At 37.1% G+C, this 72089-nt stretch overlaps 1 protein-coding gene and 1 long non-coding RNA gene across 3 annotated transcripts; one reads left to right on the top strand and one right to left on the bottom strand.

Moving 5' to 3' along the window:
• Positions 1–38771: 38771 nt before the first annotated feature.
• Positions 38772–40383, bottom strand: LOC145069764 (uncharacterized). 2 transcript variants are annotated; one of them, XR_013689667.1, is made up of 3 exons: positions 39976–40383; positions 39777–39888; positions 38772–39457 (listed from the first exon to the last, which is right to left on the bottom strand). It is a non-coding gene; the product is annotated as an uncharacterized LOC145069764 (long non-coding RNA). The 2 variants fall into 2 exon arrangements; XR_013689668.1 differs by having other exon boundaries at positions 40047–40383.
• Positions 40384–50364: 9981 nt separating this feature from the next.
• LOC145069616 (annexin D4-like) lies at positions 50365–51994 on the top strand. Its single transcript, XM_079016568.1, has 5 exons — positions 50365–50624; positions 50752–50976; positions 51077–51295; positions 51396–51470; positions 51592–51994. The coding sequence occupies exons 1-5, from the start codon at positions 50424–50426 to the stop codon at positions 51832–51834; spliced, it is 963 nt and encodes a 320-aa protein (XP_078872694.1). The 5' UTR covers positions 50365–50423; the 3' UTR covers positions 51835–51994.
• Positions 51995–72089: the final 20095 nt, after the last annotated feature.

Below are 72089 nucleotides of genomic sequence, written 5' to 3'. Positions count from 1 at the left end.
GGGATTTTGGTTGATCCGACCAAAGTGGAGGCGGTTATTCAGTGGGAGACTCCAATATCTCCCACAGACATCAGGAGTTTCTTGGGCTTAGCAGGGTACTACCGGAGATTTATTCGAGATTTTTCTATGATCGCAATACCCCTCACTCGTCTTACGAGGAAGGGGTGGATTTCCGGTGGGGCCCTGTGCAGCCGAGGGTGTTTGAGACCCTCCAGCAGTGTTTATGTGAGGCGCCAGTGTTGACACTCCCTGAGGGAGTTGAGTACTTTGTAGTGTTTTGTGATGCGTCCATCACGGGCTTGGGGGCAGTCCTCACGCAGAGAGGACGGGTGGTAGCCTATGCATCGCGGTAGCTGAAGCCGCATGAGACGAGGTACCCTACGCACGATCTTGAGTTGGGAGCAGTGGTTTTCGCTCTCAAGATTTGGAGGCATTATCTATACGAGGTCCGATGTATTGTATATACGTATCACAAGAGTTTGAGGCACATCATGGATCAGCCGAACCTGAATATGAGGCAGCGCAGGTGGTTGGATGTGCTCAAGGACTATGATTGTGAGATCCTTTACCGTCCTAAAAAAAAGAATATGGTTGCGGATGCTTTGAGTCACAATTCAGTTGGGCCTTCTACCCCAGAAAGGTGTATGAGGATAGCAGTGGATTCCCCGCTTGTGAGCTTGATTAGGGATGCTCAAGTTGAGGGTATGAGACCGGAGAACTGGAAGTTGGAGAGAATTAAGGGCAAGAGCGCCCGATTTGTTCAGGATAGCCGCGGGTTATTGATCCGATACGGTAGGGTATGGGTTCCGATGTCTTGAGGGGTTCGGAAGACAGTGATGGAGGAGGCTCATAAGTCTCATTTTTCTATTCATTCGGGGGACACCAAGATGTATCGTCATTTGAGCTTAAGTTATTGGTGGCCCGGAATGAAGCGAGATATCGTTAGGTATGTTGAGAGGTGCTTGACCTGTAGGATGGTCAAGGCCGAGCATCAGAGGCCGCATGGCAAGCTGCAGCCTCTAGAGATTCCCATGTGGAAATGGGATCAGATCACGATAGATTTCATTACAAAGTTGCCGAGGACGGTGAAGGGGTTTGATGCTATTTGGGTCATCGTGGATCGGTTGACCAAGAGTGCCCATTTCTTGGCCATACGGGAGAGTTCGTCTGCAGAAAAACTGGCCAACATGCATGTCAGCGAGATTGTCTCTCGCCATGGGGTTCCAGTTTTTATCATTTCCGATCGGGATGTCAGGTTAACTTCCCGTTTTTGGCAGAAGTTCCATGAGGAACTGGGTACGCGACTACATTTTAGTACAACTTTCCATCCGCAGACAGATGGGCAGAGTGAGTGGACCATCCAGACCCTCGAAGATATGTTGAGGGTGTGCGTTATTGATTTTGGTGGGAGTTGGGATTCCCACATATCGCTTGCAGAGTTCGCCTACAACAACAGCTATCATTCCAGTATTGGCGCCCCGCCTTTTGAGTTGTTGTATGGCCAGAAGTGTAGAACCCCAGTCTGCTGGGGTGAGATTAGGCACAAGGTAATCGGGCGGACATAGCTAGTTCGGCAGACTACCGAAAAGATACAGCAGATTAGACAGTGTTTGCAGACCACTCAGAGTCGGCAGAAAAGTTATGTCGAACAACGCCGATCTGAACTGGAATTTCAGGTGAGTGACATGGTTCTCCTGAAGGTCTCACCTTGGAAGGGTGTGATCCGCTTCAGGAAGAGGGGAAAATTGGGTCCCCGTTACATTGGACCGTTCAGGATTATTGCCAGGGTTGGCAGGGTGGCTTATTGGATAGAGCTTCCAGAGGAGCTTAGCCGGATCCACAGCACATTCCATGTTTTACAATTACGAAAATACATTATGGACCAGGAGGCAATGGTATCGTTGGATGATATTCACGTCGATGAGCGCCTGAACTATGTGTAGAGGACTGTGGCTATTTTGGAAAGGAAGAAGAAGATTCTGCAGAACAAGGAAATACCTTTAGTAAAGGTACAGTGGGAACATCGGAGGGGATCCGAGTGGACATGGGAGCCGGAGGCGGAGATGCGCGAGCATTACCCGACATTGTTTATTCCAGCGGACTTCGAGGGAGAAGTCTAGTTCAAGTGGGGGAGAGTTGTAACGCCCCGATTCTCAGGTATTGCTTTAAATAAGAATTCTTGGGTTAGGCCCTACTTAACGAGTTGGTTGCCCTACTCGTCGAGTAGCAGCAGGGTGGGACTACGAGTTAAGTGACCTACTCGAGGAGTCCATATTGGGAATCGGCGAGTAGGAGCTGGAAGATTAAACCCTAAATCCTGGGGTTTTACACCCTATTTAAAGGAACCTTAGCCTCCCTTGGGCCTCTTTACAGTTCTAGAGAGTCCTTGAGAACCCTAATACGTGTATGTGTGCCCATTGTGTGTTTGAAGCTTGAAAAGAGGATCTTTGGAGGGAGAAGGCATGGAGGAGAAGAAGATTGGAGCAAGTAGAGTGTGGGAATCGACACTTATCTCAGTTATCATCTTCTAGAGGTACCTAAATCGTCAGTTTCCTTGTAAATCTCTTTTATCGGTTGACTTTTAGGGTTTTTGTGGAATATTAAGTTGGTAAGATGAGCTATGGGCTAAATATGAGGTTGTAACTTCAGATCTGGACCCTCCTTGGATTATAGAAGCATAAAGTTACAATTTTGGTCATGATATAGGTCCCTCTTGAGCATGAAGCTCCATTAAGAACTTAAAATAGGCATTTAGAGCCTTTATAGCCATGCATGCACGTAAAGTTTGCAACTTTACGTGATAAGCATGCCCTAGAAGCTTGGATCTATGATTTAGAGCGAATGGACTCGGCGAGTCACAAGGTTGACTCAGCGAGTCACATGAAGATGGCCGTGAACTCGACGAGTTGGATGAACAACTCGGCGAGTCCGATGAAGATTGCCATAGACTCGACGAGTTCAAGAACAACTCGGCGAGTTTGATGAGTTTTCTCTAGGATGTTTATGCGTGTGTATCTGTCGAGTTGCAAGGAGAAAACTCGACGGGTGGCCTTAAAGTTTGATCGAGAATCGAAGGAACTCGACGAGTCACCCCGATGACTCGGCGAGTTGGAATGTGCTTCAAGGAACTCGACGAGTAGCCGAGGGTACTCGACGAGTTGAGGTTAACATGGACTGTTGACCTTGACTGAGGACTTTGACTTTGACCAGGGGTTGACTAGTGGGTTATGGAGTACCTTATAAGGTAAAGGACTTATGAGTATGTTGTATCATGATAATAGGTGGTGGATCCTAGGTCAAGTTATCCGAGAGTTGGAGTTTACCTTTCGAGTCGACATCTGGGAGGTAAGTTATCCTCACTATATCGATATGGTGTAAGGCACCAAGGTCGGCCCTTTAGTTTTTATCGTTATGGTATGCTACATGTGGATATGATCCGTTAGATCAGAATCAGGATAGACTATATGTTACGTTATTATGATCCGTAGGGATTGCTATGTTAGTGACTTCCTAGGTCAGTGCTCTAGTTATGAGAGATTGCTATATGTGGTAATCAGTGAGATAGATATGTTCGATGTTTCGTATATACCAATAAATGTTGGTATGCGCACATGGTTATTTGCTTGTTGAATTGGGTCGAGGCGGTCATGCTTTGTGCTGAAGGCCAACATACCCTATGAGCGGTCCGGGGAGACTGTAGGCCCACATGGCGGTCCAATCATGGCGAAGGCTCGGTGTAGATTCAGTAGGTTGTAGGCCCTGTAGGGCGGTCCAGTCAGGCCAACAGCCCAGTATGCATGTTGTTGATTTATGGTTACAGATTTGGTATTTCAGTGTGGTATTGGTATTTTGAGGGGTAACTCACTAAGCCCTTGGGCTTACAGTTTGCAGTTTATTGTTTCAGGTACTTTAGGAGGAGATCATGGCAAGGCAAAGGCATGACCGTACCGCTCCTCATCCTTATGATCTTGTTTTGGGACACTCTGATGGATATTGATAAAAATGTTTTGTAAATAGTTACTATCTGGTTTTATTTATGCTTGAAAAGTTTAAATTTGACGTAAAATTTTATGGGTGTTATAAATATTGTGATTGTTTTCTAGGTTCTTAGAAAGGGAAGGATTTGTCTAGCTCCATCTAGCTAGGTTTTCAAGTTCAAGAGATGTTAGTTACACTAACTCTCCTATTATGTAGGCATTACTTGTTTTATGTTGTTGTTCACGGATACCCTAATCTAGTAGAGTGAACAAGGAAATGCAGAATGTGGTTTTTTCTCTCTTATCTCTTATTTCCCTATTAGAGAGTAAGGGGTAGTTCTCTTTAGGGGAACAAGGTTATGGTTGGTACCAACAGTATGTGCTAGCAATGTTTATGTTAATGTTTATTTCTTATGTTTTATGTGAAATGTTATGTGTGCTATGTGTAAGTAATTGATCTATATAATAGTAGAGTAATGTGTATGCTCACTAAACATTTCTCTTACCCGTTTTTATTTAACATTTTAAGGATCTTTAGATACTAATAATGGATAGAGATCAGTGTGACTGCAGGCTACATTCTCATAAAGATTTACGAAATAAATATATTATGTTTAAAACCTGGGATGTTTTCTGCTTCCGTAATGTTTTTATAATTATTATTTTATAAGTGTCGTTGAATGTTCTTGAAATATTTGATTATGTATTTTTAAAAGGTAACAACCAACTGGTTTTGTTAAAAAAGAAAAATCGGGTCGTATGTGTTTTCATATATGTTGTGAGAGTCTCGCAAGAATGTTTTTTTATTAAACCACTAAATTTTTGGAAATTTTTAATTTGGACATTTATCTGTGTTTGAACTCTTTAAAATATTTTGAATTAAACTTTGGGATCATTTTCCACAAACTAAAACTCTTAAATTATTTTGAAAGATCTTATTAAAGGCTATTTCAAATAGGCTCATGCGAAAGGTGTTACAAACTAAGATACATAACAAAAAAGAGAATAATCATCTACAAATGTAACAATGTATCTCTTATTACCTAAGGATGGATTTGCATGAAAATCAAATAGATCACTATGTATTAGTTCAAGCATAACATAATTCTTCTTTACATTAGGAAAAGGTTGTCTACTCATCTTAGTTAGCATACAAGTTTTACACTTCTCTATGTTTATGTCCAAAGGTGGTATTAAGCCATTTTTAGACATTTCAAACATTCTTTAATAATGTGCATGTCCTAAACGAGCATGCCAAATAGAAAAATCATCAAAGCTAGAACACATCATATATATATATATATAGGCTTAGGTTACTGTATTCTAATTAAATATTATGTGGATGTAGGGATGAATGTGGACCAATGGTTTTAGTTATTTTAAGTATTGATTTACCTATCTTTAAATTAGGAGACACATGTTTAAATTAGGAAACATGTTTAATTAATGAAAATTTCCAATTTTAAGGGATATTGATTATTTTAATTTTGAATTCTGATTTTTTTAATTAATTCATTTTTAATTCTAACATAATTTTTAATTTTACTTGATTTTATTTTTTTTAGAATGCAATTATGTTAGAAAGATATTCTATGAAATTGTCAGAATATATTCTGATAGAGTACATATTTTGATTGAAATAACTTCTTGTAGAAAAACAACATTCTTGAACCTTCATTTGAAATATAACATGATCCTTATATATTCAAACACTGAAATGCAAATATAGATTCATACATATTCTTACAGAAGAATGAGATATGTGTTTTATATGGACGGTTAGGTTTTTAATTCTTAAACTATCTTGCCTAATGATGAGAATAAATCTCAGATCGTTTAGATCTTTCACAGGTGTAAAGATGAAGAACAAACAACTCAAACACAATACAATTAAGAACACAGTATAGAATCAATGTAAAGCTTATGATTCAAATATAGTCACGCCTCAGCAGAGCTCGATGAAGAACTTCCAGTGTAGAGGCGAGCTAGGGTTTACAATACTGATGAGAAAAATAATAATGGAAGCGTTACAACAAAGGATGCATGCATGCACCTTAAATACTAAACCCTAGAGTAAAATAATCACGGTTGGACAGGCCCAAACCGGATACCAAAACTGGGCTAAGGACCGAGCCCATGACGCAACATTATAAGCCCTACAATCTCCCCCTTTGCGTCAAGTGAGGCGAAAGATTATTTCTTTTGAGTAGGCTTCAATGTCTTCACAACCTTGAACAGCCGAGGAATGATAGCAAGAAGTGTCTGCCGAAATAGAATGTACCATCTCAGCATGTCAGTAAACAACTTCTTGTCGGCTGCTGAATTCTGATTACACCTCTAAACGATCTCTAAATTGTGCTCCAGGCAAGCAGTTGAAAACAGGTGCTTGTCAACAAGAGCAAACAGGCATTTTTGACCTTCGCCCCTGATAAACATCACAGTGTGATATTTTGAGTCGATTTTGCCCTTGATCATTGTATTCACATCGCCTGCTCTACCCAATGGTTTGATCGTGGTTCGCTTGTGAATAGCAGAGGCGATTTCTTGATCCATCTTTGCTACTTCGTGAATGTAGCAAACAAGCATTCACTTGATGTGATCTATTATCGGCTGATACTCCTGAGGATTCGACAGCAAAATGTTATCGAGGAGTATCTAGTCGTGAGGATTGAGGTTCGGTAGATCAGCCAGAGAGAAGTTATGAACCGAGCCTTCAGAGCCTTGAGTCACTTTGAATTTGACGTTCATGAACTTCCCGGCTGAATAGGGCTTCATTACCTTGACAGTAGTAATCTTCTGTGAGCACCAGGTCAAGTACTGCGGCTGAGCGAACTCCAGATAAAACTCTAACAGATCCCGATCCACCTTCGGGTCCGGAGAGGGGATAGCAGCAGTTGAGTTGAAGCAATGAAATATGAATGCCTTTCGAGTGATTGGCATGTCAAACTGCGCATCCTTGGAGTTTTCAAGGCCAAACGACATGACCAGTTCGATCCAAAGAGTACTTGGTTCATCTATAGCACTTCTTTGAAGCGAATCAAAGGTCCACTCTTGAAAAATGGACTTTTTTTTCTCCAAGAGCTCCTTTTCTTTTTTGTTCTTCTTCAGCTCAGCTGTTTCCTTTTTGATCTTTTCTGCATACTCTTTGTCAGAAAGTTTTGTTTTCTAATAGGGCTTAGAGAAAATTTCACCCAGAGTATCTTCATTATCACCTTCATCGTCTGTATCATCTTCACCAATTTTCTTTTTCCTTTTGCTGACCGAAGCTTCATTAACCTTCGGTTTAGCTATTCGCTTAGGTTCGGGTGGAGGTTGAGTTTTCTCCTTTTCTCCCCCCTTGTTTTGGTTGGACACCAGTCACCGGAACACCCTCAATTCGACTAAGGATGTCCAATGCAGGTCGAAGTTTTTCAGACAGATGTCGTCTGATGGTGATAGTCATAATGGGATCATGAGCATAAAAAGAAGATGAAGCAGAATGGAATGAACATCACCGACAGAGCTTCGAATAACCTCCCTTTCAGACTTCAAATCATTAAGCTCGTTTGTTGTTGTAGGAAGCTTGAGGTTTTGCATTTTCAGCTAAGAAGTACACTTATCTAACTCATCCATGATGCGATTTTTGACAGCCAACTCTACTTCCATTTGAGTCAGACGATCATTAACATTATCATGTAGAGTGGCATTGGCAACTTCAATGGCATGACGAGCAGCTTCAAGATTGGACCTTTCAGCTTGAAGAGAACGCTGAAGATTATCAACCAAAGCATTCACTGTCTGAGAGTTCTTTTGAGCAGCCACCTGCAAAGAATCTAAAAATAGATGAGCTTCAGAAATTAGTTTATCAACTTTTTCGGTCGCTTCTTTGCATTCCTTCGTTGAAGCCTCAACAGCAAGAGAGGCTTGTTGGCACTGGGAAGTAGATGCATCAATGGCCTTTGCTGTAGCAGAGAGAGGAGCATCATGTTCTTTAATAACCAAAGAGAACAAGGTTTTGAGAGCAGCTTCAGAATAAGCACCAGTCGAGGAGGAGGAAAGCAACTGATCAAGCTTGTCAGTAACGACCTTGAGATGGCACTTGGTTACAGGAGCGTCTTCGTCGTCATCACTTTGGACACGGTAGGGACTGAAGTAAGTGGAATCAAACTACAAGTCCTCACCGCCAAGAACCGTGTTGATGTCAGTGGATTGGGTAGGTGATAGTGGTTTGGTAGTTACAGGAGGTTCGGTAGTGACTGGTGGTTCGGTTGTAACTGGAGGTGTGGGAGCCGAAGAATGAGCCCCCGTATTAGATACGTTGGTTCGAACTCCAATGGTAGTGGTTGTTGTTGATTCAGTAAAGATTGGATCAGGGATGGGAAGAGTAGTTGATGGTTGAGAGGTAATTATAGGAAAAATAGGAGTGATAGAGACAGGTACAGAAACGGGTGGTGGAGAAGGTGGTTGGGAGCGAACAGGTACCTCTGGGTAGGCGAGCGAGGCGGTGTATCACCATGACCCGAAGCCTTCTCATCGGAGCTTTCACTCTCTGAGTCTGAGTGAGTGGAAGGTTTGGAAATAGGAGGCACATACTCAGAGTCCAAATCGCTTGAAGATTGGAGAATGAGTCTCCGAGCGGGCTTCTTCTGCTTCTTCTACTTAGGCTGTGAAGGAGCAGCCTTGTCGGACTTTCGCTTCTTGGGGGTTTGACCCTTCGTTGGTTTAGTGACTTTTACCTCCTTCTGTGTTTCTGGTTTCTTTCCCCTCTTGGCTAGCTTGTCAGCTTCCTCAATTGAGCGAATCATGGTTGGAGTGAGTTCCCTTGGGCCCGAAGAAGGATGCTTCTTGTATTCTTGAATAACATTGCTTGCGTCAGACACGCAAGCATACATAGCTTCAGAGGTCGATCCAATGAAGGAAAACTTGGTAGGATCTGTAACGATGATCTTTATAGTGTGAAACGTTGCGATAGAGGAAAGAAGAGAATCCGCCATGATTGGAACGTGGAGACGATCCATCGCCCACTTTGTAATGATAGACTAGTACCTTCCACGGGAAATCTCTGAATGGCGAGATGAAGAATACAAGTTTTGAACTAGTTGTTTCCATATGACAATCCCATAATCTAAATGAATGCCATGATACAACCCATAAAGCATAGTCATAAACGACTTGCTTGCTCGGTCTGAGCCGGCGCTGCATTCAGATAGACCTTTGAAAAGAAGAGTGAAAAGGTTTTTCCATTGAGGAGGAAGGCAAAACTTTTTGAATTTGGTAACTGTGGTTAGGGTTTCTGTGAAACCCATTCCGTAGAACATGGTGAACAGTTGAACAGTAGTAATCAAGTCAGGGTGTACCAGAGTAGGGTCTCGAGCGAGACCAATTAGGGCACAGAAGCAAGTCTTGGAGATTGAGGTCTTTTCGTTGTGAATATCAAAGTGAATCCTTTTAGCAACCTTGTCATAGTAAGCGGTTGAGTAGATGTATGAAAGACAGGTCACGGGAACAACTTCCACCTTTGAAAGAGCATCAACAAGAGGAGAGTACTTGAGACATTCGACAACGTACAACATGTAGGCTTCATATATGAAGGGGTAAGGTCAATGATGAGGTTTTGTTGAGGCTTGATGGTGAGAAGGTTGGAGTGAGCAGATGTATCGTGAACAGAAGATGAGTCTACCATTGATGAAGCTTGAGAAGAAGAAGATGAACAGTAAGAGAAATCGCCCTTGTTATTTGAGAGAATTTGTAAGTGATAAAGGGTAAAGAGGAGCGTGCCAAATCCTTTTATACGTACAAGTAGGAGAGAGAAATATTTGGCTGAAATCTTGGATTAATTGGAAACCGTGCCTGATGTGACGGAGTGAGCAGTTGGCATGCCCGATGATGATGCAGGAAAGAGAAGGATGTTTCCCTTTTCATGCCTTTCCATAAAAAGTGCCTTTTTCAAATCTTCAAAACGATTGGATAACTGTTGACTCAGCCTTCACTTTATCCCAAACGTCACCCACACAATTAACATGAACCGTCATCTTCTTTAACTTTATCGAGCATTGGAATACTTTTAGAGACGAAACTGTAACAATTAAGTCATCATTAATAGAACCAGATTTTGGAAAATCAAAGATTTTCGTGCGTAGAGTGTGAAAGAGAAAGAAATAAAGTAAACTATTTGTGGGTATTTGTGATGTCTTTTTAAGACATAAAGCTACTGATTATGGGCACGAATCTCTTCCTTCAAAGTCAAGAGAGACTTCAAAGTGCTTGTGTGGCTTCCCATTAAATAACGATCAAATACTTGTTAAGAAGTATTGAAAGGCATCTTTTTAGTTACAGCTATAAAGGTTGGCTCTCGCTTCAATTCATGATTTTGATACTTGATATAAGACCGAAACTGAACGACGAACTTGTGAGACCAATGTGGTCTGTTAAACAAGTAGGTAGGGAAGATATTCATTGACTTGTGGACAAACAAGAAATCTCAAAAAAAAATAACTGGATCCTTGGGGAAGAAAAATCTTGGTTACAGACATTTTCAGAAGGATCACTCAAAATAAAAAAAAACGATTTCATCTAAGAATGTTAACATAGTGATGTTGTACCGTCAATTCATTAATGGTGTTGAATTGTGGGTTTCACTTAGTACGTAGTGACACAAAACTAAGATCATTAACAAAGATTTTTGTATAACCATAAACCTTAGTGGTAAATGCTGAGAGTCTCAAGGGTTACATTGGTGAAATGAAGTGTAATGAAGAAAAGTGATTTAGGTAGTATAAGAAGCGAATGTACCTCTACTATAACAGAAGGACCAAGCAGAAAACTCTAAGCTCAATATGAGAAGAGTAAGGTAACTCATGATTAGAGTGAATGTAACAGCCTCTTTTGGAAAAAACATGATTTGTATATATCATGTTATTAAGGCTTCACTCAAAATCTGTAGAGGCTTTAGTCAACATGCAGCAGCATGCATCTAGGGACACTTTAAGAAATTTATAGAAGGGGGGTTATACCTGCTGGAGCTTCATCTTCGAGAGTAACACTTGTACAAAGGAAAACATTAGATAAAAATAAAATAAAAGATATTTTTGTATTTTTTGAAAAATTTTAATTAAACGAAAAAGAAAAATATTTTTGGATTTTATGAAAATAAAATAAATAATAAAAAAATGAACATAAAAATGAGTATTTAAAAGAGTATACAACCAAAATGCCTTGATATGAAAAAGAAGCGAACAAGTTCAGAAGGACCGAACCCGAAATAGACCGAACGTTCGGTTCATTTTGGTTCTTGGTCGAGCCGAACCCGAAATAGACCGAGCGTTCGGTTCATTTCGGTTCGCTCTATTTCGCTTCTTACCTTTATTGAAGTGAAGGCGATTTTGGTACTGATTCTGCTTCCATCATTCCTAGGCCTTACAAAATTTTGTTGAAACTTGCTTCAGGTAAAGCCTTAGTGAATATATCTGCCAGTTGATCAGTTGTCCTTACGAAGTGAATTTCCACGTTGCCATCTTCCACGTGATCTTTGATGAAGTGATACCTCAGTGCTATGTGTTTTGTCTTCTAGTGTTGCATTGGGTTGTGACAAATCCTAATTGCAACTTTAACTTTGATGATAAAGCATCATGTCAGCGGCTGGTTTCTCCAACGAAGGTGTGAGCTTTGTCCAAAAAGCCATTGGAACTTTAACTTTGGAGTCTCCCATCATGCCAAACTTAGCAAGCAATGTCTTTGTATATGCCTCCTAATTAATAAAAATGCCTTCGGGTCCCTGTCTAATGTTTAAGCCAAGGAAAAAGTTAATTGGACCCATTTAGCTCATCTCGAATTTATTTTCCATCAACTTCCTGAATTCAGCTGTTAAGTTGGGATTCTTGGAGCCAAAGATGATGTCATCAACATAAATTTGTACTATCATAAGGTGGTTACCCTCTCTCTTACGAAAGAAGGTTGGGTCAACCGAACCTTGTTTGAATTTAGACATTTTTAAGAATCGAGTGAGAGTTTCATACCATGCTCTGGGAGCTTGCTTCAGGCCATATACCGCTTTGTCTAGGATGTAACAGTGATCTGGATGCTTTTCGTTCACGAAAAGTGGCTATTGATCAACGTACACAGTTTCTTCAAGTTCTCCGTTGAGAAAGGCACACTTGATGTCCATCTGATAGACTTCAATGTTTTTGTGTGCAACATAAGCAAGAAAGATTCGAACCGACTCTAATCTTGCAACTGGAGCGAAGGTCTCTTCATAATCAATACCTTCCTCTTGGCAGTAGCCTTTTACAACCAATTGAGCTTTGTTACGAATCACATTCCCCTCCTTATCCATCTTATTTCTGAATACCCACTTGAGACCGACAACCGAAGCATCCTTTGGAGTTGGAATTAGATGCCACACTTTGTTTCTTTCAAACTCATTTAACTCATCTTGCATGTCTTGAACCCAATCAGAATGGTCAAGAGCCGAATTAACAGTCTTCGGTTCAACTTTGGAGACAAAAGAGTTGAACATGCAAAATTCTACTTGAGAGAATAGTGCAGCTTGTTTCACTTTGATCTGAGATCGAGTTAACACCTTTTCTGAAGATTCCCTAATGATCTGACTTTGAGGATGGTCTTTGGTCCATTTAATTAGAGGTGGGTAATTTGGATCACAAGAGTGATCCAGTTCTGCATTGATCTCTTCTTCTAATTCTGATAGTGTATCATCATCATTGACATGTGTATTCTCGCCCTAGAATGATGACATGAGTGCAATATCAGGATCAGAATGTTCCCCTTTGTTTGGACTTTCGGTTGAGCTAGATGATTGTGACGTTGAATTCTCCCCCTAGAATAAAGGACCTTGATCCTTTGGTGGAGACGAACCCTCCCCCTGGAAAGAAGGATGGTCACCAGAAGGTTCACTTAAGCCAGGCCTTTCGGTTGCCTTTGGTTGATCATCAGCCATCTTTTGTGCAGCATCATCAATGACTAGCTTTAGAATGTCAACTTTGTTGTCTTACGCCTTAGATTCAGAGTCAATAGCCTTTTCAGGTTCATCAAACAGATTTGTAAGATTTCCGAAACAAAAAATTTGTAAGATTTCCGAAACAAAAAAAATTTTGGAGTGGAATTTAAGCAATTTCCAAAGTATGAAATACAATACCTTTCCGGATTTGAATTCCGGGATGACCTTATGAAGTAAATTCTGAGGTGAAAATTTACCCATTGACTATGTGGACTGTGTTCATTATATGATAAGATGAACTGTACAACTTAAAATTCAAGTGGTGATTAGAGATAAAGACAAATAAACCGATCCTATGTATTCCGAGAGACAATAGTTCCGAGATGAAAAGGATTTTCAGTTTGGAACTAATTTTCTAACTGATGTTACCATCTGAGAGAGCAAGTCTCTTGAAAGAACTGAGGATCAGGCATCATCATACCCATCTTGTTCAAAAAACCATTAAATTTGGTTTCGTCTAATGCCTTAGTAAAGACATCAGCAATTTCATCGTCAGATGTAACAAAAATAAGTTCAATGTTACCATTTAAGACATGATCTTTTATGAAATGGTACCGTATGTCAATGTGCTTCGTCATGGAGTTCTAAATTCGATTGTGCGAGATTGCAATTGCACTTTGAGAATCACAATAGATAATAATGCGTTGAAAGTGGTAACCATAATCTAAGAGTTGAGACTTCATCCATAGAACTTGAGAGGTACATGCAGCTGGCAGCAGCAATGTATTCTGCTTCGGCTGTAGGGAGTGCAATGCAGTTCTGCTTCTTGGATGACCAACTAACCATAATCTAAGATTTGAGACTTCATCCATAGAACTTGAGAGGTACATGCAGCTGGTAGAAAAAATGTATTTTGCTTCGGCTGTAGGGAGTGCAATGCAGTTCTGCTTCTTGGAAGACCAACTAACCAATCGACCACCTAAAAATTGACAGCCACCTGATGTGCTTTTCCTATCCAATTGTAGACCACCATAGTTTGAATCTGAATATGCTTGAAGTAGGAAGCTCTCATTTGCTGGGTACCAAATTCCGAGACTCTTAGTACCTTTAAGGTATCGGAAAATTTGCTTCACAGCCAAAAGATGAGACATCTTTGGGTTGACTTGAAATCTGGCATACAAACATGTAGAAAACATGATATCCGGACGACTTATTGTGAGATAGATTAGGGATCCAATCATTCCTCTGTAGTTCTTTTCATCAACTGCTACACCTGAAGGGTCGGCAAATATCTTGTGTCCGAAACCCATTGGTACCTTGGCTAAGGCATAGGTGTCCATTGAGTACTTTTTGAGGAGTTCCGAAATATACTTCTCTTAGTGAATGAAAATTCCTATGTTGGTCTGTTTGACCTGGAGGCCATGAAAGAAGCTTAATTCCCGATTCATACTCATTTGAAATCTACTGACCATTAGCTTAGCAAAGTCAGCAACCAATGAAGAATCGGTGGATCCGAGGAGCTTGCTTAAGGTTGTAGGTAGCTTTCCGAAGTTTGTAGCAGTAGTTCGGATATGAAAGATTAACAAAACAGGGAGGTTGTTGAAGATATACTTTAGTGACAAGTTCACCATTTAGAAAAAACACTTTTGACATCTATCTGGTAAACCTTGAAGCCTTTGTGAGTAGCATAAGCAAGAAAGATTCTGATAGCTTCAAGACGTGCAAAGGGAGCAAAGGTCTCATCATAATCAAGGTCTTCAATCTGTGTAAATCGTTTAGCCACCAATCTTGCTTTGTTTCGAATGATAACACATGCATCGTCTAACTTATTGTGAAACACCCATCTAGTACTGACAATGGGATGATTCTGAGGGGGAGGGACGAGAGACCAAACTTCATTTCTATCAACTTCTGCTAATTCTTTTTGCATGGCTGTGATCCAATCAGCATGTTCGAGTGCTTCTTTGATGGATTTAGGTTAACCATTGAGATAAATGCTGAGAAATGACATTCATGTTGAAGACTTGTAGCAGATCGAGTTTGTACGCCAGCGTTTGGATTTCCTATCACTTGGTTCAGAGGACGATCCTTGGTCCAAACATGTATTCTTGGGGGTTCTTGTGCAGCAGATGATCCAATATCAACAATAGGGTTGAGTTGCCCCCCCCCCCCCTGAATAGTTTGAACATGTGGATGATGCTCCCCCTGAACTTCTAAATGAGATAGGTTGATATCATCTTTAGTTGGGAATTCAGAGAAGCGTGCATCATCATCAATTTTGATAGGATTGGAATCATCAAAATCAGCAGTTGCATCTTCAAATCCATCCATATTTGATTCAAGGGAAGAATGGCCATTCTCCCCCTCAACCTAAGAAGGTTGAAACGGTTCAGAATCAAATGGAGGAAGACTTGGGATCGGACCAAACATTGTTTGAGAGACCAGACCTTCGGACATGGTTGATCTTGTTCGAGATTCCGAATCAAGAGCCATTTCTGAGGGTCCGAACAAGGTCTCAAATTCAACTTCAAGAATTGTTTGTTGGGTCAGACATCCTGGCGCAGGAGCATCGGACTCCATAATGTGAGTTGTAACATGGGTTGGGACAGAATTCCAAAAAGCTTTCTTCTAGAACACGAGTTCTCCGATAAAGAACTCTGTAAGCCTTTGATTTTGAAGAGTATCCAAGGAAGATGGCTTCATCAGCTTTAGGTTGGAACTTGGTAAGCTGATCACGGTTATTCTTGATGAAGCATATGCATCCGAAAACATGAAGAAACGAGATAGTTGGCTTCCGACCATTCATGGATTCATATGGTGTTTTGTTGAGGCGTCGATTGATGAAACTTCTATTATGAGTGAAGCATGCAGTAGAAACAGGTTCAGTTCAAAGATAGAGTGGCAGATTTGCAAAATTAAGCATGGATCGAGCAGCTTCAAGAAGTGTTATGTTTCGTCGTTCGACTACACCATTTTGTTGAGGGGTGTATGGAGCATAAAAATTGTGGTCGATGCCCATCTCGGTAAAGAAGCTTTCAATGGTGGAGTTAGTGAATTTCGAACCATTGTCACTTTGGATTCTCCTTACTGAGAGTTTGATGAGAATTTCTATTCCTTTGATAAAATTGATGAGCTTAGAGGTTTTTTATGATTTTAGCCTTAGGAAGAAAACCCAAGTGACCTTTGAAAAGTTCTCCACAATCACAAGAATGTACTTTTTGTGATGTAGAATCTCTACATTTGATGGTCCATACAGATCAATGTGTAGAAGTTCTAATGGTTCCAAGATAGATTTTTCAATGATGATGGGATGACCCTTCTTTGACTGCTTTCCACACTCACATGTAGCACATAGATGGTCGTTTTCGAATTTGAGGAGTGGCAAACCTCTAACCATTTCACCCAAAACAAGATCATTCATATATATGAAGTTCAAGTGAGCAAGCTTTCTATGCCATAACCAAATGACGTCAGGAACGAATTTTGAGAGTAAGCAGATTTGGGGCTTGCCAATGATCATGTTGATGTCAAGGGGATACATGTTCTTGTTGCGATTAGACTTGATCAAGCATTCCTTTCGATCTTCGGACATGATGTAGCTATGTTTCTTACAGAATTCAACTCGACGATTTGCATCAGTGAGTTGAGCCACACTTATTAAATTGTACTTCAAGTCAGCTACATATGCCAGGTTTGAGATGGAGAAGTTGTCATTGGTAAGAATGTCATAACCTCGGATCTGAGAATTGGAGTTGTTGCCATACGTCACATAGCCAGCATTTGGTGCAAGTTTGAGATCTCGGAGAAAGTCCTTCTGCCCCGTCATGTGCATGGAGAAAGCACTATCAATATACCATATTATATCTTTCTCCGAAGCACAGAGTGCCTGCAAAATTAGTGAGTAGTGGAGTTTTTAGGCTCCATGTTAGGTTTTGGGACAAAGGTCCGAGTCTTAGACTTTGGAAGTGACTTTTGAGCAACAATTGGTTTAAAAGGTTTGTTCTGAGATTCCTTAGGAAAAAAAACAAAATGACATGGTTCTTTCATCTATCCAATAGTCATATTCAATAACAGAAGAGTTCGGGACAACTTTCTTTGGACTTTGAACTTCCGGAGTAGTGGTTACTACTTTGACTTCCGGAGTGATTGTTTCATCAATGTGAGTTTTGACTTCCCACACAAAGTTCTATTTTGAATATTTTGAAATTTTTGTTTTCTTAACACTTTTTGGTTTGCTTGATGACACATTTGATTTTGAAGGTCGAGGTCTAAAAATTGTGCCATCGGATTTTGCAATGAAAACAGATGAAACAATCATAGGAGAGGTGTTTCGGACAGACGTGGTGCTTACTCTTGACTTTTCCTGAGTGGGACTAACCACTTTCTTTTTTTTCTATAGGACTTGGAGGATTTGAGGGTCACTTGAGGATCTTAGTAGGTGTGAAGGAGTTTTGACTGTGGGTTGATGAACAAGAATTCCGAGATACACTCTTTTTAGAGTTCTCAATGAATCTTGAATTTTGTCTAGTTTTAACTTCCTTTTTGTGTGCATTCCGAGCCTCTACTTTAGGATCTACAATATCCTTCCTATTTAACATTGGCTTTCTGTTGGAATGAGATGAAGATTTGGAAGTATGTCCTACTGAGGGATTGTTGAACACAGGCTTAATGGGAACTAGATTTATTTTTGAAAGCACTTGAGGTTTAGAATCACATGAGATTGTCTCATCGACTTCACTATCTAATGATGCCCAAACACACTCTAAAGGTTCAGAAGAAGTTGATTCCAGAAAAATCTCCTCAACAACACATTTGTTAGGAGGGCTAAGGTTCAGATTTTGAATAACATACTTTTGAGTGCTAGAGATAAGTTCAGAGGTCCGAGTCAGGTCCATGTTTATCAGAGGCGGAAATTGCATGGAATAGGGACTCTTGACAACTATAGGCTTAAATTCAGGAATCAAGGATGCAAAATGATCAAAATTCTCATTAAGAGGTGACAAGGGAGAAACAGGAGTATCCGAATTTTTGAGGTTCGGAACATCTCCCATAAAAGTCAGATTTTGCAATTCCTTTAAAGGACGGATAACTGGTTTCGGAAACTCGCTTCCAAGACCAGGAACTTTTGACCAAGGATGAAGAAAATTGTGAGTCATCCGTTCATTTTGTTCAAGAATGTCTATGGCATGGTGCATGGCATCAATATTAGCATTAAGACGTTTGTTATCCGAAATTAAAATATTTCTTTCAGAATAAGTGATTTCACATTTGTCTTTAAGAATGATACATTCATCTTTTGACATTACAAGCTCATGTTCTAAAGACTCAATTTTTAACTTCTTATCCTCGAAACGTAACCTAAGACGATTCAATTCACTGTCCTTCTTCTCACTGGCTTTTATGGCTAACTCATAGGCATTGTAAATGATGGTCATATCTGATTGGATCTGGGTTATATATGGTTCAAAAAGAGACAAATCAAAATTATTATCAGTAAGCATAGATTTTACCTACTGAACGATGCTTCGGCCAGGTGGATCGTTAGTAGCCATATAGCAGTAGTGTGGTTCTGCACCTTCATCATCTCCTTCGGATCCAGAAGACCAATAGCCTTCATCACATTTGATTTCTTATCGAGCCATAAGATACATGTTTCTGCCAGTGGTTACGTCATCATCATCTTTAGATGACCAATAACCTTCCACAACCCTTGACACAGTGGTGACAAAATCCTTTTCACTTTTAGCCAATTCTTGAGCTCGACGTTCATAGTAAGCAGAGTCCTTGATCTTCTGTTTTTGAGGGACTTCGGCTAGGCAATCTTTGGCAAAGTGGTTTGCATGTCCGCACTTCTGACACACGATCTTCGGTTTCTCAGGTTTCGGAAGCTGTAGAGGTTCAGAGGTGTTATTCTGAGTAGGAAGATTGGGCTTATAGGCATGAGGGTTTTCGGAAGGTTAGTTGAAAGGTTGATGATTGTTTTGGTGAGGAGCTTGAAAACGATTATTTTGGTAAGAAGTTTGGAATCGATTGTTTTGAGGCTTGTTGAAAGGAGTATTGTACTTCATGGAGAGTAGGGCAAACTCTTGTTGAAAATGTAGTTCAGAGTCTATTTCATTAGGGTTAGGGTCACTCATAGATTGAAAGTTTGAAATTGTGAAAGAAGGAACGTTAGGAGGTGAGGGTTGAACAGAAGGAATATATGTTGGGTTTAAGGAATGTGGATCAAAGGAACTGACTAAGGCAAGAGGACCTCCAGTGAGTTCTCGTAGAGTTTGAGCAACATTTGACTCATGACCTTGAAGCTCATCAAAAATTTGATAAAGCTTGAGCTTTTTCAGAGATCCATTGCTCTGAAGACATGATTTCACATTTCCTCATCCCTTTATTAGACTGTTAATAAAATTAAGATTGTAATCAAGTGGAGTTCGGACTATCCCATGAGCTGCCATGTTGTTGACAACAATTCGGTATCGGTTTGAGGCTGAGGCAACAGATTCACCAAGTGTTGTAGTGAAAGTGTCGAACTCATTGACAACCGAAGTCAAGCGCTTATCCTTCATGTTCTCTGACCCTTCAAATAAATCTTGAAGTGTTCCCAAATCTCTTTTGCAGACTTGCACAACTTGATGTGCTCAAAGAGAGATGGCGGAACACCAAACACCATTTCCGAAAAGGCAACTTGATCCGCATGTAACTTTTCTAGTTCATCAGCAGTAAGAGGTGCTTGACGTTGTTGATCCTGTCCCAATAGAGTTACAGCAGCATCTCTAACCACGGTTCGAACTGGAACATGAAGACCTTATTTAACGGATCTCCAGATCAATTCACCTTTCTCTTTTCCAAGTAAAAATCTTTCCATTCTAACTTTACAATGATCATATTCTTCAACAACTAGCAGTGGGCCACGAGTAGGGCAACTCACGCTATTTGTTATTTGCATTGAATACATTTGTTGAGTATTAGAATGAGCCATTGAAGTTAAGATATCTTGAACAAAAGTGGTATATAGAAGAACTTTTATCCTTAACACAGAAATGATCGAAATACCAAGGTAATTTAAAATCAACTATAATCTGGATCCTATGGATTCAAAGGACAAACCACTCAAGCTCTGATACCAATTGTGAAAACAAGGACGATCTGATGTGCAGGGACAAGGTTCGAAAACTCAAACCTTGAATGAATACTTAAGATCAATGTCTGCTTACTAAAAGGTATTCCAGTCAAGTCTGGTAAAACCAGTCAAATATGAGTTAATGCATTCAACAAAGTGTTCAAGAGATAAATGAAGATAGAAGATAATGATCAAGGTAAAGATAATAAATGAAGAACAAGAAGAATGTTTGAGAGAATAATTTGAAACATGAAGTAACTAGAATATTGCCATATTTGAGTGAATGATCTATCATATGATTTAACTTTGAATGCTCCCATAAATAGGAGAACAAGGTACATAGTACTGACTGATTACATACATAGGACTGGATAAAAGAGTTACTTCTGACACTCTGAATATCCGTGTTTGAAAAAAGAGACTAAGTTCTATGACGAGTCAAATCAAGCTAAAGACAAATACAATAAATGAACAAAGACAAAAGAGTTACTTCTGACACTCTGAATATCCGTGTTTGACAAAAGAGACTAAGTTCTATGACGAGTCAAATCAAGCTAAAGACAAATACAATAAATGAACAAAGACAAAACATTGTTTCGGAAAGACAAACATTCCGAACACATAGTCCATTCCAAAATGTCTTCAACTGAACTTCTTATCCGGAGCATATCTTCAAGTCCGGATACAAAAGTAATTCTGGAGCAAAGATTCAAGTCCAGACACCAACTACTTCATTTCGGAACTCTGACTGACTTCGGATCTTCAAGGGTGATTAGGATTGCTAGAGGTTCACTTTCAGGTTCCAACAATTCATGGTATTGATAGAGATCAAAGTGAGAATTAGACAATATCATTCAATATGTTACCATGACATATGTAATCATCATTATCCTACTTTCATCTTCTTCTGGTATGTTCCATAGTTTCATCTTTACTCCTTCTAGTGCTAGAGTGCTTAAAACACGAATAACTTTCAGAGTGGTGAAAAGGAAGTGAATCTTCTTCTACCAAAGAAGAAATTTGTTTCCTTCAAACTTTTCTAGATTCCTGAATTTGGAACTCATGTCCCTTAAAAATTCATCCATTGTTATTCCTTGCAAAACAACATATTTTGAATGTTAGAAATTAAGGGGTTTAGAATAACAATAACTTGGATGATCTCTTAGATCATGTTTGGAAATCACTTTCCAAAATCTATAATTCAACCCTTATTTATGGGGTTACACGAATACAAACTAATGGGATAATACAAGAAATCAAACCAGATCACAAGACCAATCTGATTCACAGACACATAATACCTTGATTGTGTTATGTGTTCTTCGAGACTTTTCGAATGCAGGGAGATGGAGATCGTTTTTCGGTTCATAAGCTTTCTAACTTTTGCATGCAATGTCTATCTTCCTTTTATATAAGGAAGATGACGATTAAATGGTGGTTAGACCATATTGGCAACAAAAATCTCGGTTGAAGGTAGTTATTAGGGAAAAAATCATCAGTTTCTTTGCCCCTTGAACTTGCTAGGGGCGCTACCCCTGGACCCTCTGTATTCTCGAGTCCACATTTATCACTCCGAGTGTACACCCCACACCTCCAATTTCGGTGAGTAAATTGAACCCAATCTATCTCGATGGTAATACTAACTACACTTAAATCACCAACATAATTTCTTTTATGTACCTTTTTATGGACTTGTTTGGTATGTAGTGTTTTAGTAGCCACTTGATGGATCAGATACATTAAGGAATAGAGAAGACAAGTCAACAAAAGTTGAAGAAAGTTAACTTCCCGAAGATGGTATTTTCTATAAGACTAACTTTTAATAACAACACTCTAGACGAAATTATATATTTATGTAACTATCTTATAATTACCAATAAAAATATGTGTTATTGTTATTTAGATGGTTGTCCCCCGAAAATTGGGTATTAAAAAGGTGCGACCTTCAGAAGTCGAGTAAGTATCACTCTACATGGTTTTTGTTTTATGATACATTAAATGTAATTTAATTTAGTAGATTTAGAAAATAAAACAATATTCATTATAAAAGCGTAATGATCATGCTATTATTTCATGTAAGTATCATGAACCAATAAATACCAAATAAAATAGAACTTGCTTTTTTATATTGTTGTATCTCCCTAATAAATGAAAATAATTTTACCACTTATCATTCTCTTATGTATTATGTCATATGTCATTTTGTGGTAAGTTTAGATTATATTATATGCATGTGTCATTTTATGGTTTTTTTTATTTTATTAAATTTCATATAATACTTAGATGTAATAAATATAATAATAAATGAATATCTAATATATTAATGCAACTTTTCTTATAATTTCTAAATTTCAAAATTGAATCCAATTATTTTAGTTGTTTATTTGTTTAAATTATTAGTTTAAATTTAAAAGATAAATAAACATTTCAATTTTAATAATTAATATTTTATTTTTTTCTTATAAATTTAAATTTTCTAAAGCGATGTTTATTTATTTTGTAAATAAACTCATGTAATATATGAGTCCCACAACTAATAATATATTGAAGACACATAATGTGTGCAGAGCACAAGAATGGTTATTGGATTCTGCGGTATTTTTAGAAATTTAATATTACAAAATTTCAAGATAATTAAACTTATTATATAATAAAAAAAAGTTTTTTATTTTGATTTTATTGTGTGAATTATTAATAAAGTGTAAAAGCATCTATTAAAGGTTTACTAGGTAGACTAGGAAGAAACACATATTGTTAATGACATTTGTGGGTGAGTTTTAAGATGACAATAAAGATCATGGAACCCATTTAATCATTAAAAGCGAATATGAGGTTTGATTGGATTTTATTGGATTTAGTTATTGTAACTTTATACAAAGTTTTGCATATTTTTTCTTTGCTTTTTTTAAAAGTTGATTTATTTGAGGTTTGGTGTGAAGTTTATTTGATATGTTTGTTCTTGAAAACTTTGGATCAAATATATGAGTTTTTTTTAAGAATGAAATTTAATATTTTACGTTATCATTGTAAACATTAACTAGGTCTTAATTTGTAGAAATTTCCTCAACCTAACTATAATCTTTTTCGTATTTCCTTATTAGTGACCATTTTTTTTTCTCTCTAATGATAAATATTTCATGAGCATTTTTTTGGTCGCTATAATCATTTACAATTATCCCTGACAATTGGGTATTTTTTTGGTCACTATAGTCATATACAAGTATCCCTAACAATTGATCATTTTTTTTTTTGGTCTCTAACAGTAAATATAAATATTAACCAAAATCAATAACATATTTTTGGTCACTAAACATGTCATAATTGAATAAAATAGTCAGGACTTTATTCACATATGTACTAACCACTATACTTTAGTTGCTATTTAGTGACCCCTTATATATTTCTATCTCTAATCAATTTAGTGACGGAGTTGTAGTGATGAAAAGTGACAACCAAAACTTTGGTCACTATATCATTTAGTGACTATTCTTTGTATTGTTGCGGACTACATCGTCTTTGTCAGTAATCAGTACTTTTCTTGTAGTGCAATGACATTGGAAAAGGAAATGAAAGATCTATAAAAAGGTATTACTGGTTTTATTTTCTCCTTTTATACAATTTTCAATACATACGATTTTATCAAGCTATTGTTTTGTAGTTTTGAGTGTAATATTGAGTCGGAGACTTTATTCCTTTCCTAGCTACAAATGTTATGTTTAGTTGGTGATGGGGTGAGTCTTGGAGAAGGAAAAAAAAATTTATATGCTAGGAAATCAACCATCAACGACATGCCTTCATGGAACATCAAATCTTATAGAGATGACACTCTATCAAGGAATAGTCTTCACTTAATGGTTAATTCTCTTTTTATTGTTCAGACAAGCAAATTTCAAAGTTTGGAGATGTGTTTAGTGTTTGTTTTTCGATCACTAATAGAATTAAAAAAAACTATTTTTACACCTAAATTTTAAAATTTTACATAATTTTTAGCTTTAAAAGATGGATAATGGATTTATGTTAATTTTAATGATGGATCATAAATATCCTAGATGGTATTTTCTTCTCATTCAATTGGATTTGACTTGCTTAGCATGAGTTCTTTAACACCTATTCAATATGATGATAGGTGTTAGACTTCTTTTTATGATGTTCAAAAATCTTAAAGGAACTTACGGCTTATTAACTTGTTTTTATAAGTTTATTTAAACTACTTAGGCTCCCACTGATTTTTCGCCGGGTTCTGGTGGGCTTTGGTTTTCATTTCATGAAATCTATTTATAGCTTTTTACAAGCTTCTTGTTATGACTTGAGTACTTGCATCACCACTTCTTATCACAAGTGTAATTAACTCGAGTTATTCAGGTTCCATATCGCCTATTCAACATGTTCAGTGAGCGTTGGTTTTCTTTTTACAAAATTAATATAAAGCAACTAATGCTTTGTAATTTAATTGACATATTTTATTTCACTACTTATTACAAATGCAAAACAGGTTTTTCACCGTCTATTCTATAAGTTTTGGTGGGTGTCGGGCTTCCTATTATGAAGTCCAAAATCAACCGTTGATTGTTAAAGTATATACATAAGTTTGCTTAAGCGTCATGTGCCTTATATGAGTATTGGTACGTGTTGGTCTGCATATCATGAAGTCTAAATTATTTTTTATTACATGAAATTGAGAGATATTGATCACTTCAAAGTTGAAGGTTGAGAAGGAGCCATGCAAAAAGGAGCTTGAGCATATTCACGAAAAATCAAGATTAAATTATGTGCAACACAAATTAGAGAAGCATATTTGTATACTTATACAAAAGAGGAACAAAGTCATAATCATTCGATGCAGCAACCCGTAACATTTCAAAATGGAAAAGCCTCATGTCACAACCTTCTTCACCATCGTAAGAGAACCACCGAGCTAACACCACAGACAAACATTATCCCTCCACTCCAGCACCACCACAGCCTACACTATAACTCCTTTTAACCGCAACCAGCAAACACCTTATATGACCATCTTCACAGCCTAAACACCCGACACCACCATAAACCACCTTATTCCTCCATTCACCATCATCAAATTAACACCATTCCCACCACAATCTCATTCCAGCCACAACCGTACACCACCAGCCTCTCCACCATTACCACCCTCGAACGTCCACACACCACCGCAGCCGACATCAGCAACCCTTCTTCCACTCCATACCAGCCAACAACCACCACAACCCACCTGATAACTCCTTTTAACCGCCAGCCAAACACAGATACTCCTCAGACGAACAACGTCCACCAGAATGATCCAAGAAGCGTATGTGGGCTGTTAGATCGGGTTGCTGATTTTATTTCTTTTGGGCTAATAATTCGGCTGTATATTTCTTTTTGTCTTTTTGTGGGCTCGCAGGCTCACAGAAAAAGGGGAGTACTCTTGTCTCATGTCTTTTTTTATTTTTCCTTTTATTGATTTTAAGTTTTCCCCTGATTATTCACAGAAAATACTTAAAACACTAATTCTATTAGGTTTATTTTTTGCTCAATAAAGTGCCATGGAGTAATTTATTTTAGTAGGTTTAGTTGACTGGGGTTAAATGATGATTTTAATGTATTAAGCTAATTGATACACATTGTGATAATTGTTTGATGTTTAAATGTATATTTAGTGTCAAAACTGTTTAATTAAATTAGGTTAATTGACAATGTTTATTATCTCGCCAATAATAGATGTTAAATATTAATTTAGATTCCATATAGCAATTTTTTTAAACTCCAACTAATCTATTCTTAACTGTAAGTGTCAAGTAAACCCTGTTTTTCTTTTTTATGTGAAAATCCAAATTGCGTGTTTGCTCCTTTTAGTCACTTTGGTTTTAGTATTGCATTACTAAATTTCCTTCGAGTTGTTTTAGAAAAATTAGTCTTTGCTAAGATTTATTTTAGTTTAGTTTTTAAAATTAGTTTTCATAGTTTAATCGAATTCAAATCATTTTTACCAGTAATTATCTGTTTCATCTTCCTTTAAGATGGATAGTCTCTATGTGGTACAATATCTATTACTTATACAATTCCCTATACTTACGGGTATGCATTTTCCTCAATGGTGTCATTGCCACATCTTTATCTATTGTTCATACACCATTGAGAATATTCTACGTTTTTTATCTTTCCTTTCTATCATTACATACTTTTTATCCTTCCATTCTAGCATTTCATTTTATCCTCCCTTTCTATCCATCTGTTTGAGAGGTCGGGGACGATACTCCATCATGTGTTTTCTACATGATGATGTTATATCAAAATTATAATTATATGTATTTTGATAATATATATTAATTATTTATCTTTTTCCAATATAATAATCAAAAATAAAAATATAATACATTAATTTGTAACAGGTATAAGCACAATGGAACTCTTTGCACATCTTTTAGAAATTGGAGTAAATGACATGAAAAACTTATTTGGTGAACAAATTATTCCCTTGGAACAAGTCAATGGTCTTATGCCAATTTCCAACTATGATCATGATTAAACCGGGGAGGCTCGTATTTTGAACTGCCATGTGAGTCGTTCTTTTTTTTAATTGTGTCCGATAAATTTTTCGGAGAATATATGTTTTATTAATTTTGTGAAAATTTCCAATCTATCAAAACTTTATCATTCATACACACAGAAACATATAACCTTAGAGGTGAACAGATGCAAATATTTGTATATATTGCCCGAAAACGTAGATTTTTCTTTGAATGTTAGAATACAAACCACTTCTACTACTGGGTGCCCGGTTTGTAATTTTTTTTAATTATTTAAAACTCAAATAGGTTGGACCTATTTCAAAATTACAATTTTTAATAACAATAATTCCTTGGTGGTCGTAGTTGGTAGTCTACATGTCGGTCATCCTATGTTTATACTGTCTATTTTACGTATTATATGTTTAATTAGTGATTGTTTTATATGCATGTTTATATAATGCTTTGGCTATGTTTCTAAAACATCCATAAGAAAGGGTTGTTAACTTATTAAAAGTTTCCTTGGAAGGTCCAGACCATGTTTGAAACAATCGTCAAAGAAATACTCGAAACGTTTTACCCTAAAAACATGAATCATCAAGTTATGTTAAGTTTTTTTCTACTTTCTTAAGTAGTATATAGTTCTAAAATTGAGTAACAGGTTTTATTGGCGTAATGTGATGTCCCTTTGGAAACGGAAGATCATTGATCTAGAAGACACAAGATGCATTGACAACTTCTTTCAAACAATGACACGTATCCATAATTCATTAGGCGATGACAAGAAAAAGGAGCTTCTTTAAGACACTAATAGATTATTATATTGAATGCAATAACTCATCGCTCAAAAATAAAACTAAATTTTTATTTGAGGTACGTAAACTTTGATTTTAGTGCAACATCTTAGCTTGAGTTATCTTAAATTTATAAAGAGATTCATAACTAACATACTTTATTTTGGGGAATGTAAAGATAAACAAATTTCATAAACTTTTTTCAGCAATGCATAAAACATCTAATAACGTATTTTCTAAAGGTTTTAGAATACACCTTTGTTCCGTTGATTATGACATGGTTACACGTGTGTTTGTCCCACGCAAGAACATTGACATAACCTTGATCAACAAACAATTTTTTTTAAAATATATTGGATATCTCTACACGACAAGATTGCACATGTTTGTCAAGGGGGTTACAAATAATTTGAGTTGTCGTATAGGGATCTCCGATGTTATTTTAAGTAGTTGTTTGTCAATCAAAGTTCTGTCAATATCCACATGTGTGACAATCAGACGTGTAACTGTGTCACAATCACGGGCAACAAAGGTTTCTTCCAAAACCTTTAGAAAATACAATATTGAGTGTTCTATGCTTTTCTCAAAAGCTTTATAAATCTTGTTTCTTTTCACATTCTATCTTTTTAAATTTACTTTAACACAAGCTAAAATGTTGCACTAGAATCAAACTTTACGTACCTACTGAAATGAAAACTCAGTCTTATTTTTCAGCGTTGAGTTAATGTATGCAATGTAGTCATCCGTTATGGTCTTAAAGAAGTTTTTTTTTCCTTTCCAGCGGCCAACGAATTATGGATACAAGTTAATGTTTGAAAGAAGTTGTCTGGGCGTTGTGTGTGTTCTAAATCAATGATCTAACCTTTCCAAAAGACTTCACATAACGCAAAAAAAAAAATTGTTACTGAAACATTTTAGAATTACGTACTAATTAACAAAGTACAAAAAAATAACTTAACATGATGATTCAAGTTTTCGAAGGGATGACTACATGGCCTGGTAAACCATATTAGCTCCTACTATTATTGCAAGTTGTAGGCCTTTCAAGTCAACTTTTAGTAACATGATATAAATGAATAAATAAATCACATAATATATTGACTAGACATTATAAACATAAGATGACTCACATGTAAGTTCACCTCTATTTTATATCTCTTCATTTGCATGAATGACCAAGAAAAACCATCGATTCCGAGCAATTTAGACAGATACACATATATGTTCACCTCTATTTTATATCTCTTCATTTGCATGAATGACCAAGTTTTGATAGACTAATAATTTTCACAAAACAAATAAAAACATGTGTTCTCTGAAGAAAAAAAATCGTTGGACACAAACTAAAACAAAAAAAAACGAATAACATGACACTCTAGAAAACGATCCTCCATGTTTTGATCATGATCATAGTTTGTTATTGGCATAATATTATTGACTTGTTTCAACATAATAGCTTGTTCAACGAAGAAGTTTTTCATGTCGCTTCTCTCCAACTTTCCAAAGAGTTCTTGTTGCTGCCTATACGTGTTACAAATTAATATATTATATTATTATTATGTTTGATTATCATATTGGAAAGCCATAAGTCATTAATGCATATTTTCAAAATACATATAATTTTAATTTTATTTAAAATCATCGTATTGATACAATGACATAGCCATTTTTACGGCCTCAAAAAAGCTTTTAATTTAAGTTTATTTTAAAACAGAGTATTATTTGTAAATGCGTAATTTGTTTCATAAAATATATTTTTGAAAAAATATTTTTCATTAGTATTTAAAACTTGGGATGTCATAACTGATATAAGAAACATAAGTATAAACTTAGTCAATACAGGCCTTATAATATCTTTTAAACTATGGCTTGTATTTCCTCGAATCTCTTATCATTTCCAAATATCAAATACTTTTGTATCGATACTTGTGATACAAAGAAACTAAGCGGGTTGGATTTGAAAACCTGATGAGTATATAGGGTTTTCAATCCACAATAATATATTTAATATGTTTAATTATCAAATAGTTAACTCGATTACTCATTCCCGTTTTCTTCTATTTTTATTCTTATGGAGTTACCCTAAGGATTATCATAATCATCGTTGCTGATAATATTGTTTTAGGGCAGTGGCGGAACTATGAATTTTGATATGGGGGTACAAACATTGTGAATATATTATATATAGTTATTTAATATCGGGCATTAAAAAACATGTTACAATCTCTTTAGTTGGGGGTACAATAATTTGAAACATGTTTACAAATAATATTTTTTATATATATAAAACATTTTTTGGGGATACTGTAGTACCCCCAACGCCCCATCTAACTCTGCCATTGTTTTAGGGATTTTTCCACAATACATGTTAGGAGGGTTTTTTTATATTTATTCCTAATAATCATCATAATCATCGTTGTTGACAGTATTTTTTCATGGATTTCTCTGTAATACAGTAAGAAGCAGAGCACATCAAATGGGCATAAAGTCCATCACCTACAAGTTATAAACATGCATGTGTTCCACAGGACTGTCTTTAATAGTCTGATGGTCGTTATTTACACTCTGTTAGATGATTGCATCGCTTAGTACAGTAGTATTAGTAAGTCAAGGCCTATTATTATTGTTTTCATCTCTCATCATCAATCTCCCTCATTATTCTGTTCATCCCTCGGTACCCATCACTAGCAAATACATTATAGGTATGTAAATACATATATTGTAAATCATATAAAAATCATCTTATATTATTTCGTATAACATAGAACATTTTGGTTATAGATAATAAGCACATATATTATTCAGTTATTTAAATACTTCAGATTTATGTATAAGATTAAAGTAACTATGTAGTTACTTGTTAAAGTGGATGAATGAAAAGTTGGGTATCGTTTCGAAAGGGTGATTGCGGTTCGGTTTGAAACCGTGAAATCGGGCAAACTGGTCATCAGTTTGGTTTTACGGTTTATATTTTTTTTCTTTATGGTTTGGCTTGCGGTTTTGAACTTTTCAAACAGTAGTGAATGGTTTGGCTTACGGTTTTTAAGATTTAAAAATATATAAAAACCGGACCAGACCGTAGAGTTTGCATGTGTATGTGTGTGTACCGGCGCAATGCGGCGGCACGGGATTGTTCCTTACGGCTGATAGCTTCCATGTATTGATTAGTTTCTTTTTCATGTCAAATAGTTCGTTTGAGCCAGACTTTTGGTGGGTTGTTGTGTGTCGGATAATCCTTCCAGCGATTGATTTCCTTTCGGTGGTCATCAAATAGATTACGTGAATAGTTTCTTTTTGGTGGGAAGCTAGTTATTTATTTATTTATTTATTTATTTATTTATTATTGTTAAAAATAGATATGAACCCTAAAGAAACTCAATAAGAGATTTCATTACATAGACTAAAGTTTATTATTAAAAATAATACAGTTTGATTATTAAAATTGTATGAATAGAAGTAAAAAAGCATAACAAAAATCGAATTTCAATTTTTTTGAATAGAAATAACATAAGAAAATGATAATCTAAAAAACAAAGTGTGTAAAAACAGTACCTCCTGGTCAATTAAAATCATGTTCAAGCTTGCGACCATATTATGATTGTTTATATATGTCGGCTTTCAAAGCATGACGACTTTAACAAATATGTTCCAAGACTCTTTAGATGCGTTGATTTCAGCAACCTTATCAAAGACGACCTGATCTGCATTGTTAGATACCATGGAATACTATTATCTGCAATGGAAGGGGATAATTAGTTAGAGAGAATTTTGATTTGTAATGAAAAATCGTAGACAGTATATTTATAGGGAAAAATAAATTTGGTTAATGCTGATATCACATAAAGATTTTGGAATGTAATATCATTTTCATACTTAAGATATGTTTTATATATGGTATGATATCCAAAATAATATCAATATACCATATCAAATATAAGTACAAAAATAAATAAAATCATATCATATTTAAGATAATAATTACCATATAAAAAACTGTAAATTTGAAAAGCTTGTAGAATAAGGAAATTATATAATAAATATACAATATTTTCATAAATATGGTATGATATCGAAAATAATATCAATATACCATGTCTAATATATTTACAAAATATAGGAAAATATAAATTTAGTTAATGCTGATATGACAAAGATTTTGGAATGTAATATCATTTCCATACTTAAAAGATGTTTTATATATTGTATGATATCCAAAATAATATCAGTATATCATCTCAAATATAAGTATACAAATAGATAAAATCATACCATATTTAAAATAATAATTACCATATAAAAACTGTAAATTTGAAAAGCTTGTAGAATAAGGAAAAAATATAATAAATATATAATATTTTCATAAATGTGGTATGATATCGAAAATAATATCAATATACCATGTCTAATATATTTACAAAATGCCCCTTGTCATAGTTGTAATTTTAAACTGAAACTTCAAAAAAATTACTAAAATGCCCCTCATTGATTTTGGTGATGTCAGACCGAAACTTTGCCAGGATTACTAAAACGCCCCTAATCGTATTTGGTAATTTCAGACTGAAACTTTGTCAAAGTTAATAAAATTCCCCTAATCACCTTTTGTAGGCTCTATGTTATTTTTATAGCACAATTTTCACCTGATGCCAAAATGGCCGCATTTTTGTCAATTTGACATTTCCAAAAACTATCTCATTTAGACCAAAATGTGCTCGCTTTAGTCAATTTTTTTCACCGAAACAAATGTCCATTTAATGGAAATACGTTGCTATAAATTGCTCTGTCAAGTACAAACTATAGAGTCATGGCACGCCATGACAAATTTTTTATAACCTTGGTTTATGATGATTAGAGCGGCTTGAGTAGTTTTGAAATCGTGAGATATTTAGGGAGGAAGTTTATTAACAAAAAAAATAAAATTTTATTTTCTATTTACTGAGTATGTTTATTTTTAGAATTTTGAGTTGATATTAGATTATTACTTATTAGGATTTAGCAATTGCAAATTTTAGTTTTCAATTGCCATATTTAGTAGAGATTATATGTTTTAGTTAACAATTGACAAATTTAATATTATTCGAGGTAAATAGCTAAATGTTATGTTATTGTTTATTTATATATTAGGAAATTCCTATTTCCGTTATCTTATTTTTATTTGTCATAAAATATGTAACTGTATAATAAGAAACTATTTAACTTATTAATATTTCCTCTTTTAAGTTTAAAGATTAAAGTAATCAAAGTCCAATTAAATAAAACTATAGGCAATTAGACATGATGTCAAAAGGTTGGCCGAATCAAATAAATCAACTACACCTAAGGTCAATTAAGTGCTTACAACATCTTAAATTGTCCTATTGAATAGAATAAATTAAGCTATAGCAACAATAACAGTATAGCTTTATAATCATATTTAATACATTACATATTTATAAATTTAAAAAAATGGGTGGTAAAGTGTTGATAGACCATACATAACAGTTATCAATATCGAGACTCTTTGACATGTGTAATCTAATTTATCTTTTACTCTTTGCAATACTAACAAACAGTTGGTTGCGTTCAACGGTACGTTGCCCTAATACAGCACCTATAGCTAAAAGGGTAAATCGGGAAATCGAAGAATTAGACATACCCTCGGAAGCACTAAAGACTGATAAATGATAACTAACCTTTCAAAATGGAAACGCGAGTTTTGGCATTTGATATTGGAAATTTATGCCCTAGCCAATGAAATTCAGTCATGGATGCAGCTTGTTCAGATCTTGCTTCATCCATAACAACCGGTATTTATAAAAAGAATGAAAAGAATGGAAGAAATAAGATTTGTGTGAAGTTAAAAAGGTATTCAAATTAATAGCATTACCTCGAATTTAGCTTTAAAAAGGTCAAGTGCAGGTGCAGTCTTACTAAGATGTGGGATCATGTCCACGCCAAACATAGTCTGTAATTGTCATGCCTTATGCAGCTGCACCTTTTCTGATAGCATCCACAACAACAGCAAGTGAAGCACCTATAATAAAAGTAAAAGGTTTTCTTGTTTCTTTAAATTAATTTATCAAGTAGCATGAAAATGTTTCTTTAAATTCTTTAAATTCACAACAGTTGAAAAATAAAGGACGAATGATTGAAGCATATAATCATTAGTACATGAGACAATTTAGAAATTAAATGCAGGCATATCATTGATCAGCTCCTTGAAATACTTGCACTTATATTCTCAAGTGCAGGACTACTATTGATTGGTTCTCCTCTTGTCTAACTCATGGTACACCTGTAGTGAAGGAAAGATGGAAAAAATATGTCAGAATGGTTACTTCAAATGTTAGGAGGAAGGAAGACAATTTGCAGGCTTAAAGGTGGAGGCTTAGTAACTGCATAAAACAAAATTAGTATGGAATCAGAACCGATATACATGGTATTATTTTATAAACACTTAATATAATAATATCATATGTTGTCATACCATGGCTATTTTCAAGATAGATGCAAAGAGGCAGTTCAAATGCAATAAGCAAAGGTGTGGCAACAACTGCATGACATGGTTCTCACTGCATAAAAGATAATGTAAAAGTATTCCCTGATGCATAGAACAAAATCTATCAGAGATCGATTGATATCCACAAGATTATAGATCGTACATATGTACCCACATATAAATTTTAATAAAAAATGTGACAAAAGTCATCTTTGATCAATTGACATATCTATCAATACATATTTGAATTGGAAATTTAATAAAATATCAGCTCGATATAAGAAGGAAAAAATTTGACTAACCTATTTTTGAAACACCAATTACAAAGTTCATCTCCCTTTTGTGGTTAGAGATTCCAACCTGCTCCACCTTGAAACACCAGTACCTACTCATTGACAACATATAGAAACAAAATATTATTCTTGAAAGTCGTAAAAAAAATAGATATAAAATGAAAACAATATACTTAATTACCATTGCATAGTCATGACCCTCATCTTGTGGTAAATGAACATTCATTTCATCTCCATCAAAATCAGCACTGTAGGATCTGAAATTAATATTTAACACCATGAACATTCATTTCATATCCATCACCTGTATTCCATCAATCAAGTACCTTCATCACAAGCAAAAGAAACTGATGGTCACAATTCTGCACTTGAAAACCACATGTGATTCCCATGAAAATAGTTCAATTAATAAACAATTATCTCATTAAAATACCATTTTCGTTTGGATGTTTGTATAATAACTTATGCTCTCTCTGCTCTACATTTATCAATTAAATATGTGAATGCTTAAAGGCTAAAACGCTAAAAGTACCCCCAAAATAAGGGAACTTGTTTTACATTATCAACTGAATTTCAAGTTAAAATAACTCTCAGACCAAAATCAATTCTGCAATTAATCTGTAGCTATGATGATTGAATGAAATTGGTCATTTAGCGTAGATATCAACAAAAGGAGAACTTTAGAACCAATATCGGTCACTCTCTGAAAACAATGTAGGGGGACAAGTAAAGCCTCTAAAAACAACATGGTGTAACCAGTAGTTTTAAAAGATCCAGTCAGCCTTTCTTGCTGAATATTGCATAAATATGCACAAAGATCAGCTTCATTTTCCCACAAATCTCTAACTATACTTATGACCTGAAATTGTAATTGATTAAGAAATTAGGGTTTTCAAAATCTTATCTGCATAAAGAACTCGATCTCCTAATCGAGCTTCAACATATTTCATCTGCATCTGAAGTAGAACACACAGGATCGAAAATCATTGATGGTCGACGCGGTGCCCCTCAGAAATTCTTGGGGTTACGCATAGGATCGATTCCATATCAGCAAAAGTAGAACACATAGGATCGATTCCATGTATACATGAAATCAATGGGGTTACGCATATCGGAAGAAGGAAGGGGTTATGGTTCATATCTATTGAGTTTCATGGGGAGTTAATTGTGTTGATTGTGTAGAGAGAAAACCTAAAATTAGGAATGAATCGTAAGAAGGAAGTTTTATTCGGGAGGCGTGTGTATTTTTTTGGATCAGGATGATGTCAGCAAAATGATCCTAAGGTGAAGACTAAAGGAGGGAAATGCAATCAAGGGTGGTTGTTTCTTCATTGAAGAATTTAAGGTTTTGTTTTAGTAATATTTAGAGATTCTATGATTTATTAGTTTTTTTATTTATTCTTTTAATTGTTATGAAATTAAAATAGCTATTGTAATGTATGTTAATGAATTTAAAATAGCTATGGTAATCTACTTTTAGTTGTCATGTTTCTTATGATGTAATATATGTTTATAATTCAATGTTTTTTTATATGTTTCCCGCGTTTAACGTGAGTTTTAATCTACTTTTAAAAAAATGATCGTTCTTAAATAAAATACCAAAAGACAAATATTGCATATGTATCTATTACAACTACAACATTCTTTGGTATCTTTTTATTGGCTGTTCAAGCTTTCAACGCATGAATATTATGCACTTATTTTTTTTTACCGTGTATTTTTAGCCGATCCTATAAATGATAGAGTGTTTTTGATAAAGACCTACCAAAAACAGGATGCATAGAGAAACATATTTTCATTGTGAAAACGGTTTAAAATATAAGTTGTCAATTTATCTCTCATTATGTTGCATAATTTCGACCGTGTTATTCTTATATACTATGAAAGACATAAATATAAAGATGAATATACAAAGTGACAAAGTAGTGGACAAAAGAAAATTTTCAGAAATATTTTTGGTTTGCAAAAATCCTACGGCTTTAAATAAGAGACCATAATAAATTAATAGTAGAGTTTAAAAATCCATTTCAATTTGATTTTCCGAAGATAACGATTAATATTTTATCAAAATAATAATATTTCATTATAGGTATCTTAAAAAAAACAAAAAAATAAATAAAAAATAAATAAATAAAAAAACTTTTGATGATTATTCAAGAGACTAGGCTGACGTCAGTGAAAGGGATGAGACACTGCAGCACAGGTGGTGGCGGCGGTAGCGTCTCTTTGGTTGCAGTATATGGTATCTGGCTTCGAGGAGTACTTTTTTATTTTACTTCCCCCACATTTAACGTTTTTCTTATTAATTTTAACTTTTTATCATTTCTTTTCAGTTATAACAAGAATAATATTATATCTATTTTCTATATAAATGCGTTGGAAATTTTAATATAAATATTTATATTTTTACTAAATATATATACATATCAACATATGTTATGGGATGTAGTTACAAACTTTGGATGATCGACAGCTTTATGGTAATATATAAAATTTGTTTTGTAGATCATCATCAAAAATAAATAAATAAAAAAATCAATAAAAAATAAATAAAATAAAATACTAATAAAAAAATAAATATTTTGTCACAGCTCATATCTACCTTGATTTATGGATAAGAAATTTACAACAAAAACAATAGTTCACAATCCATAATGCTAAAGAATTAATAATGTCCGGCTAGCTCATTTGATTGAGGATGAAACATTTTAAATTGAAGCTACTATGTTCAAACTTAAGCATAAACAAATTAACTAACATGCTGAATTTAATTTGTAACCACTAGTTAATCTTTCAAAAAGTTAAACAATTAATTACAAAAATATCAAAATTAATAACTTTATATATATATATATATATATATATATATATATATATATATATATATATATATATATATATATATATACTAGCCGTTTACCCGCGCCAAGCGACGGGTACAAATATTTCTTTCGAAGATTGGTTTCTAGAGGCGTTTAATGTTTTGCACAAAAAGTTTACATCTACAAAATTATCAATAAAAGTAATGCTAGCAGAAACGAAATCATTAAGAATTCAAAATGAAAAGTTTGAATTCTTTATAAATATACATAAACACAAGATTGTTCGTGCATTATTAATTGTATAACACTTCTTTATACACCATATGTCCACATTCAATATATAAACTTCACCGTCGTTGAATTATTCGTCAGGTTTCCACAATATTTTTATATTAGCACGTGATATCCTCTGGGCAAGACACATAAAGTTAGGAGACTAAAACTTCTTGTTTTAGTATAAAATTTTATTGCTTCGGTTTGGCTACATAGTCCGACAATACAAAAGGCAAATAAGTAAAAGATCTTGGCTACATCATGAGCTAAGGTATTTTCCGACCATTCGGGATCATTTAGGGGGTTGAAACAACAAATTTCAACCTTTAATGTTTAGTACAAGGAGTGAAGATCGGTTTTCGTAATCCTGTCCAACTTTATATAAACAACAAATGAAGAAATAATAGATGAAAACAATATTTTTTAATGTATGAAAATCGGTTGTTATAGGTTTTAGAATTAAAAATTACAGAATGATTTTAGTATTTAGGAAAACAAAAAAATATCTAATTATTTAGGTTTGAAATTTTATCGAGACATTCATTGATCATATATGTATCCTTTTTATAATCATAAAAAGTCACATTATTTCATTTTATTGTAATCAAATTAAATAACATTGGCCGTAAAATAGCATTCATGATGATTAATACATTTTATATAGTATTTATATTTTCCTTGCCTTGACAAATTTTATTTGTAGACTTGATGAAAATTAGAAAAAATATATATTATAACCATATTGTAAATTATTATTTTAATTTGAGAAATATATTAAGAGCAATGATATATATTGTTTTTTATTTCATATTAGAACGTTAGTGTATTTCGATGTTTATATGTTGTAATGTCTTTATTAAACTCCATGTTTGCTCAAACTGATTCTATAATTTAAAATGTTTACTGAAGCTGAAATTTAAAATGTATGCTAATAGAAAACAAAGAGGTTTGAAACTTCGGTGATTAGAATTGTTTATATTGTATGTTTATTAGTTATTACTCCATTTTTTGGCATTGCAATGTAAAAAAAATATACATTTTTTGTTGTCTTCACTCAAGAACAAATTTTGTATGAATGAGAATGCTAAAAAGGTTCAACAAGACGACCAACTCTTATTAAACACCATATTGATATAAATTAGTGTTTTGTACAGTTTTCTATTACATAGTCAAACAATACGTAATCATGGTTTTTGTTGAAGTAGTTGGAATGTTTTTCAATAAATATAGAGTTTCTTCGGAGAGATTTAAGTATGATACCATAAAAGCTTTGAATTTAAGAAACATTCTTGATTTTCACACAAACATCACCACTTTGTAAATATACATACATTTATTCCTATAATAGAAATATACTTATATATAGCATTTTAGCAGCCAAAATTCTTGAACTTGAAGACCATTGAGCATCTTCCATCACAGAAACTGTAGGTAGATCAACAATTCTATTCCGAATCAATTGGTTTCTCTTTAATGGTCTCCATTTGAGCCTCTAAGAACAAACAATATATAAATAAATTATCCTATTAAATGTAAACATACTTATTTTGCTAAGCATAAGTGCAACTATTTCACACCAAAAAGTTGAAAAAATCATTCATATTACCTATAAAAAAGAAACTATGAAAAGAGCATTTAACACATGATACTTTAATATTAACATAAACTTGGACATATAAAATTTCTTAAATCTACAATCTAATTATCGGTGCTGAAAGATGATAAAGAGCAATCTTCAGTGTTCTGGTTATATTGGGATAATCTACACGAAAGTTTGATGGCTCTTCCCCCTATTGGATGACTTTGCCCCTCTCTCAAAAACCTTACTTGTTATGGGTGAATTTAACATCTTTCTCTAAGAGTAAGGCGCACCCAACTCAATAACCCTGTACATAAGCTCCCCAGAATACTTCAATAGTCCAAGATCTTTTTAGTATATCAGCCACAAGTAGATTGCTATTTCTGTAATCCCCAAGAACAATCCTCAACAACATAAGGCTAGGAAAGTTCATGTCAGAACAATGGTTGCTACAATTAATTTCGATGCAGCTGATGATCAAAATTCAACATCTCTACATAGTTTGGTTCTTCATTGTCATGATATCATCCACCCTACTAGTCGTTGGATTTTGTCTCCCTCTATAATTCCACCAAATGTTTTTCTTTTCTTTTATTCTTTATTTTGTCCCAGCTTCCTACTGGTTTATGAATGCTGAAATCTTACCTTTCATGGTAGAGTCAACCCTTCACACATTGCGCATTTAAAACCTGGGCATTTAAACAACAACACTTTGTAAATTATGCATCTTAGAGTGCACATGGAAAGTAAAAGACAAAAAATCAAAGATGGAAAATCTACTCGTGTTCATCAAGCCCTAATAAAAAAATATAAGAACAAATTAGAGCCCTTGCATACAGAAGATACATCAGAAATGGATTGAGACATGATATGAATCATAGTAAAAACCAAACCAAAATCCAATAAAATAGAAGTTAACGACATTGTGATTATGATTGAAACAGACAGGAAATAAAAGAAATAGAAATAGAAATATAAGAAACAAAAGAGAAAGAGAAGATACAGGACCTGCATAGTGATCGAAGGAGGTAGTAGGGTTTAGAGAGTTATTTGAAAATTCAAATCAGGGGATTTGAGAGATTCGTCATCCGCCAAAGCCTTGTTCTTTCAAACTTCTGTCCTGCAACGAAATAAACGAAAAAAATTAAAACACACATAAAGTGATTCGTCAATTGATGGGTATTTTCTTGACCGCCGTGAGTCATACATGGGAGGAGGCGAGATCATGAATTAGGGATGGGTGATTCGATGAACCAACAATGACGATGGAAACAATACCGATTTGGCAGTGGCAGAGACGGTAGTTACAAGGAGGCTATCGTATGAATGGAAACACCGATGATTCATCTTTCACGTCTCAATTACAACAATTTTCTCAAACATAGAGCAAGCATCTTCATCTTTCCCTGAATTTTCCAATAAATTCCAAATAAAAACAAAAAAGAAGAAACCACGTCTTGATTCTTCTACGTAGATACAAAGGTTTTGCAATGTTCGAGTTTGTGGGGCTGTGAGAGACTATACAAAGAAGAGGAATAATGGAATGGTTTTTGAAAAAAAAGAGCCGCTAGGGTTTTTTGAGAAAGAGAAAAAACACGCCAGTTATAGGGGAAGGTGGGCGAGATTCCAGAGATATTTGCGGATACGGCGGAAAATCAGGATTCAACATTGAACGTAAGTGATAAAAGAGGGCTGGGTCAAACAAGGGCTCAGTCAAATGAACGTAGATAAGGTTTAATTGTGCAGTGAGTAATTGTATTTCATGCTTTATGTTTTATACTTTATTCCTTCTATTGAGGTGGTACAACCTGTCATTGACCGGATATAAGATTTGATTTTTTTATGCATAAACTACTCATACTTATTGCATTATAGTCCGAGAACAACTCGTCGAGTTCCTACAAGCAGATCTCCTACTCGCTTCCAAATCCTCACCAGAGCATCCTTCTTGAGGATTTGGGTTTCTGGGACTATTGCTACACATTAAATTGCTAATTCTGCGTGCAGCTACGAAGGGTTGGACCTTCTACACATAAACCCCTCTTAACTCAGTAACAGATCATATGACTCACCGAGTTTGAAGAACAACTCGTCGAGTTCTAAGCAATCTTCATAGGACTCGCCGAGTTGTTCATCCAACTCGTCGAGTCTAAGACCATCTTCATAGAACTCGCCGAGTCCACTTTGGAAATCGCCAAGTCCCTTCAGCCCTTTTCTCATACAGAACAAATCTGAGACATGCAACGTCTCCAAACCATAGATCTAGGTTCCTAGGGCATGCTTATCATGTAAAGTTGAAAACTTTATATGCATGCATGGCCCTATGAGCTTCAAAAGGAAATTCCAAGCTCTTTATGAGGTCATACACTCAATAGGGACCTCAATCACTTCAACAACAGAGACTTTACACTTCTAAGACGTCCATAAGGTCCAGATTTGAAGTTCTTTCAGAGCATAGAGCATAAACACATGGAGTTTGAGGTTTTAGGGCTTGAAAACCACCAACTAGGGACAAAAGGGGGGTCTAATGAACTAGTGATCAAGGTAGGGACTTTTCTACCTGAATGGAAGCTTCTCACAGTGTAGAATCCGGATCTACTTCCCCTCCTTGCACTCTTCAACCTCCTCCTTCTCCTTCTAAACTCCAACCTTCTTCACAAAGCCAAAAATCACTCACAAGAACAATATGGGGGCTATGGTTTCGCTCTACAGCTCTCTGGAAGTGTTAGGGACAAGGGAGGCCAATTTGGAGCGTTTAAATAGGGTGCAAACACCCGGGTTAGGGTTTTACTCGTCCAGCACGGACTCGCCGAGTCTGGGACCCGACTCGCCGTGTCCCTCGCTCAAGTCTCGTGCCAAAATTGCTCTTACTCGGCGAGTCGGGCCTCCAACTCGCCGAGTCCAAGGCAAAATGAGAAAAAAATACAAAAATATAAATTGTACCAGGAATCCGATGTTACACTAGATTTAGTGAGATGTTTAATGTAAGATTTCCAAATTGTATGCTTTGTATACCAAACAAACCCTACCTTTGATATGATCTTACCTGGTTATACCTTATCAACTATAGAGTAGTATTCGTTGGGATTATTAATGAATCTAGACTATCATCATTATAGTACAATAATTATGGAACAAAGACTAATACTTAATGATAATTATATCTCTAGGTCTTTCAAAAGCAAAAGCTAAGGTGCTAGGCGAAGAGATACCTAAATTACCAGTCATCTACTTTAGCAAGTGTATGCATAGTTAGTTTCATCTTACAAATAAATATGAAGTATTTAGATAATTGAATGCTATATGTGCTTATTATCTGTAATTAAGATGCTCTGTGTTAGACGAAATAATATGACATGATTTTATTTGATTTAACCATATACGTATTTTCATACTTATAATATATTAGGTAGTAAAGGGTGATGAGAGATGAAAAATTATGATAAAAGGCCATGACTTTTATAGTACTATTGTACTAACGATGTAATCATCTAACACAGTATAGATGACAATCGCAAACTATTCTAGATAGTCCAGTAGAACACTTGCAAGCTCGCAACCTGTAGGTGTAATGAACTACGTGTTCATATGATGTACTCTATCCCCCTCATGGTTGCCTTATTGATATGTATTGGTAAGGAATCATTGAAGCAGTATTGTCTACTCGTTCCTTACGATGATCCTTAGGACAGGTCCCTAGAGATCAGTATCTTTGGATCGGAGAATAAGAATAACGGGAATGGGTAATGTGTTTAATTATTTTATGTGAAATATATAATTAAAACAAATTAATTATATTATTGTGGGTTGAAAACCCTTTATACTCACCAGGCTCCCAGTCTAACCCACTCAGACCCACTCAGTTTCGTAGTATCACAGATAGCGATACGAAAACCCATGGATGATGAGTTTAAATCTGATGAGAGATTTAAGTAGTATAGGCCATTAGAATAGTGAACTATTGTAAGGCTTGCAACGTTAAGTTTATGCTTATATTTATGTATCAATGATGATATCCCAAAGATTTTAATAATCAATGAGAAAACATTTTTCGGAAATGATTTTATCTCACGTTATAATTGTTATGGGACAAATTACACATTTATAAAGAATGCTCTATTTAAAATAAGCATAAAGAAAGATTTTTTTCGGGTCGTGAAATTGGGGATGTCACAAATGGTAACCTATAGGTGCATAGATGAGTTGATCGAATAAAGGTCGTTAACAAATTGGTGAAGAAAGGCTTGGTGAAGATGTGTTGTTGGTGTTCGAATATTTTTTTCTTATTTTTTGGGGGGGTTTGGTTGGTTAGGTGAAATCATGTTGTTTTTGAAAAATTTAGAAATGTAGAGGTTTAAGTGTGTTTTTGTAGTGGTTGGAATAAAGTTTGAAAATCTAAATTTTATGTAGAAAAAAATGACTACTTTTTTAAGACAAAATTACAAAAACGATCATTGTGCTATGTATTCTTTCTAGGTTTTGGTCCAAACCACAACGTTTTTGGGTTGGTGGTCCATTTTAGCATCTTTGTATGTAGATTTAGTCTCCGTTAAACTTAAGATGACTAATATACCATTATAATTTTTTTCCATTTTCTTAAATAGTTAATCTTTTGTTTTAATATTAATGTTATAATAAATAAAGTGGAGCCCACCATCACCCCCACTTTATTAGTAAAAAAAGAAAACAAATCCCCCTAACCTCACACTCTCTCACTCTCTTTTAGTTCGTCTCCTTCCCTTTATTCTTCTTCCTGAAACTTCTCCACCTATACAAGGTTTTGCTCTGTACAATCCTGGAATTGTTATTGTAACCTCTAAGATCCCGTTGATGCTAACTGAGATTTTAGATTAATGGGATCGATCCACATCACTAACCAGATGTAACATCCCGAAAATGCGTACCGATTTTTTTCTTTAAATCATTAATAAAACCATATTCATAAAAACATATCATAAACCATAACATAATTCAGAGTATTAATTCCAAAAACATATTTTCATTATCAGAGTAAAACATCCCAGGATGACGAATCAATGGTGTGTGCCATGCGATCACCCCGAGCTCTTCCCTCTGCTACCGGAAGCACCTGAAACCAAAACTGAAAACCGTAAGCACGAAGCTTAGCGAGTTCCCCAACCTACCACATACCCTGCACAAACACATACATCACATACTGGGCCTCGCCCCCAACCTCGGGCCTCGCCCGCTACCATGACCCCCTGGCTTTGAGCCCCGCTCGGATACAAATCTGTTTCTCTTAGGCCCCGCCTGTCTCTGGGCCCCGCCCGCTAACCACATAATACAAATAGCATATAACACATAAATAAACGTACCCTACTGTATTCTTGTCCTAAGTCCTCCCCTGTCTTGGGCCTCGCCCCTATCCTGTCACTAGTGAGTCATGGAACCCCGTCCAAGCTCCTACTGTAAGTGAGATACGGGCCCACTCCCACACTCACTCCATACCTATCTCGGGCCTCGCCCCTGCTCTGCTACTAATAAGATATGGAACACCGTCCATACCCTACTATTGGTGAGATACGGGACCTCGCCCACACTCACCTTCCTACCAGGCACATACATGCATCACACAGACAACAAGTATACTTTATCATGCAAACCATTCCTTGGGCACCCTCCTGACATCGGACCTTGGTCCCGAATATCATGCTAGCAAACAGTGCCTAGGGCTAACCCCCGGGTCTTCCTACTCATAACTACATGGGCCGGCATTGTGGCCGTAGACCCATTCACACAAAGGGAAACTCACCTGCACTGCTGAACTTGCTGATAACCCTCTGGCTGCTGTCCGACAATTCTCTGAACCGCTGCTCCACTAGCTCCCTGAGCTACCAATATTAATGCTTATATAACTTAGATCCAAACAGAACTCTAGAGGCCAACTAAGTCCATTCTTGTCAAAGTCAGAGTCCTGGTCAAAGTCAACTTTCCTGACTGACTCTACTCGCCGAGTCAACCCGTTGACTCGTCGAGTCCTTATGCTCTGAAACCCTCACAATACGACCCAAATCCCAGAGTCACCCCACCGACTCGTCGAGTTCAACGATCTATGAGTCCCATCCTATCCAACTCACTAAGTCACCACTCAACTCACCGATCTAAGTCTTAACCAGAAAAGGTTGAGGTTCTGCGATCCAACTCGTCGAGTCCATGAGATTCTTCAACAGACTCGCGGAGTTGTTCTTCTAACTCATCGAGTTCCTGCCTATCTTCATACAACTCGCCGAGTCCACCCATGTGACTCGCCGAGTAGCTTCGGTTCTTAATCCATACAGTGGCTTTTCGAGCCATGCAGGGGCTCCAACTCATAGATCCACTCCTCCCAAATCTATTCCTCACGTAAAGTTGCAAACTTTACGTGAAACCATAGAGATATAGTCTTAAAACACTCTAGGGTTAGGGTTTATGACAAGGAGGCTTCACCAACAACTCATTGACATAAACTTTATGACTTTCTGGATCATTACAAGTCTAGATCTGAGGTAGCAACCTCAGATCTAGGTCTCTAACTAGACATGGATCTCATTCATACCCAAAATGCTCCAAATCTCATACATAAGATAGATCTAAATGCATTAAGGCCAACTTATTACCTCAAAGTTGACCTCCCACTGAAGAGTAATCCAAATCTATGCAAAGCCCCTTGCTCCAAGCTTCTTGATCTTCAATATCACTTCACAAACTCATTCTCTAGGTTCCAATTTGCTTCCAAGGGTTTTCACTTCACGATTTAGGGTCTCTGGATCTCAGAAGAGGGGTAAAGAGGCTGGGGAAGGGTGTAATGTTCCTTAAATAGGGTGCAACCCTCGGATTAGGGCTTTTCTCGTTCAGGCCAGACTCGTCGAGTCCACTCGCCGACTCGTCGAGTCGGTCACTTATTCTACAACCCGGATCCCGCTCCGACTTGTCGAGTTCATTTATGGACTCGATGAGTCGACTCCTTTGACTTATGGTTTCCTTTCCTTTCTTGGTCTTTCTGATTCTGGGTGTTACACTAGAAGGAAACTAAGTTCAATGATGAATTTGGATCTCATGAGCCATCTGACCTAATCAGTTTGTGATGATCATCAAATGGCATTAATGGGGCTTTATCTAACTCCTTCTACCAATCTCCATTAACAACCAACATTTTGTCATTAAAATATGTAAATTCTTTTTCCGTAGGGTTTTTGGTTAGTATCTAAAGGCATTATCGAAGAACATTCTCATTTTACCTCGTCTATTCTATCGTATTTAAAGGTCATAGGGGGTTCATTTTTAGATCTTAGATCCCCAAACCCATTAGGATTAATATTAGTCATTGCATTCACTAACCTAATGCAGAGAATCAAGAAAAACCCTAATATAAAAACACTCTTCATGGAAGGAATTTGAACAAGTCAATGTTTTTCAAGATTTGTTTGATACCCGATTACGGATTCTTAATCAAGAACAAGACATAGGACTGGGGAAACGAGTAAATGGTGGATTGGGGAAACGAATTGTGATATCCCCAAATTTCACAGCCAGAAAAGACCGATTTGCTTATGCTTTATTTTTAAAATCAGAGTAATCGTTTAAAGAAAACTGTTGCGGAATTTGTTCCCAAAAACAAAAATATGATAACCATTTATCAAAACATTTCTCAAAGATAATGTATTTTCATTAAATAATAAAACCTCGGGATGTCATGTTCGATACAGACCAAAAGCATAAACAATATAAAATAAACCTTACAACAGTTATTTATAACTACTGATCTATAATCCAAAATCTCTCGTCAAGTCCACCAACTTATACCCTTGTGTCATTACCTGTAATGCAAAGAAAACTGAGTAGGTCGGGCTTTGGAGCCTAGTGAGCATATAGGGTTTTCAACCCACAATAATACATTTATTATATTCAATTATCAAACTATCAACCCAAATACCCATCCCCATATCTCCTTTATTTTCTCAAGGGTTTACCCTAAGAATCCACTATCGTTCATTCATTCATTCCTAAGGATTTACCTAAGGAATTGGCACAAGGTCCATTTGCTACCACGGTTTATACAACAGACACTACGTCACATAGTCACCAAGGTTTATACAATTGGCACTACGTCTCATAGTCACCAAGGTTTACACAATAGACACTACGTCTCATAGTCACCTAGGTTTATACAACAGGCACGAAGTCACATCGTCACCAAGGTTTATCAAATAGGCATGAAGTCGCATCGTCACCAAAGCTTTACTTAATATGCACGAAGTCGCATCGTCACCAAGGCTTTACTTAATAGGCACGAAGTCGCATCGTCACCAACTATTCTATCTACCCAACATTTTTGTAGATATAAATACAAACACAATTTAAATCATTTAAGACCCGTATAAAAACATCAATTCCAAGCCCATCTCAAATAGACAATTAATATATAACACATAGCACGTATTTCGTAGCTAATACTTTATATTTATGTGTTAAAAGAAAGTAACTATACAGTCACTTGATCAGAAGATGATCGGACAACACTACGGCTTGTAAAGTAGTATTCTTCGGTAGATTTGGAAGATCTTCACAAAAACCGGGCTCCTCGCGGGCAGAGCTTCGGATCGGGAATTTCACTTCTCGGGATCTTCGGGGCCTCGGGACTTGCTTCGGGGCTCGGGAATGATACCGGGGCTTCGGGATATTTGTTGCACGAAAAACGATGCAAAAACGCGAGAGAAAGAAGATAAATGAGCAAATGAATCGACTGCACTCGACTCCCTTTTATAGGGTCTGGATTCACGATTTACGTTGGGCGTAACCTGGATAAGCCCGATGACTTCCCCCCTTGGATAATATCGAAAATTTATATTTAAATTTAATTTCGAAAATATTTAATAAACTTCAAAAATTCATATCTTCCTCATACGAACTCCATTTTCGACGTTCTTTATATCCCCGCGTAGGTGAGACTAGGCTCTACAACTTTCGTTTAGACTCCGTCGGCTAATTTTGAATTTATTTTTTATTATTTACTTTTAGTGGGTCGGGACAGGAAAACTCCGTTATAAATTCATAACTTCTTCATCTGACGTCCGTTTTCGCCTATCTTTTTATCGTTTCACTACAATTAATGAGATCTTCGATTCTCGTTTAGATTGTTTCGGCTAAAAACCGTTCGGTCTCAAATCAAGTATTCGGGTTGCATACTGCTAAGTCGAAACTTAGAAAAATCATAATTTCCTCATACAAAATCAGATTTGGACGTTCTTTTTATGCACGCTCACGGTTTAACGTATTCTACGAATTTCATTTAGATTGATAAGGCTAAATATTGCTCTAAAGTAAATTCACTTTTTACATCGCGTTGTGTCGTGCCAGTTCTGTCGCGAAACTTCGACAGGTCATAACTTCTTCGTTATAACTCGGATTTCGGCGTTATTTATATGTACAGAATTCTTGTAACATATACTATAACTTAGTTAAGATTATTCATTCTAAATATTCTTCTATCAAAAATTCATTTTTGACGCTTATCGTCTATAAATTGACTAGCCCTGATCTACGGGCGTTACAATTATCTCCCCCTTAGGATGATTAGGTCCCGGAATCATCAACGAAACAGTCCTTACATTAAATTTCCATCTTTATTATTAACCGTGATGCTCAATCTTTCATCTGCTTTTCATACTTTGTTGGACTTTCAATCGTAACCTTCAAGTTACAAAATAAATCCTTATTGTGGACTCCTTCTTCTTCTTAGGATAAATACATTCATTTATCTATTGTACCTAACCGATGGGTCGTGTCCCGATGACCTCTCATCGTAGTCAGACTCAATTGATATGAACGTTAGGGTCGGAATAACAACCATCTTACTAGTCATTACCGAAACAATGGTAATGACATACTTGAATAAAACGGAATCAATTACTAGCTTCTTGGTAACCTTGCGACTTCCCATGATCCAAGCGTGAGTCATGTGCTTCCGGTAGTATAAATCTCTATTACCATTCACACCTACTCATACTCGTCCCAAGTATTGTATAATTCTTATTAAAATTGGTAGAAATTTTGTTTGAACAAATTGAAAAAAAATGGTCAAATAGTAAAAAAAAAAAAAAAAAAAAAAAAAAAAAAAAAAAAAAAAAAACACCTATCACCATCACTTTCTCCTTCTTCTCTCTTATCGCTGGTGAACCGATGAGGCATCTTGGCAAGCCCTCTTGGCGTATACCAAAGATGGTATTTGGCGACCCATAACGCGTCTAGAGAGGGACTCGATGCATCTCATAGACTTAAGGTTTGAACTATAAAAATCCAAATAGAGGAACCATATATATATATATATATATATATATATATATATATATATATATATATATATATATATATATATATATATATATATCTTTACTAACTTATAAAAGAAATCCTACTATTTCTATAAATAGATCCAATAAAATAATATTATTTTTTTAAGACGTTCAACTCTCTAAGCGTAATGTACAACTAATCATGAATAAAATAATATTAAATTTTAATCTGATTACCTTTGCAATCTTATCTCTTCCAAAAATTTGACCCGAGCTCTTATCCAATTAAAATAAAACAAATAATCCATTATATAGGCCCTTTTATTTGTAATTTTTTTAAGCTTTATTTATTATTTATGCCCTCTAATCGAAATTGACCAGTCAGTTGTAAAATCAAATGCTTTGTTTAATATTAAGAAAAAATATTTATATATGATTTATGACTAATAGAAAATTAGTATTTCATTTGTTATTCATGTTCCATGAAATATGGTTGTATTAATTTTATTATTTTTTCGGTTTAAAACTTTAGATAGTAAAGTGGATAATAGGATATATCCGTTTAGACTTATCTGTATCAAACAAACCGGGTTGTTAAGATTAACTTTGATTCTCCATTTTATTAACTTTATCAATACCAATAAAGGTATAAGCAAGTCACTTTGTATGGATGTATCTTGATTTCTAAAATGGAGGACTATAAACGTATATTATACACCAAAATATTTATTTTCTTTTGTATTGCGAGGGTTACATTTATTTGTTGCCGTAAAACCGATCGATAACAATATGCATATGTTTTGTTCTAACATGTTTCCGTATAGAACTTATTGCCGAATGAGAAACTATTTTTCGCCGCCGCTTTGCGTGGGTCTACGGCTAGTGTGTATATATATATATATATATATATATATATATATATATATATATATATATATATATAATGTATGATTTTTTTTATAGTTATTGCCCAACTTTTTTATGGATAATTAAAAATTAATCAAAATTATAAATATAGTCTATAAACTCTTTCTAACTTTACTTATATGAGTATTATACTACTTATTTTTACTGTACATTCTTTGTATTACTTAAAAAACATTCAACTTATAAGTATAAATTATGAATATTATTTTATATTAAAATAATATTGTTGTATATATTTATCTACATATAAACGAAAATTATTAGTGTGAGAGTGAGTGATGTGTTGGCATGTGAGTGGCTGGCATACCGGTGATGTGAGGTCACATTAGAATTTTGTTATCGGAAATTTCTTTTAAACTTTTACTCTGTCTTGTAGTTAGTCTAACAAGTAGCAAGATCCGTTTCCAAAATAAACCTTACTTTCTTCTTGTTAATTATGGAAACAGCTCGGCCAGCTGATCTTTTGATTTCCATCTTACTCAGTGTTCGTATATTATGGTTAATGCTGTTGTTATTGCTGCTGTTCTATCCCTTGCTCGAACCTACTTTTTTCTACGGAGAGGTGTGTCGTTGGTTCCGGAAAATGGTTCAGCCTAAAATCAATATGATGAACAAGGACGATTTCTTCCTCTTTCATGTAAGTCTAAGTATCATCTCTTTGCCATGATTCCTTCATTATTTTTTTATTGAACAGCTCGACAAACTTAGTTGTGATTACATGTATAATAAATACGATATAAACGTAATTTTTTCGTTGTTTACAGAAGTTATACATCGCCTGGTCACAAGATCCATGGGAACGCGATGCATTTTACATAAGAGAAGCATTCTTAGCTGGGCCTACATCATATAACGTCATCATGGAAATCACATGCACAAGATCATCATATGAGCTAGTGGCAATTAAAAAGGCTTATCACTCCCTATTTAAAACTAACCTCGATGAAGATGTTGCTCGTTATATCACCAGCGCTGAAATCGAACACAAGGTAGTTAAACATAAACCTGCCTAAACTTTAGATCATACGGTGTTATTCGTCTATTCCGTTGATTATTAGTTGTGCATGTGGTGTTCTAAACAATAAACAGCTTCTCACTGCATTGGTGCGTGGGTATCGTGACGAAGGCTCTGTCGTTAACGAAAAGCATGCCAATTCTGATGCCTTAACAATCTTCTCTGTCCTGAGTGTCCCTGAGAACCCTCTTTTGGATGACTACGTCGTGATGATTCTAGCATCTAGGAGCATTCTCCACATCAAGTCTGTGCTCCGGCATTACCAAGAAACAACTGGAAGTTCCCTTTATGACGTAAGCTTAATTGCAATGAAGCTAGGATTCCATATTTTCGTGCTCTGTAATCATGACGTATGTATGTATCCACGTGTTTCATCATCCTTCCATTTTCTAGGAACTTGGGACAACTTACCCGATCATGAAGGACACGTTACAATGCCTGTGTTCACCGTCTAGTTACTTTTGCAAGGTTTGATATCAACCCTCATGTATCATTAAGAATTGAAAAATTAAAAACAATGGTTTTAGGATAAACACTATAGTGTATCATATAATTTATCGATATGATTATGGTTGTTGTATATATATAGGTCATAGAAGCGGCCATGCAAGTACCAGGAGAAGCAAATGAGACCAGAAAAGAAGATCTAGCTCGTGTGATTGTGACCCGGGCAGACGTTGATATGAAGAATATCAAACAAGAGTTTTACCGCAAGAATGGGGTTACTCTGTCTCAAAGAATCTTTCGTACAGGCAGCAGGAACTATATCGAGTTTCTGTCTATGTTGATCACAATGGAGGAGGACACGGAGATCGAGAGCGTGTCAAATTAGCTTAGAACTAGTTTCCTTCAGTTTGACTCTATGATAATATGATATTATGTATGACTTGTTAATATTTTGCTAGTACCTATATTTTTATGGATTCGCATCAAACCGAAAGCTACCTTAATGTTCTTGGGGTTTTTGAAGCAATGGAAATACAAGTTATTTAGCTTTTCTTTTGTTACCATGCAATCTATTTTGTTATTAATAGAAATATATGAACATGGTGATAGTAATTATGGTTTCTTGGAAAATAGATATAGGACGACGGAATAATTAACCTACATCAAGACTGTCAAGTGTCAACCATCTTTCAATTAAAAAGTGACCCTACAGTTATAGCTTACAGAAAAAAAGATATGAAATGAACTTCCCACTGTTCGAATTGTATGAGATTTATTTCTTAAAATTTGGTTAGGAGTACTCTATAGGTTCGGAATATATATTTTTTTTTTGGGATAATGACTTGAAAGGGTAACGGACTTTCGACTTTCTTCATATTTAGTCACTAAACTTTTTTTCGTTATCTATTTGCCATTGAACTATTGAAACTGTTCACATTTTACCCTTATGACCGGCTGTTACCGGTCATAAGGGTAAAATGTGAACAGTTTCAATAGTTTAGTGACAAATAGATAACGAAAAAAAGTTTAGTGACTAAATATGAACAAAATCGAAAGTTCGTTTCCCTCTAAAAAGTTCAATGCTAAATGTAAACAAACTTCCTATTGTACTATGTTTTAGCAAATTATTTATTTTTGTTTAACTGTAGCAACATTTGTTCATGAAGAAATCTATGAAATAAAAAAACAAAATGTAACATCCGGATTTCCAGGTATCATAATTTAAGTATTTTTCTTTTGAGTTAAAAAGAGAGACTCGACGATTTGACGCCTCAACTCGTCAAGTAAGGTCGCGACTGATGACTCGGATTAATGAATGGACTCGACGAGTCCACGCTGTTGGCAGAAACCCTAAATCTTTGGGTCCGAGCCATATTTAAAGGCACTTATGGCCTTCAATTGCGACTACCTTTCCCATAAGTGAGAACCTTAACGAGCTTGAGTGTGTAGAGTGAGAGGAAGAGCTATCTTGAGCTTTTTGGTGTGATTTTGCAAGAAAGGAGAAGAGTTCCAGCAAGAGGGACCAAGGAAGGTTATTGTTCTGAGTTATTCAAGCAAGGAGCTTCATTATGAGGTACAAAAATGAACCTCTTTCCTTCCCTATTGTGTAGATTCCATTTTGGGGTTAGGGCGTGAATCACTTCATCTTTGGGGTTTTGAATGCCTCAAACCCCTCTTGCAAGTTTGTGTTATAGATCTGAACCCTTCTAGGTCCAGAGAGCCGAGAATATGAAGCTTTAGTAGAGTAAACCTTGGGGTTTGAAGTTAGGAATTTGGACCCATCTAGGTCCAGAGAGCCGAGAATATGAAGCTTTAGTAGAGTAAACCTTGAGGTTTGAAGTTAGGAAGCATTTATGGGATTTTTATGGTATATATAGTTACTTTCATCTTACACATACATATGAAGTATTTTATATAAATTACGTGCTATGTGTGCATATTATTTGAATACTTGTTGTCTATGTTGGATGAACGATTTTATACATGTTTTAAAAGATTTAAACGGTATATTTATTTTATATCTACAAATATGTTGCGGATGAAACATAAGTAGATGAAATAGTTAGTATGTGATGAAATAAAATGATGAGAGATAGGTGATGATAGAAAGGTGATGATAGAAAGGTAAATAGATGATGATGAATAGGTGATGTAGGATGAAAGGAGATACCATAACCTTAACCGACAATGTGGCGATGTAATCATCTACCAGAGTATAAATGGCGACCACGGACTATTCTAGACAACCCAGTGGAAACACCAGCAGACCCATAACCTGTAGGTGATGAATTACGAGTTCAGGCGATGTTGTAACTACGTATTCATGCGATGATACTCTAACCCCTTACTATGAATTACGAGTTCAGACGATGCTGTAACTACGTATTCATGGGATGTCACAAATTCCGCATGCCAAACCAATGGTCATAACTCACATCAGTGAGAATGGTTCATTTTTTTTGTAAAACATAAATCTTATTGGAAATTTTGATTTTTTATTTTGGAAAATGTCAAACCATTGGTTTTTTATTTTGGTTTCGATTTTTTGTTTTTTTATATATATTTTCAAGGGTTTTTTTATTATTTCATAGATTTCTTTATCAACAAATGTTGCTACAATTTAACAAAAATAAATAATTTGCTAAAACATAATACAATAGAAAGTTTGTTCACATTTACTCATTGAACTTTTTAGAGGGAAACGAACTTTCGATTTTGTTCATATTTAATCACTAAACTTTTTTTGGTTATCTATTTGCCACTAAACTATTGAAACTGTTCACATTTTACCCTTATGACCGGTAACAGCCGGTCATAAGGGTAAAATGTGAACAGTTTCAATAGTTCAATGCCAAATAGATAACGAAAAAAAGTTTAGTGACTAAATGTGAAAAAAAGTCAAAAGTTCGTTACCCTTTCAAGTCATTATCCCTATTTTTTTAGTATACGGTAAAACTTAAAAACCTTAATTACATGTTTATTAAAACTCTATAGTATTTTCATTTGGCTAAATGACTTTAAAAAGGTAATTAAGTTTCGGTTAGTATTTCCTGATGAACTTAAGATTTCGTTCAAAAACTAGCATCTAAATTGACCTTTTCTTCTTCTGTTCCACTATGGTAACTAGTTCTGCGGGTTATGAGGTAAATGGTATCCGGAAAGGGTTCTACTAATTGGACCCCAGATTTCAGATTTTTTTAGAATACCCTTTATTAATGATTTTTAAACATAAATTTCCGTGCATCTATAATATTAATAGCTTTTATGATTAATAAAAGTTATTTTTTTTTTTGAAACTCGTACTTATCATTTAATTCTATAAATTTTTTATTTATTATATATTTTTTTTTATAATCAAATAATAATACATGTCAACGTTTTCTATATATTTTAATATTCTCTATATTTTAATATTTATATAAACCAAAAAATAAAAATAAAATGATATTAAATATTTAAATGAAAACTAAGTATTATTATTATATCGTATTTGAAGTCACTTATTATTATGTTTTCATATAAAAATGATTTTAATAAATTGCACTAAAAAACCGAAATTAAATTAAATTTTTTTGTTTAAAATGTTTTATTTTATATATTTGAAAAAAAATAAATATATTTTTATTTTAATACTTTTTTATAAAAGTAATATTTTTTTTCTATAAACAAATCTTTATAATGAGCCATTTTATTATGTAATGATTAGTTTTATTTAAAGTAAAATATAAAATAATCATAAGGGTCTAATATTATGTAATGATAATTAATAAAAAGATAATTATTTGGTAATGATCAGCTTATTTTAGGAAAAAAGTTAAAGTAATTATTAAAGGGCCCTTTAAGAAAATAAAAATGGTCCAAATAGCTGAAGTCATCCGAAAAAAAATTCTAACACTTACGTGGCTTTTAAGCCTATTATGGGGTAAGTGGGTTCATCCTCCATTTCGTATGCTTTTGGAGTCAAACAAACTTTGTGCCCCCCCCCCCCCTCCCCCACCCTAAAAGCAATTAGAGTATTATCGGGGACAAGCGGTGCACATACAACCCTAATAGTATAAGCAGCGACACGCCGTCACTAAAAGACCGCCACTGATGCTTTGCCGCTGATAATCAAAATGTCGCCATTAATGCTTATATGTCCCTGCTAAATGGGTGTCCCCGCTAATAACTGACTGTCGTCACTAAAGACATCGCCGATATTTGTATTTTTTTATATTTTATCATTATTTCACATTAAAATTGAAAAAAACTATATAAAATATATAAAAATTGTTATGATATTAATTGAGTTAATCCTACATCATTCCATTCCAAAATATTAATCCAACATCCGTTTAAAATACTCATTCAATAAAATATAAACATTTACATGAAAATACAAATTAACCATTTACGTATTATTGTTCGATTGCAGGACTACTAAATACCTCTGACGATCAGTATTAGCCTTACGAAATGCTTCGATTCAAGTGATGTCCTATTTAACATTAAAAATTAGATTAATTATAGTTTAAATAAACAATTAAATATATCATAGCTTACTTCTTTGAAACATGCATTGCTATACGAACACGATCCCCCTCTGTGGTGGTGGTGGCGGTATTCCGGCCAACAATAACTTTTCCGGTCAAATTCTATCAGAAATCAACCAAATTCGGCCAACATCAAAATTTCAAGCATAAAACAACAAAATCAGTGGGAATCGACAAAAAGAAAGTGAAATTGAGCCAAAAGGAGAAGAAATTGTACATGTGGTCGCCAGTATTACACTTCCCGTCGCCGGCAAAGTTGGCCCTCGACGGAATAGAATGAATAGGAGTAAAATCTGACGGAGCAGACGGAGGGAAGTCGCAAATTGGCGGTGGAATTGTTGGGAATCGACAGAAATCAAATGAAGGCAGAAGAGGAAAAGTTTATGTCGTGTATATCCCGTCAATGCATTAGCGGCGATGGGTATTAGCAGCAAAAAGGATGTATTAGCGACGACACATGGCTATCAGTAGCGACAACTCGTAGAGGGAATATCTCGCCGTATTTTTTCGAGCATTAACAACGATAGGCATAGCCGCTAAAAGCGTCGCCGCTATTGCGATGCACGACTTCATCTATCAGTCGTTGGATTGGGAACAAAATTGACGGTGGGGGTTTAATATGGTGTATTGACACGGATCAAGGGTTAATAAGTATTAGCGGTGACGCCCTGCTTGAGCGGCGATATACAACTCGAAACTGTATGTCGCCGCTAATGGTCAGCGTCCCCGCTAATATGTGTTATTCTTATGGTGCCTAACAATAAAGATTCAAGAAAACAAAAACCCAATTGCGTAAGTCCAAGATTTTGGAAACCCACAACTAGAAAAAGGGGGTAAGTTGCTACAAAAAATACCTACAAAGTTTCTCCGTAGGAAAATACCTACGGAATAGCGACATATTTCCTACAAAATAAAGTTGTCCTAATTTAATAACGGATTACCTACCGAATAGCTAGAAAAAATAAGTTTGTAGTAATTATGTAGGTAGTTTGCTATAGAATACCTATGGAAACGGGAAAAACAATATTATTTCAAATTTTTTAGGTATTCTGTAGGTAATTTACTACTGAATACTTACAGAAAAGAAAATTTTCAAATTTTGTAGGTAATCTGTTGTAAACATTTTTATTTCCCTCCTTATTCTTTTGTAACATCCCAATTTTCAAGACCAAAAATTTCATTTTGATATAACGATTTATAAAAACAATTATAAGAAAATGTCATCAAGTCACTTCATTTCATAAAACCATAGTCATATGTCTCAAAACCATATAAAAAAATAGTAACAATATCATAGTACAATCCCAAGAATCTCATAATACGGAAATCATGTGTGTGTGATGTGCTACTACCGTGTCGACTCCTTCCCCTTCAATGAAGAGTTACCTGAAAACAAAAATGAAAATTGTAAGCATAGTAAGTTCCCCCATCATACCACATAGCATACATAACACATACTGTCTAACATATCTGAGTACTAGCTACCCCTTCGGTCCTGTCGACCGGTACCTTGCCTAGCATATCAGGGTGTTGACCTACCTTTCGGTCCTATCGACCGGTACCTTGCCTAACATATCAGGGTGCTGGCCTACCCGTCGGTCCTGTCGACCGGTACCTTGCCTAGCATATTAGGGTGTTGGCCTACCCTTTCGGTCCTTTCGACCGGTACCGGGGACTATTTCACCCCCTACTCTACCACATAGCATCCTAGTGCATCAACATATAAGTCATATACTGCCTAGCTTATCTGGGTGTTGGCATATCCCTTCTGCCCTATCGACCAGTACTGGGGTCTATCTGTTGGAATAGTGTCTAAGGCTGCAACTATATTAGGCAAGTATTTGACCCGGTTGTGCATGGTCCTTTTGGGTTGCCTTCACCATAGCAACTTGATAGGATGATTTATTAAGAGAGAGTAAATATTATTAGTATATTATGAGAATAATATAAAAAATAATATATTGTTATTTGATTAATACAAGTCATAGAATTAATTGGAATTAATTTGGTGACTTAAAGAGATTAATTAAATAAAGGGGTATAAACTGTCAATTGTTTGATAGTTAAGCTTTAGACTATAAATCCTTATAGATATATAGTGGACGGATTCTAGAAGCTAGGATAGCTTCAAAATCGTCCAATGACTTATCTGTGGAAAGGATTTGGATAGCCTTAAGAGAAGATTATCCAATTAGGGTTTAGGTTGTAACCCTTAAGGAGTCTACAAGTATAAATAGACCCCATGGGCAAGGGAAATCGGCACTTCTTCTAAAGCATAGAAACCCTGGCTGATTTCCTCCCTTCTCCTCTCTCCTAAATCATCTTTCTTGCTATTGGTGTTTGTAAGCCATTAGAGGAATGACAACTGTGACTCTAGAAGCTCCAAGACAACAAGGTCAACAAGGAATTCAAAGGTATGATTCTAGATTTGTTTCAATGTTGTTATTTAACCTAATTAGCCATTAGAAGTCTTGGATTCAAAGCATGTTTAATTAGAAAGCCTAGATCCAAGCATTAGGGTTTTGCATGCGCACATAGGAAAGTTCTTATGGCTAAAACCCATCACTATCCAACCCCTCCTATCACATATCACATAACATCAAAGCATACTAGCACATAATCATAACAGATAGCAACATACTAAATATTTATCACTGAGACAATCATCTCTACTATAACTCTTACTAGTGGGCCAACCTTGGTGCCATAGTTCTACTTCTACTGGAAGGTAACTCACATCAATGTCGTGTAGTGTCTGAACTATCCTCGGTGATGGGATCAACTCCTCTCAAATTCCTACACATAACAATCTTCCTTAATTACCCTTTCATACTCATAACCCTTTCAAGGGTCAACTCCGATCAAAGTCAAAGTCAAGGTCCACACCCTGGTCAAAGTCAAACATCTGGTTGACTCAACTCGTCGAGTTGGTCCACCAACTCGTCGAGTTCCATAATCCACCAAATTCTGGAACTTCGATCCTTCTCATTGAGTCTTTCACAAACTCATCATGTTTCCTCCTACATAGTCGGGACTTTTACTCCTAACTCACCGAGTTCTCCTTGAACTCGTCGAGTTCTTCTTCATATCAGTCGGGACATTTGCTTTAACCTCACCGAGTTCATCCTTGAACTTGTTGAGTTCTTGATCTTCAAGTCCATAATCACGTCCATCTTGCTGAGTCCTTTTCTAGACTCAACCAGATTGCTCAGAAATAGAAAAAGGTTGGGGAACCATGACCCAACTCGCCGAGTCCTATGAACGACTCGTCGAGTCCCCCAAGGTCAAATTCTATCCAGTCGATTTTAGTTGGGCTTATTGCTTCCAAAGCATAGATCTGACCTCCTAGGGTCGATATAACACGTAAAGTTACAAACTTTACGTGCGTGCTTGGGCGTTATGAATCTGGAACACCAAAACTAATCCATAAAGGAGTTCTAATGCATGGGAACGACCATAGCTCAATAAAGGTGGAAACTTTAAGCTTCCTGAGCTCAAATGTTCCCAGATCTGAAGTCATCACTCTATTATGCACCCAAATCCCGAAAGTGGCTTAGAAATGGCCCAAAAATGACAATATGCAAGACCTAAAGAAGATCTAAGTGATGGAAAACCAAGGTTTAAGCTTTATACCTCAAAAAAGCTGGAAATGCAACCTAAGCTCTGGATCTACTGCCTTCTTCTTGAATCTCCAAGCCTTTCTTTCCTTCTTCAAGCTTCAAATCACTAAAATGGCACAAAATGGCTCAAGAACACTCAAAAGTTGATTAGGGTTTCATAAATAGGGTTTGAAGGTGATTGAGGCTGGAGTGGAGACCATATAAGGTGTTTAAATAGGGTGCAAACCCTGAAAATTAAGGTTTCACTCTGGCAAACCTACTCATCGAGTCGAAGCTCTTCAACTCGTCGAGTAGGCTTTAAGTCTCGCGTCCAACATATTCAATTCCTACTCGACGAGTTTGGGGCCTCCAACTTATTGAGTCCCTTAACAAATATGAATAATTTTTATTTAAATATGTACCAGGAATCGGGCATTACAAATCTCCCCCGCTTATTTTAGAATTCGTCCTCGAAGTCTGTTGCTGCATCCGGAAAATGCTCGGGATAGTGTTCCCTCATCTCGCCCTCAGGTTCCCAAGTCCATTCTGAGCCCTTGCGGTGCTGCCATTGCACCTTCACCAGCTCAACCCTCCTGTTCCTTAGATTCTTTGACTTCCTGTCAAGGATAGCTACTGGTCGCTCGATTGAGTTCAGGTTGTCCTCCACTTGAATATCCTCTAGAGGTACCACTGCATAGTCATCTACCAAGCACTTCCTCGGCTAGGAGACATGAAAGGTACTGTGAATCTGGCTAAGCTCGGCTGGAAGATCCAACCTATACGCCACCTTGCCCACCCGGGGGTGCAACCCTAAAAGGACCGATGTACCTGGGGCCTAACTTGGCCTACTTCCTGAACCGGATGACACATTTCCAAGGTGACACCTTCAGGAGGACCATATCCCCGACCTAGAACTCCAGGTCCGGACAACGCTTTTCGACATTACTTTTATACCGACTCTCAGTAGTCTGAAGCCTACTTCGGACCTGCTAGATCCTCTGTGTCATCTTGAGTACCACTTCGGTACTCCACGTGACCCTCTGTCTAACCTGACCCCAACATATCAGGGTTCTTCACTTCCTCCCATATAACATCTCGAATGGAGGACGGCCAATACTCGTATGGTAGCTATTATTGTAGGAAAACTTTTCCAAGGTAAGGTAGGTATCCCAGCTACCACCGAAGTCTAAAACGCATGCCCGCAACATATCCTCCAAAGTCTGGATGGTCTAATCGCTCTGACCATCCGTCTGTGGGTGAAAAGCGGTGCTAAAGTGCAAACGAGTACCCAAATCGTCGTGAAACTTCTTCCAATATCTGGAAGACTGGAAGTGAACCGGACATCTCGGTCGAAAATCACGGAAACTGGCACTCCGTGACGAGATACTACTTCCCTGATGTAGATGTCGACCAGCTTCTCGACCGAAATACTCTCCTGGATCGAAATGAAGTGAGCACTCTTGGTCAACCGATGCACGATGACCCAAATCAAATCTACTCCCCGTGATTTCCGCTAAGATGGGTCATGGAGAGTCTCTTACCGTGCACCTGCAAAAGATGCAAAGGTATGTCGACCGCCTTCGCAAGTTAAATGTTGACTTTGGGGAAGACTTGGCGATCGACATGGTGCTTCACTCTTTGCCTTCGATGTACAACCAATTTAGGATGACCTACCACATGAACAAAGAAGAGGTCACCCTAAGCAAACTCCAAGGACTCTTGAGGGTTGCTGAGAGCAACTTCAAAGACAAGTCGGTTGCTCCAACTCCCAATCCGCCTACTGCTCCTGTCTTGGCTATTGGTCAAGGAAAGGGAAAGAAGAGGAAAGCTTCATCGAAGAACTGTCGCAAGGTTAAAGCCCGAGATGGTGCCTCTTCTAGTGGGACCAAAGTTGATCCCGCTAAGCCCTGTCCTAACCCGAAGGAGGCAGAGTGCCACCACTGCCACAAGATAGGACATTGGAAGAGAAGCTGCCCAGAATACCTGCAAGCAATCAAAGAAGGAAAGATCAAGCCATCTTTCGCAGGTATATACACAATTAAATCTAACAATTCTAATCATGCTATTTCTTGGGTTCTTGATACCGGTTGTGGTTACCACATTTGTTCTAATGTGCAGGGACTAAGAAGAAGTAGGGATGTGGATCAAGGAAGAATCAATCTAATCATGGGGAACAGAAGATCGTCGCCTGTGACCAAGATTGGAGTGTATTCTTTAGTGCTTAGGAATAATTTATGTTTAGATTTGAACAATTGTTGCTGTTCGCCAGAAATGGCTAGAAACATCATTTCATTTCATGGTTTATATAGACAAGGATTTAGATTTTCTTTTAATAATGAGAATGATTCTATTTTGGCTTATCTAAATGGTGTCTTTTACTTTGAAGCTATACCATGTAATGGAATATATGAAACTGTTATGATTGTTGATAACTTAGGAAATGATGTTTTGAATATAGATTCTTCCACTAGTATGGATAAAGCATCCTTGTGGCATTGTCGTCTTGGACATGTCAACAAGAAACGCATAGCCCAACTCCAAAAGGATGGAGTGTTGGAGTCATTCGGCCTTTGGGAAGATGACACATGCGAGTCTTGTTTACTTGGAAAGATGACTAAGTCACCCTTCACGAGTACATGTGAAAGGGGTGAGGGTCTATTGGACCTAATACATACCGATGTATGTGGACTGTTTAGATCAACTACGAAGGATGGGAACCGCTTCTACGTGACTTTTACCGATGATTATAGTAGATATGGGTATATCTATTTAATCAAGCAAAAGTCAGAAACTTTTGAAAAGTTCAAAGAGTTCAAGAATGAAGTGGAGAATCAATTGGGCAGGAAAATCAAGATGCTTCGATCCGATCGAGGAGGAGAGTACCTAAGTCTTGAATTCCACGATTATCTCAAGGAGTGTGGAATAGTTTCACAATTGACGCCTCCTAGGACACCGCAGTTGAATGGTGTGGCAGAAAGGCGTAATTGAACCTTATTGGATATGGTTCGCTCTAAGATGAGTCGTGCTTCACTACCTATCTCTTTCTGGGGGTATGCCTTAGAGACTGCTGCCCATATCCTTAACCGAGTCCCTACCAAGAAGGTTGCCAAAACACCTCACGAGATGTGGACGGGGAAAGCTCCCACGTTGGTACATATCAAGGTTTGGGGTTGCGAGGCTTTCATAAGACGAGATACTCACGATAAGCTCGAACCTCGAAGTGAGCGATGCATTTTCATCGGCTAACTGCAGACATCCTTTGGATATCTCTTCTATAGACCGAAGGACAATGTTGTCTTTGTTGCAAGGAGAGGAGTTTTCCGAGAGCGAGAACTCATAGGCCAAGGAGACAGTGGGAGGCAAATCGAGCTTGAAGAGATTCAAGAGTCGATAGATGAAGGAACCTCTACCGCTGGCACTCAACCCGAGGAGGAAACTCCGGTTGAACCGATTGACGAGTCCTTACCTCTTAGACGTTCCGATAGAGTTAGAGTTCTACCCCAGTTTTATGGATTTCATATTACTACCGAAGGGGACACGTATATTAGTGATAGTACACTAATAAATCTTGAAGAACCTAATAGCTATAAGGAAGCCATGGCAGGCCCGGAGTCTGCGAAGTGGAAAGAGGCAATGGATAGCGAGATCCAATCCATGTATGACAACCAATTTGGAATTTGGTTGATTATGTGCCCGGACATAAGACCGTTGGGTGCAAATGGATCTTCAAGAAGAAGACCGACGTGGATGGAAAAGTACACACATATAAAGCACGATTGGTTGCGAAGGGCTTTACTCAAACTCCCGGAGTTGACTATGATGAGACCTTCTCACCAGTTGCGAAGATAAAATCTATTAGAGTGATGCTAGCAATTGTCGCATTTCATGATTATGAGATTTGGCAAATGGATGTTAAGACCGCTTTCCTTAACGGAAAGTTGGCTGAGGATGTTTACATGGCTCAGCCAGAGGTGTTTGTGGATCCGAAGCATCCGAATAGAGTGTGTAAGCTTGAGAAGTCCATTTATGGACTTAAGCAAGCGTCTTGCAGATGGAATCTTTGCTTCCATGAGAAAGTCAAAGAGTTTGGATTTGTACGAAGCGAAGATGAGTCATGTGTATATGTCAAATCCAGTGGGAGTATACTAAGCTTCCTCGTTCTATATGTCGATGACATATTACTCATAGGAACGACATCCCGACTCTGCAGGAGGTTAAGTCCTGGCTCGAGAAGTGATTCGCTATGAAGGACCTCAGAGAGGCTTCTTATATTTTGGGAATAAGGATAATAAGAGAAAGAAGTAAGAGACTAATTGGACTTAGTCAGAATACTTACTTGGATAAAGTAGTAAAACGTTTTAGTATGGAAAACTCGAAGAAGGGAGAATTACCGATACAAAGTAATGCCAAGTTGAGTAAGACTCAAAGTCCGAGTACCGAAGCTGAGATAGCAGAAATGAGCCGAGTACCATACGCTTCCGCTATTGGCTCAATCATGTACGCTATGACTTGTACTCGCCCTGATGTAGCCTTCGCTTTGAGCATGGTTAGTAGATATCAAGGGAACCCTGGCATAGCACATTGGATTGCGGTGAAGAATATCCTTAAGTACCTTCGGAAGACGAAGGAATGGTTCTTAGTACTCGAAGGGAGTGATGACTTAAAGGGGCGAGGGTATAGTGACGCCAGTTTTCAGACCGACAGGGACAACTACCGTTCCCAGTCGGCTAAATGGAGGAGCAGTGACATGGAAGAGTTCCAAACAAGAAACCGTAGCTGATTCAACATGCGAATCAGAGTACATTGCAGCGAGCGAAGCGTCGAAGGAGGCAATATGGCTAAAGAACTTCATCGGTGATCTTGGAGTCGTACCTGCCATAAAGGAGCCCATGGAGATTTTCTGTGATGACGAAGGAGCGGTTGCCTTGACCAAGGAACCGAGGGATCATGGTAGATCAAGACATATCGACATAAAATATCACTTCATTAGACATCGTGTAGAAGAAGGACAACTCGTAGTGAAGAGGATATCATCAGAAGATAACCCAGCAGATCCGCTTACGAAGGGACTGAGTAGGGTTAAGCACTTGCAGCATGCTAGGAGTATTGGGCTGAAGGATGATATTAGCATAGATTAGATAGTATTAGAAACGTGTAATAGATAAATGTAATTAACATTTGATGATTAAATAAAGGAGTTTTATTTATGAGTAATGTTACTGTCTTATGTTAATTGTTTAACTATTGTTTCACTTTGCATGTTTTGACTTCCAGAATAATTGAGTTTATTAGGAATAATCGAATTGTTCAAATTGTCCACAATCGTTCATATTTTGGAAGTAGATATGAATGAAGATTGTCATGAATTGGTGTGTAGATTGTCTAAATGGTGTTAGACATAGCAAAGGGTTGCTGCAACGTTCATGAGTGCTTATGAACTAGTTTTGAGCATTGGAATAAACCCGCGCTTGCTGGAATCACCTTATGGAATATGATATAAAAGGGTGATCGCAAGACGATAATATCATATAGTCTTAAAACCTAGATATATGGTTTGTTATTTGTTAATTGATTGTACATTGATAATGCGAAAACGCATCAGTAACTCGGTGTTATAAAACGCATTGTTGTGTATAGTTGGTTAATGAATAAGTAAATGCATATAAGTCGAAGTTTATCTGTAACTTTTATCTAAGAAGGTAAAAGCGATATCTCGGCCGCTCGATGATTTGATTTGACTTATGTGTCGGGCCCGGTCAGAACTGAATTGATGTGTTCGATTAAGTTCTATGTCAAATAAATCAGAGATCGAGAAACCTAAATGCTTGACTAACCATTCCATAGGATTGTCAGCATGATATCTAACAGAGGACTGTACGATCCCTTATCTAAAGGACAAAATTGATTAGATCAGAGTTTGACAGCGTCTTTGAGAGCTACGATTGCAAACCGAATTGTACTTGTGCATATAGTTACTAGACTTATCCAAGTGGGAGACTGTTGGAATAGTGTCTAAGGCTGCAACTATATTAGGCAAGTATTTGACCCGGTTGTGCATGGTCCTTTTGGGTTGCCTTCACCATAGCAACTTGATAGGATGATTTATTAAGAGAGAGTAAATATTATTAGTATATTATGAGAATAATATAAAGAATAATATATTCTTATTTGATTAATACAAGTCAAAGAATTAATTGGAATTAATTTGGTGACTTAAAGAGATTAATTAAATAAAAGGGTATAAACTGTCAATTGTTTGATAGTTAAGCTTTAGACTATAAATCCTTATAGATATATAGTGGACGGATTCTAGAAGCTAGGATAGCTTCAAAATCGTCCAATGACTTATCTATGGAAAGGATTTGGATAGCCTTAAAAGAAGATTATCCAATTAGGGTTTAGGTTGTAACCCTTAAGGAGTCTACAGGTATAAATAGACCCCATGGGCAAGGGAAATCGACACTTCTTCTAAAGCATAGAAACCCTGGCTGATTTCCTCCCTTCTCCTCTCTCCTAAATCATCTTTCTTGCTATTGGTGTTTGTAAGCCATTAGAGGAATGACAACTGTGACTCTAGAAGCTCCAAGACAACAAGGTCAACAAGGAATTCAAAGGTATGATTCTAGATTTGTTTCAATGTTGTTATTTAACCTAATTAGCCATTAGAAGTCTTGGATTCAAAGCATGTTTAATTAGAAAGCCTAGATCCAAGCATTAGGGTTTTGCATGCGCACATAGGAAAGTTCTTATGGCTAAAACCCATCACTATCCAACCCCTCCTATCACATATCACATAACATCAAAGCATACTAGCACATAATCATAACAGATAGCAACATACTAAATATTTATCACTGAGACAATCATCTCTACTATAACTCTTACTAGTGGGCCAACCTTGGTGCCTTAGATCCACTTTTACTGGAAGGTAACTCACATCAATGTCGTGTAGTGTCTGAACTATCCTCGGTTATGGGATCAACTCCTCTCAAATTCCTACACATAACAATCTTCCTTAATTACCCTTTCATACTCATAACCCTTTCAAGGGTCAACTCCGATCAAAGTCAAAGTCAAGGTCCACACCCTGGTCAAAGTCAAACATCTGGTTGACTCAACTCGTCGAGTTGGTCCACCAACTCGTCGAGTTCCATAATCCACAAAATTCTGGAACTTCGATCCTTCTCATTGAGTCTTTCACGAACTCATCATGTTTCCTCCTACATAGTCGGGACTTTTACTCCTAACTCACCGAGTTCTCCTTGAACTCGTCGAGTTCTTCTTCATATCAGTCGGGACATTTGCTTTAACCTCACCGAGTTCATCCTTGAACTCGTTGAGTTCTTGATCTTCAAGTCCATAATCACGTCCATCTTGCTGAGTCCTTTTCTAGACTCAACCAGATTGCTCAGAAATAGAAAAAGGTTGGGGAACCATGACCCAACTCGCCGAGTCCTATGGACGACTCGTCGAGTCCCCCAAAGTCAAATTCTATCCAGTCGATTTCAGTTGGGCTTATTGCTTCCAAAGCATAGATCTGACCTCCTAGGGTCGATATAACACGTAAAGTTACAAACTTTACGTGCGTGCTTGGGCGTTATGAATCTGGAACACCAAAACTAATCCATAAAGGAGTTCTAATGCATGGGAACGACCATAGCTCAATAAAGGTGGAAACTTTAAGCTTCCTGAGCTCAAATGTTCCCAGATCTGAAGTCATCACTCTATTATGCACCCAAATCCCGAAAGTGGCTTAGAAATGGCCCAAAAATGACAATATGCAAGACCTAAAGAAGATCTAAGTGATGGAAAACCAAGGTTTAAGCTTTATACCTCAAAAAAGCTGGAAATGCAACCTAAGCTCTGGATCTACTGCCTTCTTCTTGAATCTCCAAGCCTTTCTTTCCTTCTTCAAGCTTCAAATCACTAAAATGGCACAAAATGGCTCAAGAACACTCAAAAGTTGATTAGGGTTTCATAAATAGGGTTTGAAGGTGATTGAGGCTGGAGTGGAGACCATATAAGGTGTTTAAATAGGGTGCAAACCCTGAAAATTAAGGTTTCACTCTGGCAAACCTACTCATCGAGTCGAAGCTCTTCAACTCGTCGAGTAGGCTTTAAGTCTCGCGTCCAACATATTCAATTCCTACTCGACGAGTTTGGGGCCTCCAACTTATTGAGTCCCTTAACAAATATGAATAATTTTTATTTAAATATGTACCAGGAATCGGGCATTACAAATCTCCCCCGCTTATTTTAGAATTCGTCCTCGAAGTCTGTTGCTGCATCCGGAAAATGCTCGGGATAGTGTTCCCTCATCTCGCCCTCAGGTTCCCAAGTCCATTCTGAGCCCTTGCGGTGCTGCCATTGCACCTTCACCAGCTCAACCCTCCTGTTCCTTAGATTCTTTGACTTCCTGTCAAGGATAGCTACTGGTCGCTCGATTGAGTTCAGGTTGTCCTCCACTTGAATATCCTCTAGAGGTACCACTGCATAGTCATCTACCAAGCACTTCCTCGGCTAGGAGACATGAAAGGTACTGTGAATCTGGCTAAGCTCGGCTGGAAGATCCAACCTATACGCCACCTTGCCCACCCGGGGGTGCAACCCTAAAAGGACCGATGTACCTGGGGCCTAACTTGGCCTACTTCCTGAACCGGATGACACATTTCCAAGGTGACACCTTCAGGAGGACCATATCCCCGACCTAGAACTCCAGGTCCGAACGACGCTTGTCGGCATAACTTTTATACCGACTCTAAGCAGTCTGAAGCCTGCTCCGGACCTGCTAGATCCTCTCTGTCATCTTGAGTACCACTTCGGTACTCCACGTGACCCTTTGTCTAACCTCACCCCAACATATCAGTGTTCTTCACTTCCTCCCATATAACATCTCGAATGGAGGACGACCAATACTCGTATGGTAGCTATTATTGTAGGAAAACTTTGCCAAGGGAAGGTAGGTATCCCAGCTACCACCGAAGTCTAAAACGCATGCCCGCAACATATCCTCCAAAGTCTGGATGGTCTGATCGCTCTGACCATCCGTCTGTGGGTGAAAAGCAGTGCTAAAGTGCAAACGAGTACCCAAATCGTCGTGAAACTTCTTCCAATATCTGGAAGACTGGAAGTGAACCGGACATCTCGGTCGAAAATCATGAAAACTGGCACTCCGTGACGAGATACTACCTCCCTGATGTAGATGTTGACCAGCTTCTCGGCCGAAATACTCTCCTGGATCGGAATGAAGTGAGCACTCTTGGTCAACCGATCCACGATGATCCAAATCAAATCTATTCCCCGTGCGGTCCTGGGATGCTTTGTGATGAAATCCATAGTAATATCTTCCCATTTCCACATAGGGATGTCCAACGATTACGTATTGTCGTGAGGCCTCTGGTGCTCGGCCTTGACCTTCCTGCAGGTCAGACATCTCTCTCAACGTACCAGGCTACATCCCGCTTTATGTAGGGCCACCAATAATCATGACGAAGATCTTTGTACATCTTCGTCGCCCCAGGATGGATAGAAAACCTTGATTTGTGCGCCTCATCCATCAAAACCTTCCGTACTCCTCCCCAGTATGGAAACCATACCCTCTCATGCAGGGTCAGTTGCCCCCGACTGTCATAGTCAAAGAGGCCACCTGGCCAACGATCCGCTGACATTTCCGATGCATCTCCTTTATACCCTCAACATGCGCCTCTCAGATCCGCTCCAACACTAGAGTCACTACCGTCATCCTCAAGAAAATATCTCTGATCGGGGTTGCCTTGCGACTAAGCGCATCGACCATAAAGTTGGCCTTCCCCGGTTGGTAGAGGATCTCACAATCATAATCCTTCACCACATCTAGCCAGCGACGCTGCCTCATGTTTAGATTCGGTTGATCCATGAGGTACCTGAGACTCTCGTGGTCCATGTAAATGGTACATGGACCCCATAGAGGTAATGTCGCCAAATCTTGAGGGCGAAAACAATCGCCCCCACTCCAGATCGTGCGTCGGGTAGTTCGCCTCGTGAGGCTTCAGTTGCCTCGAAGCGTAGCCGATAACATGCCCTCTCTGCATCAATAGCGCACCCAAACCTGAAATGGATGCATTGCAGTACACTACAAAATCCTCCACGCCCTCTGGCAGAGCAAGGATCGGTGCCTCACACAACGTCTGCCTTAATGTCTCAAACGTTACCTACTACTCAGGCCCCCAGCAAAAGACCACAACCTTCTTCGTCAACCGGGTCAAGGGTACGACTATCTTGGAAAAGTCCTGAATGAATATTTGGTAATAGCCTGCCAATCCAAGGAAACTCCGAATCTCAGATGGAGACTTCGGAACCTCCCATCTCATCATGGCCTCTACTTTGGTCGGGTCAACCAAAATACCGTTCTGGTTGACAAGGTGCCCAAGAAATTGTACCTCGTGCAACCAGAACTCAAATATGGAGAACTTGGCATACAAGCTCTCCCTCCTCAAGGTATCCAACACCTCTCGCAAGTGCTCCTCCTGATGCTCCTGTGTCTTGGAATAAACCAAGACGTCATCAATGAAAACGATCACAGACCGATCTAGCATCGGTCTGCATACGCGGTTCATGAGGTCCATGAACGCGGCAGGAGCATTGGTGAGCCTGAAGGGCATCACCACGAACTCGTAGTGGTCATAGTGAGTCTGAAAATCAGTCTTTTGTACATCTTCATCTCTGACCTTCATCTGATGGTAGCCTGAACGCAAATCTATCTTGGAAAACCAAGATGCCCCCTGTTGCTGGTCGAAGAGATCATCAATCATCGGGAGTGGGTAACGGTTCTTCAACGTCACCTTGTTCAGATCCCGATAATCTATACACATCCGATGCTACCCGTCCTTCTTCTTTACAAACAAAATTGGGGCTCCCCAGGGTGAACTGCTTGACCTAATGAATCCCTTTTCTAATAGCTCCTGCAATTGTGTAGATAACTCCTGCATCTCAGGAGGAGCCAACCGATATGGTGCCTTGGCTATCGGAGTGCACCAGGGACCAGGTTGATCCTAAACTCTACCTGTCTCTCCGGAGGTATTCCGGGCAACTCCTTTGGAAATACGTATGGGTACTCTCGCACAACTGGCACATCACTCACAGTCGCCTTACCCACTTCTTGGGTATCCATAACGTAGGTGACATACCCTGCGCAACCCTGATGAAGGTAGCGCCTAGCCCTCGCTGCTGAGCATAAAGCCGGTCCACGTTGTGGCCTCTCGCCCTTAATCACCAGATCTCCCCCACTTAGGGTCCTGACACGTACCATTTGTTGCTCGCAGTCAGTCACATCCCATTAGGGCTCAACCAATCCATGTCTATAATAATCTTGTTCCCACGCAAGGTATGGGAACCAAATCCATGAGGTAACGCTCGTTATACATCCTCAAAACGCAATCTCTGTAAACCTCGGATGCTTGTACTAATTGGTCGTCAGCACCCTCGACCTCTATAGGGCAATCCAACATGCCCGAAGACTCAGGAGACCTCTTGTTAAGTGCAAGAGAGATAAATGATATGGTAGCCCCCGAATCGAATAACACCTTGTAACATCCGGAATTTCAGGTATTATATTTATTCGTTGAATTTCAAGTTTTGTGGGAGAACTCGGCGAGTTGATGCGTAGACTCGCCGAGTAGAGATGCGAATCATTATCCGAGTGGATGGCTGGACTCGGCGAGTCGCCCCAAGGACTCAGCGAGTCCATGCTGTTTAATGAAACCCTAATTCCTCGGGTTTGGGGCCTATTTAAGGGGACTTATGGCCGTCATTTGCGGCTACCAGACCCCAGAGAGAAACTCTAAGTAAGCTAGAGCGTTTGTGAGAGGAAAGGAGTCATTTGTTGATCATTGTTAGTGTTTTTGCAAATAGAAGAGGACCAAGACAAGAGGAGGCTGAAGAGGGTGCTAATCCAGTGATTCCAGGGCTCAGAGACTTCATTTTGAGGTATTCATTCGACCCTTCTTCAGTTTATGGTGTAATTCTTAGAGTTAGGGCTTTTTAGCCCCTTTAGAGAATGGTTATATGGAATAGTTGGTCCCTTCTCGTGTTGGTGCTGTAGATCTGGACCCAAAGAGGTCCAGAGACCCTTTTCCCTTGAGCTTTATGAGTGTTAATGGGGGTTATGAGCTTTGGATGTCATTTTAGAGGTCATATCTTCAAATAAGGCCTTTGAGCCTTTGCATGAGCACCAAGATGTTAGCTTTACGTGATTATAATGCTTTGGGAAGCTGGATCTACGGTTTTGAGGAACGGATCTGATCTTAAGAGGTCACTTCAACTTGAGCATGGCATGAACTCGCCGAGTCCAATAGCCGACTCGGCGAGTAGGACGAGGGTTTTCCCGATAATCACATAGTTGGTGACTCACTGAGTTGGGGAAGTGACTCGGTGAGTCAGAGGGAATCTAGAGGACAGAGTGGACGATGGTACTCGCCGAGTCAGGAGCCGGACTCGGCGAGTTGGGTCAGAACATTTCACAGATTGTGATC

This window comes from Lactuca serriola, chromosome 8 (genome assembly GCF_051521515.1).
Source record: "Lactuca serriola cultivar US96UC23 chromosome 8, Lser_US96UC23_V15, whole genome shotgun sequence".
NCBI lineage: Eukaryota > Viridiplantae > Streptophyta > Magnoliopsida > Asterales > Asteraceae > Lactuca > Lactuca serriola.
This window is presented reverse-complemented; position numbering and strand designations above follow the sequence as displayed.

What these genes read in the sequence shown, in the direction of transcription:
- LOC145069616 (XM_079016568.1), top strand. Translation starts at nt 50,424, where the DNA reads ATGGAAACAGCTCGGCCAGCTGATCTTTTGATTTCCATCTTACTCAGT. An exon ending in GCGCTGAAATCGAACACAAG is followed by an intron (nt 50,977 to 51,076) that starts GTAGTTAAACAT and finishes AACAATAAACAG; the next exon opens with CTTCTCACTGCATTGGTGCG. An exon ending in CTGGAAGTTCCCTTTATGAC is followed by an intron (nt 51,296 to 51,395) that starts GTAAGCTTAATT and finishes TCCATTTTCTAG; the next exon opens with GAACTTGGGACAACTTACCC.